Source organism: Mustela lutreola, chromosome 2 (genome assembly GCF_030435805.1).
Source record: "Mustela lutreola isolate mMusLut2 chromosome 2, mMusLut2.pri, whole genome shotgun sequence".
Lineage (NCBI taxonomy): Eukaryota > Metazoa > Chordata > Mammalia > Carnivora > Mustelidae > Mustela > Mustela lutreola.
This window is the reverse complement of record NC_081291.1, coordinates 66,334,590-66,404,922: the sequence shown is the minus strand read 5'-3', so window position 1 is coordinate 66,404,922 and position 70,333 is coordinate 66,334,590. Positions and strand designations below refer to the sequence as shown.

Genomic DNA, 70,333 nt, shown 5'->3' with positions numbered 1-70,333 from the left:
GGCTCAAAAACTCTTGTTATACCCTCTTTGGTCTTAGTTGTGCACTTGAATGATCAAAGGTATAAGGATAGGAAGAAGAGGGATATATCCTGTAGGTTCCCCCCGAAGGGCCAGAGGCAACCCAGTCTTATCCTGTAGTCTTCCATAACGTGGTAGGGGTGACCAGACTGCATTGGGAAGTCAGAGGCCAGCAGTGCATGCGAATATTGGGCTCATACACCCATGCTAGTGAGACCCCGAGGTAAAGAAAATTTGCTGGGGTGGCAGCAATCCTGGGAGGACTTCCTCCAAGGAGAGAGTTGATTGTGGGCCTTGAAGATTTGTGTAGAGCTTTGACATGCTGGTTAGGATTAGGGACAGGGTTACAAAGAGAAATGAGTTAACCAGACGCTTGAGATTCAAGGGATGTAGAAGTGAAGCCAGTGGCATCCAGAACCTCAATACCAAAATTCAGGAATCATAACCCTTACTGTGGAAGGTCTTTGGTTATGTCTCATTCATCTGTCAAGAGTCTCATTGTCTATTTTAGTATCACATATCAAGAAATGGAAAAATCCTTAGAGGCCATCTAGTTCAAGCTTTCCTTTTACATAGATGGAGAAATTGAGGCCTAGAGGGGGTAGTAGGATATTAACAAAGAACAGGCCCAAAACGGAGTCACTTGTGCTGAGACCTACATCAGCAAACCAAGGCAATACATAGTTGAAGTTTCAGCCTCTCCCAGGAGTGTGGCCTTTAACTTGTGAGGTAATCTGCCTGGTAGACCCCAACCTTCCAAAGGAAGGTCATCTTGCCAGGAACAATCCATTTGTTGCTGGAAATTTTCTTTTTCTTTCTGCCTATGAGAACTTTCCATTTTGCACAGATCCTCAGAGCTCCTTTCTAAAGGCATACTTTGGAGATGTGCACGTTTGATTTCAGACCACTGCAATCAAGTGAGTATCACAATAAAGCAAGTTAAATGGGTTTGTTGGTTTCCCAGTGCCCTTAAGAGTTGTGATTACACTATGGTATAGTCTATTAACTGTGCAATAGCATTACGTCTTTTTAAAAAAAGTCTAATAAATAAATAGTACCTATATAACCTTAATTTAAAAATATAGACACAGAGGGGCGCCTGGGTGGCTCAGTGGGTTAAGCCTCTGCCTTTGACTCAGATCATGATCTCAGGGTCCTGGGATTGAGCCCCACATCAGGCTCGCTGCTCAGCAGGGAGCCTGCTTCCCCCTTTCTCTCTCTGCCTGCCTCTGCCTACTTGTGATCTCTGTCTGTCAAATAAATAAATAAAAATCTTAAAAATATATATATAGACACAGAGACATGAGTAAATGCTGTTGGAAAAAGTGGTCACAATAGACATGCTCTTTGCAGGGTTGCCACAGACTTTCAATTTGTAAAAACAAACAAAAAAACAACAAAAACAAAAACATTGTGGGCAAAGAGCAGTAAAATGAGGAATGTGGTTGCTAGATGGGTTGCTGTCCCATTCATGAACTGTTTACTGAAGCCAATTAAATCTTCAAATTTACTCGGTTGAATTTTTATTTTCTTAACAGATTTGGTGGAAATGGTGTGGGACAAGAGCGGACAGCTTCAGAAACAACAAGAAACACATGGATTCGCAAACCCTTTGAGTTCTCTGTCTTTCTCACCATTTCCAAAGGTTGTGGGTAGGTTCCTCAGGTCTTGTGGAGGCCGAGAAAAATCAAGGCCATCCCACCTCAGGATTAGCTTTAGCATAAGTACAGCCATCTCAGACCCCTGTGCCCAAGGGCTGAACTTTCCCCCACCCTGTTTTAGTAACTCCCACCCTGTTTTGGTTCCAGGAAGCCCCACGTTGCTTTGGTTCCAGAAACCCCCACCCTGCTTTAGTAATAGGAACCCATAAATACCCCTGCCTTAACCAAGCTCAGGGTCCAAGTCCTTACTCTGCTGTGTTGGGTATACTTGGGCCTAAGCTTAAGCTTGTTGAATAAACCCTCGTGTGATTGCATAGGTGCTTGGCTCCTTGGTGGTCTCTCGGACGAGAAAACCCAGGCACAACAGTCTGAGCTCTGCTCTTTGCATTCAGCTCCTAGTCAAATTGTTTTTCTAGTCATTCTCACATTTGGAGCTGCTGGTAGTTTAGACCACAACTCTCCATTTGTATAGAAACCCCAGTCCTTGGTTCTGTCCCCGGATAACACATTGGGAACTGCTGGTGGTTTAGGATGCCATTCCCCAGTTGTATGGAATTAGTCCATAGTGTCCATTCCTCAGGTACTACTAGTTCAATGCTTTCTCCAGTCCCCAGCTCCACTTTGGTGGTAGTGGACACAGGGCCTCCTCTTGGCCATGCCACAGTAATATCTCTTAGTTACTGCTGGCGTGGCAAGGCCACACATTTGTTTGTCTTGTTTTTTGCAGATAAAGGTTATTGCTAATGAGAATCTCAGAAGCCGAAAAGCTATAAAAATTGGTGAGAATGTGTTTAACATTCAAATGCTGTTAGGCACTTATACCTAACCCAGAGACTCCTGTATTAGGATGGATTGGTCACAGAATGGGTTACATTAACAGTAGGTCATCTTTCAACCTTAAGAAAATGTAATGTGCTAAATATGATATGCTAAAATATCACACAATCCCCAAGATTAGTTTGGTTCTGAGAGACCCAAAGGCTTAGCTTTAATTAAAATAATAATACATAAATAAATACATATTTATATAAGTATAAATATATATAAAATTTGTGTGTGTGTACATATATATCTTTCTGAAGTTCCCAGCACCTTTCCCAGAGCTGGCACAAAGCAGATGCCCACCAGATACTAAAAAAGGAAAAAAAAAAAAAAAGAAAGAGAGAAAAAAAACTTGCCAAATCTGGCAGATATTGAAACTATGCTCTAAACCTATTCAGAGCCTGCAGATGGGATCCTGGGAAATACTGACTGGCAGAAGCTGGCTAAAAGGAAGAGTTCTTAGCAGTCAGCTCCCTCCTGTCTCTGTGTATAGGACCTGGTAGAGAGATAAAAATAAAATTTCACGTTATCCCTTTCTAAATCAGGCCTTTGGTTTTTGATCTTTGGCAGTGTCTCTGGAGCCTGTGAAGATAATATCTTTTGTACCCTCTTTGTTTACCTCTCTTGGGTCCCTCTGCTTGCCTAATAACTGCCATAAATATTTACTGTTTAATTTGGTTGAAACCTGATGAGATATTTGAAAGGATTTAATAGCTCTGCAATTAGAAGACCAACCAAATTGGAAGCTAATATTCAGGGCTTGATAGGATTTTTTTTTATATATATATAGGAATTTTTAAAAGCCTGCTCTCCTAAGCTAAATGTACCCAGAGGGAAAGAACATTCCAACACAGGTGTATGGGTGTGTCAGTTTCCATACAATTCCGAATGCAACCCAATTCTTTGAGGAATTAGAAGCAAGTGTACTTAACACTTAAGTGTACTTAATATTTGCAAGAGCAGAAGAGTTGCTCTAGAAACAATTCAAGGTCCACTTGTTCTTTTTGACAATTAACCTCACCTATTTCATCCCCAAATGTTTGTAGGTCTGGTAAAATTCTGGCCTTGCAGAGCCAAAGTCCTTGGAGGAATTTGCATTCTTTCCATCTTTGAGATGTAAAATTTCTACCAAGTCCTCTCTTATCTTCTTATCTCTTATCTTCTCATCTGGGTCATCTTCTTGAAATGCAAACTTCAGGGAGGTAATTCTCAACCGGAGAAAAAACTTGAAAAGGGAAGGGGCTTTAAAAATGCGAATTGTTGTAGAAGTTCTCCTGTTCAATACAGTCCACAGCTTTTTGAGATTCTTTGTCCAGGACTGTTATGCCTGAGTTTTTGCGTCCGAGAGACCACCAAGGAGCCAAGCACAGATGCAATCACACGAGGGTTTATTTGACAAGCTTAAGCCTGGGCCCAAGTATACCGGACACAGCAGAGTAGGGACTAGGACCCTGAGCCAGATTATAGTCAGAGTTTTTAAAGGCAGAGTAGGGGTGGACTCGGTGGTAGGTGAGGACAAAGGGGATTAGGGATGTTGTAATTCTCTAAGGACTTTTGGAAACAAGGTCTCCAAGACCTTGAGGGGCTAGCTATTGTTGGGAGAGAGGTGATTTATTACCAATAATAAAAATCTTCTCGTGAGACCCTTTAGATGTGTATCAGTGGGCCATATACTTGGGAATGATTCTCCACACTATCTGGGAGGTTTAGAGATAAAGTTTCCTAAAGGAATTGTTAAAGTAGACTTGCAGGATTCTGGTCGGACCTGTTGGGGTAGGGGGTCAGTCAGGCTAGGATTGTTCTTAGCAAAACCTCAAGGTGAGGGCAATTAAGTCCCCAGGGGAGAGCCACTCTGTCTGTTTCAAGGGCTTGTCAGTAGGTAAGGAATTATAATGATTTTCTTCTGCCTCTGTTTCCCACATCAGCTAAACTTGAGGTGGGATGGCCTTAATTTTCTCAGCCTCCATAAGGACAAATACAAATCTCAAGTGTCTTCTCCACAAACATCAACAGAAAGAGCTTTGACAACCTGAGCAGGTAATTATTCTAACTCTTCTTTTTTTTTTTTTTTTTTAAAGATTTTATTTATTTATTTGACAGACAGAGATCACAAGTAGACAGAGAGGCAGGCAGAGAGAGAGAGAAAGGGAAGCAGGCTCCCTGTGGAGCAGAGAGCCCGATGCGGGGCTCGATCCCAGGACGCTGAGATCATGACCTGAGCCGAAGGCAGCGGCTTAACCCACTGAGCCACCCAGGCGCCCCTCTAACTCTTCTTTTAAAAGCTAGTGAGTTTTGCATTATTATACCCATCCCGTAATTTAAAAAAATTTTTTCAAGTTTTTATTTTAATTCCAGCTAACATAGTCATGGTTAATTTTTTTTTTAAGATTTATTTATTTATTTATTTGACAGACAGAGATCACAAGTAGGCAGAGAGAGAGGAGGAAGCAGGCTCCCTGCTGAGCAGAGAGCCCTATGCGGGGCTGGATCCCAGGACCCTGGAATCATGACCTGAGCTGAAAGCAGAGGCTTCAACCCACTGAGACACCCAGATGCCCCATGGCTAAATTTTTTTAATGAACATTTTAAGGCTTTTGTATCTGTCTATGTGTTTCTGTGGATGTATGGTATTTTCTTACTTCTGGATGTCATTGCCACAATTTGCAAAAAAAGCTCTATTTAATCAGCGTGAGGAAAATCACTTATATGAAATAAAGACTTCAAAAACTCTTAGAAATATAAAAACTTAACCCAAATATTTTCTAAATTCTGTGATCTAGGATTAATCTTTAGTAAATAAAAGCTAGTTTAAGATTGTTGGGTTTAGGGACGCCTGGATGGCTCAGTTGGTTAAGCAGCTGCCTTCGGCTCAGATCATGATCTCAGCGCCCTGGGATCGAGTCCCACATCGGGCTCCTTGCTCTGCAGGGAGCCTGCTTCTCTCTCTGACTCTGCCTTCCACTCTGTCTGCCTGTGCTCGCTCTCGCTCGCTCTCTCTGACAAATAAATAAAATCTTAAAAAAAAAAAAAAAGATTGTTGGGTTTAATTAAAACAGGCATGTCTTGGGTACGTGGGTGACTTGGTTGGTTAAGCGTCTGCCTTTGGCTCAGGTCATGATCCCAGAGCCTGGGATCGAGCCCCACATCAGGCTCCTTGCTCAGTGGGGAGTCTGCTTCTCCCTCTCCCTCTGCTGCTCCCTCTGCTTGTGTGCATACACACTCTCTCTCTGTCAAATAAATATATAAAATCTTGATGATGATGATGGTGATGATGATGATGATGGTGATGATGATGATGATGATGGAAACATCACTGTGGGGCAGCCAGATCCTGTGGAGTCCAGGGCCGGGGTTGGGGGGGCAGGCAGTGAAAGAATTCACCCAAGGCAGAACAAAGGAGATAGAAGTTTATGGAATACACCACAGGAAGCAATGGGCAGGACTCAAAGGAGCAATGGTCTGGAGGCAGTAGTGGTGGCATAATAAGAAGGAAGGTGAGGAGGTATGGGAAGGTATGGACTTTTCCTCTTTTTTGCTACCTGTGCCCAAGTGTAAGTAGACCACTGGTGTCAGCTAGAGCTCATGGCTATTTTGAGGCAAGTCACCTGGTGGGCTTATTTGCATTCAGCCAGCCAGCGGGTCAGGAGTCACTGTGAGCCCTTCTACCTAACTCAAGTTTCCAGTGCTCAAGCCTGCTGCCTGGGAGCCAGCTGTACCAGCTCTGCATGCAAGCAAAGTAGCATGTATATTTTTGCTAAGAGAAATTATGAGGAGTGGAAATTAATTTTTGTTGAGGGAAAAGAAAATCATTTTGTTTTTATATTTAAGCTTCTTCCTCCCACCCCCACGATTGGGAAAGAGAATAAACACAAGACAAAATATGAAAAGAAAAAAAAATGAAAGAATAAAAAGGTGTTAGGAGGCTTGTAGAAAAGGAATCTTGGAAAAATAATTTCATGTGTGATCCAACTGGCTAAGATTGGAATGGATCTAATCAAACTTTTAAAAGGGATTAATGAATTTTAACATAAAAAATGTACTGGTATAGGGATGCCTGGGTGGCTCAGTGGGTTAAAGCCTCTGCCTTCAGCTCAGGTCATGATCCCAGGGTCCTGGGATCGAGTCCCACCATGGGCTCCTTGCTCAGTGGGGAGCCTACTTCTCTCTCTGCCTCTGCCTGCCTCTCTGCCTACTGTGCTCTCCCCCTCTCTCTGATAAATAAATAAATAAAATCTTTATTAAAAAAAGTATACTGGTATAAAGTTAGAATTGGTGTCATCTGTGCTAAAAGAATGTTTTTTGATACTCTTGGCCTTCTCTTTAAGAGATTATGAAAAGTTTTTTTAACCTTTTAAGTAATCTTTCTAGAAAACAAAGATTTTTGTCTTGTCAATACAATTTCTTTTGTTTCATATCAGATCTTTGATTACTTAAGAAAACTGAGTCTTCTCCATTACAATATTTAACATTCTGTATTTGCCAGTAAAGTTTCAAATTATCACTGTGGTTAAATAGATAACCAAATATTCTTATGCCCTGAACTATGATCCTATTTGACTGTTTTTAAAACCATTTGATATTTTTTGACAAACTTTCCAAAAATCAAATGTTAAATGAAGTCTTTTTAAAAGACTGAAAGAAAAAAGAGAATGGAAGAGAAGGGGAGGGAGGGGGAGGGAAGGGGAGGGGAAAAGGGAAGGGGGAAGGGGAGAGGGGAGAAGGGAAAAAGGGGGAAGGGGAAGGGAGAAAGAATGGAAGAGAAAAGAAATGAGAAGAAAAAAAGGAAGGAAAGAGAAAGGGAGGGAGGAAGGAAGGAAGATTTGTTGTGTTTATAAAAAGGGAATTGTTAAACCAGTTAGGTTTATTTGCTATTAAATTACAGAGGAAGCACTGTCAAATAAGAAGTGATATACCATGCCCTCTTTATGTTGTATTTGTATAGTTATCTGTAAGTGTTCCAGAAACTGTGAAATTCCTGGAAAACTGAAATGTCCTGGTGTAATGTTATCAGTCATAATTTCAGTTTCTATCTTAAAATGTTGTGTAGAGAAATAGCCAAATTTTCTTGTTGATCCATTATGATAAGCTCTCATCTGATCTTTAACTGTTGGCATTATAACTCTTTTATCATTTACAGACAGTTGTTTCACTCAGATGCTTTTGGCCAAAGCGATTCTGCAAAAGTCCTTCATCTTTGGGACACCTGGTTGGCTCAGGTAAGTGTTGACACTTGGCTTTGGCTCAGGTCATGAACTCAGGGTCACTGAGTGTGAGGCCTACTTAAGATTCTCTTTCGCCCTCTGCCTCTGCCTTCCTGTACCTCTCATGCACAGTGCATGTTCTCCCTCTCAGAAAAAAAGAAAAAGAAGAAAAAAGGTGCTTTATCTTCAAGGAGATATAGGGAAAGGACTTTGAAAAGTACAGGTTTCTGATAACTTTAATATCATAAAACAAAACTGGGTAAGGATTTCCAAAACTAATGGAAAAACTGGATTCAAGCAAAACAATATTAATTACATGGATCTGAATGAATGTAGGAGGATGATTATAATTTTTTATGACTTTTTGTTTGAAACATTGCTGGTTCCTTAATGTTTTGTTTTTCTAGATTTAAGGAAACCTTTCCTCTTAAGCTATCTAAGACTTACTTGGTAAATAACACCTTTGTAAACAAAGATGAAACATTTACTTTTTCTTGATCCTGATACCTCCAGAAATCAGAGATTTTTGAGTATTCTTTACATGGTGATATAATTATTTATTTGCATAAGTTCAATAAGAATCTGATCTCCTTGTAACTAGACACAATCTGAACACTGGCAATATTACCAAGGCTCTGGAATGTCATGTGTATAAATTCAGATAGGACTGGACAGCTGTAAGGGAATAAAGTTGACTTTATAAAGCCAGTGAAGCCCCTTGGAAAAATCAGCCTAATACTCTGCCTACAGGGTTGCTGGCAGTCTTACCTGGTGAGTAAGGAAGATCATCTCCTGACAGGCCCAGGAATCTAAAAATATTTGGGGGACCTTGAGAAAGGAAGAATTCACCCAAACCTGCCATAGTTATTGCAGGTAAAAATCTAATAATGAACCCTTGGCTTGGCTTTCTGGCCTCAGAAGCTTTGAGGAGTTCAATATGAGATTCCTCTAAAAGGAACTTATATTTTGTTTTTGACTGGTTTGGGTCTCGGGGACAAGCTCTGAAGTGCACACAAACGTTGGGAATTATCCCGCTTACACTAATCATTGTAGTATCCTTGGCATGCTGTAGTCTCTCAAAAGCTTTAAATGCATGCTTGCAGCCACTAACTACCAAGCAAATGATCTCTCCTAAGACCGGACTATCAAAAAGGACCAAAGAGAAAGACCAACTAAAAAATTGTGAACCTGAAGTCATGATCTGTGAACACCACAGAGATTCAGCAAAAAAAAACATCATGACCTATGACACAAAGAGGGTAAGTTAAAGCTGTGAGAACTACAGTGTGGTAGCTGAGAGTGGCACTAATGCCTTACATTTTGATCCCATCTCTTAGTTAAGCTTAGAGTCTGATCTAAAGGAAAAATTGTTTAAAAAGACATCATAGGCCCAAAATAGAGTCACTTGTGCTAAGCCCCATGCCAGCAAACCAAGACTTCACACCTGACCTCATTGCAATTTTTGTCTCTCTCAGAAATGTGACCTTTAACCAAGTCAGTCTGGAATTACCTGGTTAGCACTAGTGAGGTGATCTGATAGACTCCTACCTTCCCCCAAAAGAAGGTGGCTTTGCCAGAAACATCTACTCTTTGCAGGAAATTTTCTTTTTTCTGCCCTTTTGTGCCTATGAAAGTCTTCTGTTTTGTACAGCTCTTGGGGGCTCCTTTCTGCTTGCTAGATGGGATGCTGCCCAATTCATGAATCATTGAGTAAAGCCAATTAGATCTTTCAATCTACTCAGTTAATTTTTTTTTTTTTTTTAAACAAGGAACAGACTCTGGATCACAGTGGATCGGTAGCTGTGCCCGGGTTTCCTGTCTTCTAGCTCAAGTTCCCTTGGTTACTTGGAGCCAAAAAAGCAAAAATCCTCTCCCTGACTGGAGTAAGAAGATGCTGTGGGCTAGGGACAGGCTCCTGTCTCCATCCCAGTTTTCTCCCATGGGGGGGGGGGGGCACCATATTAGGCAGTGGCAACTGGCAGCATCTGTTTTCTTGGCAATTCTATTGAGATGATGGTAAGGACAAGCACATGCAAGAAAGCTAGGTAATGAAGAGAAGATAGAGCTGGAGACATTGGTGAGACTGGTGGGGAATTTGGGAGGGGGCAGAGAGGGAGGTGCTGTCCTTATGCAGGGTCATGGGCCCTTGCCTCTGCCCTACCTTGACCTGCCATGCATGCATGCTGGCTGACTAATAAGAAGCCAGAGGCTGTGCTGGCCAGCGAGCCAGATACAGGCATGCTGTGTCCAGAACCACCCCGTATAGGCTTGCTTCCCTGCATTCCCTTTGCCTGTGCTCCTCAGGCTCTCTTAAATTGGTTCAGAATTCAAACATGGGAAGGCTTTCCCATGCACACACAGGCAAATAAGTGAATGTGTGTGTGTGCACACGTGCAGCTACACGTGTATTTTTTCCTGATGCCATCTTCAGTCCTATCATTCCCCATCTCCCATGTCTGAACTAGAAGCTTTCCAAGCCAAGTCTACCTCCAGCAGACCTCTTCCAGGGTAAAAAGTGGGGGCTTTTTACTTTTTGGGAGATGCCTCCTGTCAGAAGTCCTGGTTATTCTCCATTCCTATAAGAATCCTGACCTACCAGCCACATTGCGCCCCATCCCTACCTTGACTCCAGCAAGGGCTTCCACAGCTGAGGTTGTGATCAAGGGAGACTTTGGCCTGTGTACCTCTGTTATCACTGAGATTATCTGTTGTGAATAAAGCTTTCCTGTGGCCAGCCGCCCACTTGTGCCTTATCTTGGTCATGTGTTGATTGTTTCTTCCTCAATTAGAGTAGAGCTCAGAATGCACCTCTTGGCTCTTTGGTAATTCCTGCGTGCTCTTGGATTATCTTCTGTACTGAGAAGGGAAGGCATTTGTGCCCTTGGTGGGTCTCTTGGCCTTTTTTTTTTTTTTTTTCCTTTAAAGATTTTATTTATTTGACAGAGAGCACAAGCAGGGGGGGGAGTAGCAAGGGTAGAGGGAGAAGCAGGTTTCCTGATCATCAGGGAGCCTGATGTGGGACTCGATCCTAGGACCCTGGGATCATGATCTGAGACGAAGGCAGACACTTAACCAACTGAGCCACCCAGGCACACCTGTCTCTTGGCCTCCTTGCTGCCCTACCACATGTCAGAGACCAATAGGAGAAAGAGAAGATCAGCAGCGTCAAGAGGCCAGATTGGGCTACTGACCTTAGTATGCAAACTGGGTCCTTACTACTCTCCTGACTTACCCCCAATGTCTATTGTGTGCTGGTCCCTAGAAGGGACTTCTATGTCCTCTGAGGCTGGAGCTACTCTCAGTATTTGGGGTCTATCATAATGAGAGGGATTTGAGCCAGGAATGACTTGTTGAGGGTGTTGCAATTGGAGGGAGCTGCTTGTGTACTGGCTAGAGCTCATTCCTGTGCTGGGCCCAAGAAGGTCCTCTTGTGAGGCTTGTGTTCATCATCCTGTCCATAAATGATCCTCAGATTCTGCAAGCCAGAGTGAGTGAGTTTTTCATCAAACTCTATCCTTCCCAGGCCACAGCCAGGGAGTTGAAGTGTGACAGGTCACGCCAGGCAAGGCTGGATTAAATATTAACAGTCATCACTGCTTAGAGGAACAAGTGCCCCAAAGCCAGGCTGCAGAGCTGTTTGGTGGCCCCAGGCTGACCGGTAGACATGGCTCAGTTTGCCCAGGTCCTGGCTGAAATAGGTGACTTTGGACGCTTCCAGATACAGCTGATGATACTGCTGAGTATCCCCAACTTCCTGTCTGCTTTTTACATGTTCGGCCAGGTCTTCATGTTCCAGGATGAGGCCCACCACTGCTCAGTGGCCTGGGTGAAGAACCACACTTTGAACCTGAGTACCACTGAGCAGCTGACACTGAGCGTGCCTCTGGATGCTGCAGGCAAGCCCGAGCCCTGCCTTATGTTCCGGCCGCCCCCTGACGGTGCCACCCTGGAGGAGATTCTCAGCCACCGCTTCAATGAGACACAGCCTTGCGATGCAGGCTGGGTATATCCTGAGGACAGGCCTCTGTCCCTAAAGAATGAGGTAGGGCTGCCCTTCTGCGCGTCTGCCTGTTTGGGGTTGGTCAGCAGCTCTGTCCGGCCCTCTGCCCTCAGCAGCTGGTGCTGCTGCTTCTCTGTGTGCCCTTCAGCACTCACACCTGAACGATGGACCATTGGGGTGCTTTTTCTTTTTTCTTTTTGCCACTCATCCTGCTTTTCTTTTTGTCCTCCAACTATTGGCCCCTTAATCTCTCTGTCCATGCTCTCTGTCTGGTCTGTCTGCCCATCTGTCCATGCATCTCTCCCTATCTTTTTGTTTGTCCCTTTGCCTATGTACCCAGCTTGCCTTCCTTCCTTCCCTCCTGCTTTCCTGTCTTTGTTTCTTTCTCTCCCTCCAGGGTTCCCATCTATCTGTCCATTGGCCTTGGTCATTCAGTCAGTCCCTGAGCTCTGCTGTTTACCTAGCTTCCTGCTTGCCCACCCTCCTGCTTGCCTGCTGTGGGGCCCCTGCCTTCCAGCTGCTCTCTCCAGAGCTATGCCTGCCTGCCCTCTTGAGGATACCCATGACTCTAGGACTCGTCCTGCAGGTGACAACACTTGCTCTGCTGACCTTATTTTCTTAGGAAGGATCCAGGCAGGTCAACAGGTTCCCATTTCAGCCATCTGAGCAAGAAGGGCTCTCTGGAAGCATCCATGCCTACTTTGCTGCTTCCCAAGAAGCAGGGACTGAAGCACAGAGAAGAGAGATGACTTGGTCAGGGCAACCCAATGAGCTGATTGTGGAGGTGGGGCTCCCCCTCAAGTCCCTGCAGGCACAGGAAAGAGCACAGACGGTCCAGAATCCTGAGGTATGGGCGTTGTTGGGAAGGTCTGGACAACTTACCTTGATGGTGGCAGATACTGAGCCTTTGTGGAGAGGGGACTTGAGTCCAGAGATTAAACATTCACTGCTCCCCCTGTGAGTAAAAAAGTATTTTACTTTTTAGAGGCTTTCAGAGGATTTTGTTTTAACCAAAGGAATTCACATTTTTTAAAAGATTTTTTAAAAGTAATCTCTGCACCCAATATGGGGCTCGAGCTCACAACCCTGAGATCAAGAGTTGCGCGCTCTACCAAGTGAGCCAGACAGGTGCCCCCCAGGCATTCAGTTTTTAAAGTGTGACCATAAACCTGCCCCCCTGAACCCTTGCAGGCTGAGGATAGGTCCTCCCTGTCTTCCTCCTGACCTTCCACTTCATTCTGCCCCACAGGGGTATAGGCAGCCTAGGAGCTCTCCCAGCAGAGCCCAGCTGGTCCTCATTGCCCTCTCCATGTCCCCAGCATCACCATCATGATAGGGTCAGCCTCCCCAGGTCCTCAGATGCCACGGGTGCCTACTTCCACACGTGCTCAAACTCTCCCTACCTGTCCAAAAACCATCCTAAAAGCCCAGGCAAGCAAGCAGACTGCTTGGAGCCAACTCTAGCCCTGTTCATACTCTCTGTGCTGGAGTGTTGGCATGATTTTATTCAGTCAAAGCTCCCTGAATATTTACTGTACAGGGACCAGTCAGAGGAGGGAGGCACCTTGCTCTCCTTCTCTGAGGATTTGAGGCTCCCCCCCCCTTTTCTTTAATCATCAACCTAGCCTGTGCTAGCACTGGGGTTGGGCTTTGGACCTCTTGTCCTTCCCTATCATGTTTCTCCTGCTCTGGCCCTCCCAAGGACTTCGAGTCTCAGGAGAATGTCCACCTTTGGTCCTTTGCGCCCTGCACCAAATGATAACTCCAGCTTCTCTTCGAGAGCTTCATGGCTGTGAGCTCTTCTACCTCTGTTGCACATCTTGGGGGAGGGGCTCTGCCACACCAACTCAGGGGGCTCTCTCTGAGCTGACATCTCAACTTTCCTTATTACAGCAGCTGCATAATCAAATTGAATTTCAGACAGGTCTAATTTGAGAAGAAAAGAGCAAGTTGCCTCATAGGCTGTGTGCTCTTTTATACAGAGTATATTTCTCCTTCTCAGTCTACCTCCCAACATTTCCTAGGTGTCCATCCGTGGTAAAAGATAGCAGGACTCCCAGTCCTGTTGACATGAGTCTCTAAACACGGAGGGAAACACGTTTGGAGTGACTAACCACAGTGTGACCTGTCCTGGGACGGGAGAAGGGACAGGAATGGTAGGGAAGGAGAAGCCGAGAGAATGGCCATACCCGGGACTGGAGGCGTGAAAATGCTTGGTATGTTTGAGGAATGCTGACGGGCAAAGAGGTGGGGAAGTGGGCAAGAGCTGGCCCTTAAACTGTCTTCAATACAGAGCTGAGGAATTTGGGCCTTCTCCTAGAGACCAAAGGGAGCCACTAAAGCTTTTGGAACAGGGGCGGGAGATGTGACAGGTGTGTACCAAGAACGGGGGCTGGTGTCTGTGTGCCTCTATGACAGGCCCCAGGGAGAACCATTCACTGTGGGTGTTAGGGCTGGGGAGGTTAAAGGCTGGCGTCCCAAGGGGGGAGCCCTCTTGTCTCTGATCCCTCTGAACACGATCCGCCACTTCTTGGCCCCTCTCCAAGCCTTGGTCTCTGTGGCTGCACAGTGGGAATGATAAGCCTTTATGTGGTTAGAATGAGGGTTTAATGAAATAGCAAGTCTATACACTATACGGAGGTAGTGAACGGTGGCCACTGAGTAGGGGCACTGGCCCTGGGAAACTCCTTTAGATTGGCACCCATGCCTTCAGTCTGAAATGTCTGTCCCCAGCTGTGACTTTCCTGAGCACGGTGGCCAGGGCACCCTCTGCTGAGCTAACATTTACTGAAGGCTTCCTGGGTGACAGCCCCTGTGGTAATAATCATGTTACGCATTCCCCAACAATCCTATTGTTTGCTATAAGTTATAAATCCTGTAAGTTGCTCAGTTCAGACTCCAGAGGCATCTTATTTTAAAGAGTGTCTAACCACAAAGGCAACCTGTGCTTGCTAAATAAAAACCAGACAAGCTGGAGCGCGGGGGAGTGAGTTCCAATCCCCTGTCCCGCCTCATTTCCTCCCAGGTGCAATCAGTGAATCATTCCACATATATTGAAAATTAACAGTTGTTTTTGAGAAGAGAATAGGAGCACAATGGTGTCTCCTGGGTTGATTAATTTCTTGCCAAAAGTTATTTTGACTGATGACGATTGGCTAGTTGGCTAGCTGTAGGTATTTGTTCATTTACTGATTCATTCGGTAAAAATTCTTTTAGCTTTCATGCTGTTTCCGTCCATGTCTGGGGCAAAAGGGGTATCTGAACTCCATTGCCATCCAGCAGTGGACGGAGGATGATGAGCGTAACCTCTCCTCCATCAGGGCAGTGTGCCAACAAATCAAGGACTGTCGTGAGAATTAGGTAACACATGGGAAGCATTTAGGAGACTACCCAACACAGAGGGAGCCCTCCAAAGACACGAGTCATGGAGAAGCTGTCTCCACGGGCTGCGGAGGAGAGCTCATGTGTCTAACCTGCAGACATTCCCATGCCAGGAGCCCAGAAGTCCCTGAGGGGCCCAGAGACCAGTGGGGGTGGGGGTCAGTCACACGTGCCTCCCGATGCGCACCTGCAGCAGACGCGTGCGGAGTTACGCAGCCATGCTTTCTCCACTCAGTTTCTCAGATCATCTGTCGGGTTCTCTCTGAGTTGGCAGAGTCTCCGTGTGTGCACGCGAGTGAATCTGCACACACATGAGGGTTTCCTCCCCATATTCCTCCGTCCTAATCTCCTGCAAGTGGCGTGTGAGGGCTCCGTGGGATTCTCGCTGCCTGTGAATGATTAGAGTTTCATAGAGATTTCGCAGCCAGATGAGAAAATTTGAAGGGGCCCAAGTAGGTCACAGGGGTGTCCTGGCTGTGGGAAAGAGGCCCGGTTGGTCAGGAAGCAGCAATGAGTCCAGTGTCAGAGGTTCCAAATTTTGTATCCTTAGTGTGTCAGTAATTCTCCATGGCACCGCCAAGCCAAAAGAAAAACCTAACGGTTTTATGTGTTAACTAGTTAGGTCCAAACAACTTAATAATTAAGTTCTAAGAACTTAGTAGCTGTGCATTCAGGGCTCCTGGGTGGTTCATTAAGCATCTAATTTTGGCTAAGGGCATGATCTCAGGTTCCTGGGGTCAAGCCCCTTGTCCTCTGGTTCCTTGCTAGGCAGGGAGCCTGCTTCTCCCTCTCCCGCTCCCCACCTCCGCTTGTGCTCTCATGTTCCCCCTCCCCTTGCCTTCCCCCCTCTTCCTTGCAAAAAATTACAATACAGTCTTTAAAAAATAAAAAATAATACATGCAAACTGAAAGAAAATATTTTTCATTTTTAAACAAATAGTCACCTATTAATAGGATCTATGTACCTACTGGGAGCTGCACAGTGTCTCCGTCCTTGAACATTTTCTCTCCACATGATGCTTGCTTTTTTTCCCAAAACAACTGCCAAAAATACAGTGTCACATCGATATGATGTTACTGAAAGGAGTGTAGCATGATCTCCTGTTGCAACAGAACTGTTCTTAATTGGCAGTTCTTGTAATACCAGCCAGATGTTAAATATTCCTATATTTCCCTTTAAAATGTTAAATATTGTTCTGTACCCCTTAAATTTATTCTGGTGTCTTGAAGTGACTGCACACAGTTTGGGAACCATGGGCATCTGCCCCAAGAGGTTTGTAAGTGGGTGGGCTAGATGACAAAGGACTTGCTGTCAGCTGCTCCTTGTTCACATCCACCTGTGTCTGTCTCAGTTCAACCTGGTTTGTGATCAGAAGTACCTGAAGGAGACCTCTCAGTCGGTGTACATGGCGGGGCTCCTCGTTGGGGCTCTCATCTTTGGGCCCCTCTGTGACTGGTAAGAACCGTGACCAGCTCCCCCCTGACCTAGCATTCTCCTGTGTTCCTGGCACGGTTTCCCTCCACGCCCTTCCCTGGTGTCCAGGGCAGGACAGTGTGTCCTTCCCTGGATAGAGAGCCCAGGGCAGGGCTGGGTCTCCCTTCCTTTCCCTCCGAGAGATTCCCTCACAGACCTACCTCTTTGTTACTCCAGGATCGGCCGCAAGGCCACTATCCTAGTGCAGCTGCTACTCTTTGCCATCATCGGCCTGACCACAGCCTTCATGCCCAGCTTTGAGCTCTACATGGTCCTGCGTTTTGCCGTGGCTACTGCTGTCGCTGGGTACACCTTCAGCAATGTGTCCCTGCGTGAGTGGACCCTGAGCTGTGAGGTGGGGCCTTGGGGTCTGAGCAGTCCACGGGCGCAGACTGCCTATGGGAGCCTTGTCGGGAGCCCAGGCCACAGGTGGCCACACGCAAAGGGGTCTGAGGTCCATGTGGACAGAGCAGCAACCGGGGAGCGCCAGGGAGGGACAGTGCCAGGGGCTGGCCTGGCCTCAACCTCTCTGTTTGCACAGTTACAGAGTGGGTGGGGCCCTCGAGGAGGACGCAGGCTGTGGTCCTGGCCCAGTGCGCCTTCTCCGTGGGGCAGATGGCGCTGGCAGGACTCGCCTATGGCATCCGAAACTGGAGGCTTTTCCAGATAGCGGGCACTGCACCTGTCTTGCTGCTCTTCTTCTACTTCTGGTGAGGAGGTACTTCCCAGAAGCAAGCCACCCCCCTGGGACTAGTCTTGCGGAAGTGTGGTTGGAGTGTAATACTGACATTCGCCTCACAGAACACTCCGACAGCAAGGGGTGTGGGCTTCGGTGTGCACTGGAGCAGCTGGGACAGCCCCTGGGGCAGCGGGGGGCTCCGAGGTCACAGCCATTCCCGACCTGCAGGGCTCTGCCAGAGTCAGCACGGTGGCTTCTGACCCGAGGAAGGGTAGAGGAGGCTAAACAAGTGATCCAGAAGGCAGCCTCAGTCAACAAGCGGAAACTCTCCCCAGAGCTCCTGAGTCAGGTACTTGGTACAGACTGAGCCCAGCTCTTGAGCCTGGCCCGCACAGACCTTTCTACCTGGCCCCTCACTGTGCATCTTCCTACCAGCTCGTCCCAGAGAAGATAGGCCCCTCAGGGAATGCCCTGGATCTGTTCAGACACCCGCAGCTCCGGAAGGTGACCCTGATCCTCTTCTGTGTCTGGTGAGTACAGTAGGGCCCAGGCCCCTCCCTGAGGCCATGCATCTGCTGCGGCTGCAAAGGGCTGCATACGTGGCTGGGGGATGGTGACTGTCAGGGACGGGCTGTGTGGTGTTATGGGTTTCTCCCGCTGTGATTCCCTCTTCAGCAGGCTCCCCCTGAGAGTGACGATGTCTCGTCACCCAGCAGTCACAGGGATGCCTGGACACTTTGTAGGTTTGTGGACAGCCTGGGGTACTTCGGCCTGAGCCTCCAGGTCGGTGACTTTGGCCTGGACATCTACCTGACGCAGCTAGTCTTCGGAACCGTTGAGGTGCCCGCTCGCTACTGCAGCATCTTCATGATGCAGCGGTTGGGCCGCAAGTGGAGCCAGATGCTGACTCTGGTTCTGGGCGGCCTCATGTGCATCGCCATCGTCTTTGTCCCAGCAGGTACCAGGGCTGGCTCTCCCACGCCCTGGCCCCTCACCCCCCAACCCCCGCTTCCAGAAGCCTGTCACTTCCCTTCTAAGAGTGAAGGCTCCCCTGGGGGCCAGGTGCAGAAGGGAGTTTGGGAGGGCAGGGTAGGGGTGGGGCCCAGGGCATGGGGCCATCTCCCTGCACGTGGCTGACCAGCATCCCTCATTAGATCTGCCAGTGGTGGTCACTGTGCTGGCTGTGGTGGGCAAGTTTGCCACGGCCTCCGGCTTTACCATCTCCTACGTGTACTCTGCCGAGCTCTTCCCCACCGTCATCCGGTAAGGGCTCCTGCCCTGATGCCCTGACTTTGGCCATCCCTCTCTGCCCTCACCACTGTTCCACAGAGAGCTTATGAGGCTGGCTCAGGGGCAGCAGTGCTGGTGAGGCCCAGGGCCACTGTCAATCTAGTCCCTGTGTGATCCTAGGCAGTGGAAGACAGATACAGAAGTAGGCTATGCCCTGGCCTCGTCAAGACGGGGATATGGAGGAAGTCTAAGAATGAGTGGCTGAGAAACAGGAACACTCAGGTGGGGGTTGGGGGGTCAGGCAGGAGGTCCAGTCTTTGGTCTGATATTTGGTGGTGAGCAGGAGGGCAGCAAATGGATAGGCCTAGAGGTGGGAGAAGCGTGGTATCTGGCTGGACTACCAGCAGTTAGTATACGGAAGCAGAGAGCAGAGGCTGGCTGGGCTGGGTGAGCCTAAGGAGTCTGTGGGGCCATAATGAGGGTCTGGGCTCTCTCAAGGTGGAGCTGGGGTAGAGCTGTGGCCTGGAGTTGGGACTGGGTCTGCTCAGCTTGTATTGGCCTTCCCCCAGGCAGACGGGCATGGGGCTGTTGGGCATCTTCTCGAGGATTGGGGGTATCCTCACCCCTCTTGTGATCATGCTGGGCGAGTACCAGGCAGCCCTCCCTATGCTCATCTATGGCAGCCTCCCCATCGGGGCAGGCTTTCTCTGTGCCCTGCTGCCAGAGACACGTGACCAGCCCCTGAAGGACACCATCAAGGACCTGGAGCAGGGCCCCCAGCCACGGTGAGCTGCTTGTTTCTCTGAAGCCCAGACGTCTACCTCACCATGTGTCCACTGTTGCCTAGAGGCCAATATGGGGCCCTCAGGAGCCACAGACATCTGACTGACTTTGGGCCAGATCCTCATCCTCTGGGGAGAGGTGGTGAGGGATACTGCCATGTGACTAATTCTTGGCCAGTCAGTGATGGCCCCCTGTTCCCTCCAGGCCTCCAGAGTCAGCACCTTCAGAAAAGGAGACAAAGGCCTTGGGAAGAACATCCAATCCAGGGGCAACTTTTGTGAGCAGTACATACCTCTAATTGTGTCTCTGGAGCTGGAGCAGCAGCAGCAGGGAGCTGCCCGAACACCCCCTGGAAAAGGGTGGCACCTGCCCACAAGTCCCAACTCACAGATGGAGGCAGCACACCCTGGCCTGGTCCCCATGCTGGCTGCTGGCTGCCTGGTCCTGAAGCACATGGACCTCTTCTCGGTGCTTCTCATCAACTTTCTCACCCCAGCACACTCCTAAACCCTGTTCGTGGTAGGACCTCAGGTGTATCTTGGATTTCACTTGTTCTCTGATAGTCTTGTGGGAGTATGGCTCCTCTGGTCCCCTCAGTCTGGGGTTAAGCTCAGAACAGAGCAGATGCTTATAGCCTTTCCAAGGATGTAGGAGGAAATTGTGAAGCTGTGGCCTCCATCCAGGCTGGTGGGAGAAAAGGCTATAGAAGAGAAGAAGGTTGTAGTTTCTTCTCATGGCTGGGCCAGGTCCTGCTTGCTTGGGTGGGGCTGATGAGATAATAAAAGGCAAGTAGAGGGCAAAAAACAAATGCATCTCCCTCCCCCCAAGATAAGAGTAGGGTACATGGGACATTTCTTGGACACTCGGGACTGCCCAAAGACAAAGGAAGGAAAAAGTAAATGGTCACTTGGTGAAGATCACAGATTTTACAAGAAAAGCACAATCTTAAGAATAGTCAGACCTTCAGAAATGCATAAGCTCAATTTCCTGGAAGTCCTAACATCACCTCTGTCCCCCCATATAGGATTTAAAAAAAAAAAAAAAGACCTATAGAATCAATCATTCCTCACACTTAGATTACAGCCCTTCCTGCTCGAGGGGTCCTGTTGCCATGCTTTAATAAAATCTCCTTTTTATTTATTTTAATTTTAATTTTAATTTTATTTTGCACTGAAAAAGTCTCAAGAATTCTTTCTTGACCATTCACTCTCAGATTCAAACTCCAAATTATATCATTTTGGTGTCCAGTGTGGGGCTCAAATCTTTGCATCTGGAATTTGAGCCTCGGTGCAAACTTGGTGAATACTTACTCTTCCCTCCCTTTCATTTCAGGATCTTTTCAGGAGTATAGTCTTGTTGGAATACTTTCATGTCCATTGCTCAAACTATAGCACTCTAGCCCATGGCTATTCTATGGGGAGGAGAAAGATTGCCTTTTGGCTTGAAGTTTGCACCCTGGCGAGAATTATAATAAGACCCAGAAACTTGTTGCCCTTTCTTCATTTCTGTCCTTATACAAGGTTGTCTTTCTTGGGCATGGGACAGCCACCTCAGTCACTAGGATGGCTGCCAACTGTAAGACTCCTATGTGAGGTTTCCTCCTCACTGGTCTAATGTGGTCCCTTTCACATCTCTGGTCTGGCTGCTTTTGGTGGTGAGACATTTGCTCAGAGCTGGCCAAAACCAGTACCTGATTGGATAAAAACTCAACTTGGCACCATTTCCTAGAGAAGCCAGCTGTAAGGACCAAACCTGTTGGAATGGTGCTTAGATCATGGTGGATTTCTGGCTTCATTGTTTTGTGCCAGTGTCCCCTACTAACTACTTAAATTACAAAATTGAGTAATTTCCCCCTTATAAAACATTTTTAAGTGTTTTCCATGAGCTAAAAATGGTGGGTTCTTCATGTCATGGCATTTCAGTCCATTCCAGCAACCATTTATAGCGTAGGATGCAATGGGGAAGCAAGGGGACACCAGCATCCCTCCTACAAGGCAAGGCACTTTTCCTAGCAACTACTTAGGGGGACACTGCTGATCACTTTGACACCAGGAACCTCTGACATTTCGTGTGTGGGACACCACCTGGGAGATAGGGGGGAATTTTTTATAATGGACCTTCTCTACTTTTCTAGGAATATGGTATCATCTTTAGTCCCCAAGGATTCTCTTCTGAGATACCTTTTAATCTACTGGAGTCAATTTGGATTACAAGAAAGAGAAAATTGACATTCTCTAACTTTGAGTGACTTAGTACACTCTAGGAGATGAGGGGAAATGGCCCATTAATGGGACATCTATCTATCAGTTAGATCTCTTCTGCAGAAAACAGAGCAAATGGACTGAGGTACCCCATGCCCATGCCTTCATGGTCCCGAATCAGGATCTGGACCTAAGAGCCTCTTTCAGAATGTGTCTAACCACCAATCACTTTCATTAGCCTCCCTTGGGACATAGTCGATGATGATTGTCTAAGGAGGCCCATTCCTCCTAATAAACTTGGGTTGTTGGAAGAGTCACTGACCAATCCAAAGAAAGAAAGAAAAGAAAACACCAGCTCTGTTACCACCCTTCCTCCTTATAAACCTCAAGACCCATCTGCTCCCAGCCCACCTGGACTTACCCTATCTTCCAGGACTTCAACTAAAATCTGGATTGCATCTTTTTAGGGAGGTTGCTAATGGAGAAATGGATACAATTAGAGTCCATGTCCCATTCTCCATGGCAGACCTGACACAGAAAAAACAACAATTAGAACGATATTCTGAAAACCCTTCTCAATGTATTGAGGGCTCCCAACAATTGTCTATTATGTTTAATTTGACCTGGCAGGATATAGCCATCATATTAACTCACTGTTGCAACCCTGAGGAAAAGAACCATATCTGGGCAGGGGCTCGAGAATTTGCCAATAAACTAGTAGCCAGAGATAGAGATCATTATCCAGTAGGAGGCACTGAGGTTCCCAATCCTGAATCTCACTGGAATTACCAAGAAGAAAGCAAAGTGAAGGAGCAGACCATATGGTCACCTGTTTAATAGAAAGAATGAAGAAAGGATTCTCTAAACGAGTAAACTTTGATAAACTTCTGGAAGTTACTCAAGGACCCGATGAAAATCCAGCTCTGTTTCAGGGTCATATGATGGAAGGCATCCATAAATATACAAATCAGGACCCAATCTCACTGTGGAAACAACTATACTAACCATTTTATAAGTCAGTCAGCACCTGACATCAGCCAAAAAGTGATTAAAATGGCTAGAGGTCCTCAAACCCCCACGAAGTGAGTATAGCTACTAGAGTCTTTAGTAATAGAGATACGGGCTTACAGCAGGAAAAGGACCAGAGAGCTCAATTGCAGGGTAAAATACAGGCTCAAATGCTGGCTGGTTCTCTTGTGGATTCACCACACCACCAGACCCACCAGGCACCAGAGAAAAAGTCAGTATCAGACACAGGACAAGGTAAGACCCTGTGCTACAAGTGCGGCCAAATCAGACATTGGAGCAAAGAATGTCCAAACAAAGGCTCTCCACTGGGGCCATGTCCTGTCCATAAGAAAAAAGGACCTTGGAAAAGAGACCGTCCTCCTCTCCAGAGAGAGAGAAAGACAGGAACCCACTTCCCCACCCAAGAGCAGGCACCGGAGAATCTGGCATGATGGGCCCTGAGACTGGTCCAGCTCCCTTGACATCAAGCTGACTGTGCCCCAGCTTTCCCTGATGTGGAAAGTAAGGTTTATCAATTTCCTTATTTTTTTTTTTTAAGATTTTATTTATTTATTTGTAAGAGAGAGAGTAAGAGCGAGCACAGGCAGACAGAGTGGCAGGCAGAGGCAGAGGGAGAAGCAGGCTCCCTGCGGAGCAAGGAGCCTGATGTGGGACTCGATCCCAGGACGCTGGGATCATGACCTGAGCCGAAGGCAGCTGCTTAACCAACTGAGCCACCCAGGCGTCCCTATCAATTTCCTTATTGACACATGAGCCACTTACTCTGTCCTCATTCAGCACTCTGGCCCTACTTGTCTTTCTAACCACAAAATTGTTGGCAGAGAAGGAGAAACCAAAATGTGCCACCAGACAATGATTTTAACCTGTAAATATAGAAGTCAATTGATCACTCATGTTTGTCTAGTCCTTCTGTCTTGTCCCACTCCATTGCTTGGCCGAGACTTAATATATAAACTAGGAAGTTTAAAGAAGAGGGTGGCTTGTTCCCTTTAACACCCGGATAAGTAAAACCTTACCCTGATATCCCTTCTAATATCTGGGAGGAAGTAAATCCCCAGGTCTGGGATTATGATGTCCTGGGATGGGCTCTTAAAGCCCAACCAGCTGAAGCGACCTTAAAGGACCCAACCACTACACCTCATAAAAAACTAGAACCTAGGGGCACCTGGGTGGCTCAGTTGTTGAGCGTCTGCCTTCAGCTCAGGTCATGATCCCAGAGTCCTGGGATCGAGTCCCATATTGGGTTCCTTGCTCAGCAGGAAGGCTGCTTCTCCCGCTCCCATTCCTCCTATTTGTGTTCCTTCTCTCGCTGTGTCCTTTCTCAAATAAATAAATAAAATATTAAAACAAAACAAAAAACTATACCTTTTAGAACCTGAGGCAAAGGCTGGGTTGCAACCACTTAATGAGAAGTTTCTTAAATGTGATATTTTAAAGCCTTGTCAATCTCCTTACAGTGCTCCAGTTCTACCAGTAAAAAAAGCCAAATGGGGGAATTTATCGAATCGTACAAGATTTAAGAGCTATAAATAAAGTTGTTGTGCCTGCTCATCCCATAGTGCCAAATTCATACGCTTTTCTCACCCAGGTCCCTGGTGACGCCAAGTAGTTTACAGCACTTGACTAAAAGATGCCTTCTTTCACATTCCTCCAAGTAAGAGAAGGCAGCCACTATTTGCCTTTAAATGGGCCTCACCTTCAAGCCCTGCTCAGTGAACTTGGACAGTCTTGCTGCAAGGAGATAGAGGCCGGCCTCCCTTGTTCTGGGCTGCGCTTAACAAAGACCTCCATGGTATTTCCCTGCCTCAAGGGACTGCAGTTTAATATGTGGTAGATACCCTTTTAAGATTTATTTATTTATTTGACAGACAGAGATCACAAGTAGGCAGAGAGGCAGGCAGAGAGAGAGGGAGAAGCAGGCTCCCCGCTGAGCAGAGAGCCCAATGTGGGGCTCAATCCCAGGACCCTGGGATCATGACCTGAGCCAAAGGCAGAGGCTTTAACCCACTGAGCCACCCAGGTGCCCCAATATGGTGGATATTCTAATCTTAGCCCCGCAAAAGAAATGTCTGATGGTAGTTCTATAACTTAATTTCCTGGCAGAGGGTATTTTGTATCCCTCCCAAAAAGGCACAAATACCTGAACAGAAAGTACAATAATTGGGACATGAGCTGACACCAGGTCACCATACTTTGTCTACTGACAGGAAAAAGGCTCTATTAGATCTTGGACCCCCAGGTACCGAAAAACTACTCTGTCCTCTCCAGGAGCTGCCTGGATTTGGCTCTTAGCCGGACCATTGTATGACTCAATTAGAGGCCCCGATGAAGAGCCTTGACTCTACACTAAAGCCCAGCAGACAGCCTTTCAAGCATTAAAAGCAAAGATTTTGTCAGCCCCAGCTTTGGTGTCACCAAATTTAGAAACACCTCTCGCTTTATACGTAGCAGAAAAACAGGGACATGCTTTGGGACTTCTTAGGCTAGAATTCGGAAATGAAACAACACCGGTGGGCTATTTATCAGAGCACTTGACAATGGGGCACAAGGGAGACCAGATTGTCTGCCGGCAGTGGCTGCTCGGCCCTCTTGGTAGAAGCAGCTTCAGGACTTACTCGGGGGGCAGTCCTTGACAGGGATGACTCCACACCAGGTCCAAAGTGTCCCAGAGACCGAAGGCCACCAATGGGTTACCGGCGGCTGACTTACCAAATACCAGGCTATGCTTTGAGGCAGACCTGAAGTAATACTTTAAAACCTGTCAAACTTTAAACCCAGCTACCCCAAGGCCTGCACTTGACCACTGTACTTCGTGCCAGAACACGACCGCCCAGAGATGATCGATTTTGTTCATTCCAGCAGATCAGATTTCAAAGATTCCTCTATTGACAATACAGATGATGATGGGTTTACTCATGGCAGTAGCTTCAGGGAGGAGGGAGAGAGAAACGCTATAGTTTAACCAATAGTTTAACCAAGAGCACCGAGGCAAAAGCCCTCCAATAAATACTTCCGCTCAAAAGGCTGAATTAATAGCACCTACCAGTGCCCTTCAATTGACAAAAGGCCTCAAAATTATTATGTTTATAGACTCCAAATAAGTTTTCCTGGTGCTGGGCACTCATGGGGCAATTTGGAAGGAAAGGGGATTATTATCAAGCCATAATTCCCCAACCAAATATGGGCCTGAAATTTTTTTTTTAAGATTTTATTTTTTTTTGTCAGAATGAGTGCACAAGCAGGAGAAGCTGCCGGCAAAAAGAGAAGCAGGCTCCCTGCTGAGCAAGGGGCCCGAGGCGGGGCTCGATCTCAAGAGCCCAAGATCTTGACCTGAGCTGAAGGCAGATGTTTAACTGACTAAGCCAGCCAGCGGGCTGGGCCTGAAATTCTTACTCTTCTTGAGGCTCTACACTTACCTAAGGAGGTAACTGTGATTCACCTCAGAGGACATCAAAAGAATATGACCTTAGAATCTAAAGGAAACACTTTGACAGACTGTATAGCCAAGCAGACAGCACAAAATAAACAAATGTTAAATCTTGTACAGTCCTAACTCCAATAAAGTACATAACTCCAGTCTATTCAGACCAAGAAACCCACATAGCCCAGGAATCAGGATATTCAAAGAATACATGGGGTTGGCTTATTAATGAGGGAAAAATCTTTATGCCCAAAATAACCAAGGGGATATAATACACGGTTTACACCAGACTAATCATTTGGGCAAAAGTGCTTTAGAACATTCGATTAAAGATATATTTGATGAGTAAATTTAACAACTACAATAGAACAGGTCTGCTGATCCTGTATTGTTTGTGTACAAGTAAATTCAAAAGGCGTAGGGCACCCCCTCCTCCACTTTTGAAACCAGTCCAGAGGCATGGAAGGTATCCAGGAGAGGGCTGACAGCTTGATTTAACACAAATGCCTCCCTGCTAAGGCTATAAATTCCTACTAGCATTTGTTGATACTTTCACTGGCTGGATCGAGGCCTTTCCTTGTAAAACTGAAAGAATCACAGAAATAACAAAAGTTTTGCTGCAAGAAATTATTCCTAGATCTGGCCTTCCATGATCTCTTCAAAGTAACAATGGTCCTTGTTTTACTGTGCAAATAACTCAATACCACAAGTTTTAAAAGTTAAATATTTTCTACAGTCAGCCTGGTATCCACAGTCCTCTGGAAAGGTAGAGAAAGTTAATCACACTTTAAAACAACAATTTTCGGGGCCCCTGGTGGCTCAGTCAGTTAAGCATCTGCCTTTGGCTGAGATCATGATCCTGGGGTCCTGGGATTAAGCCCCACGTTGGGTTTATTAGGGACTTTGTCTCACTTTTCCTCTGCCTGCTTGTGCTTTCTCTCTGTACCAGATAAATGAATGAATGAATGAATGAATGAATGAATGAAATCTTAAAATAATAGCTATCTACACTTAGTCTAGAGACCCAGGAAAACTGGATTATACTCTTACCAATAGGACTTCTCAGGATGAAGACTGCTTCAAAACAACCTTTAGGACTTAGCCCTTTTGAGTTATTAGATGGAAAGCCATGTCTTACAGTGGACCTGTTATTAGATGAAGTTTATAATTTTTAAATGATTCATTCGAGGTTGGTTTAATTCCCAAGTTACTTAATGAATATACTGATCACATGGTCCCCAAACCTGATTTAACCGTAACTGAAAGTTCACCCCAGAAGTCTGGGAGACCTGGTTTAATTAAAGATTGGAAGTCAGATACAGCAGGGAACTTAAATCCAAAATGGAGAGGTCCATATCAGGTCATATTATGTATCCCCATCACAATGAAGTTAGAGGGGCACTCTTCCTGGGCTCAGACTCTAGAAGAAAGCCTGTGCCTCCTCCACAGGAAACCAGTGAACTAATGTGCTTCTTACTTTTGTGAATGTCCTAAGAACAGCACAAGGAGGTACCATTATTAAGACAGAATGCTGTGTATACACCCCAGGTTATCATAAAAAATGTCACAGAACTACCAAAAAACATGAATACTCAAATTAAGGCTCTATAAAATCCTTCCCTCTCTTTTGATGATTGGTTAAACTCCTGGCTCAGGGGAAGACTGTGGTCAACTCTGAAGGCTTTCTTTGTTGAACTTCTCAGTCTTACAGCTGTTTTGATTCTAACATGTTGCCTTTTTCAGTGTTTCTCTGCTTGGTGCCCAGACCCAATCACTACAATCACTTCACGTCAACAGATGGTCCTCACCAGCCACGGATCCTTCTTTACTGTCCACACTGGGCTCAGCTGCCTCGACCTTTTGTAACTCCCCTATGCATTCCCTAACTGATCTGTGTTGACCCACAGGTAGGGACATCTCTACGACCCTATTCAACAGGAAGAAGATACAGAAGATGAGACCTTACGCCTTCAACACCATTAAATATTTAAGTGTCAGAGTCGTTCAGTGCAGGGGGTAGGGGGATGAGGAGATTAAAAAGGCAAGCTGAGGTCAAAGACACACTGACATTCCACATACCACTCTCCCCTGTGAGATGAGAGTGGGATACATGGGACATTTCTCAGGCACTTATGACCACCCAAGAACAAAGAAAGGAAAATGGTCAGTCATGAAGGATCATCATGAAAGATGATGGTCAGTCATGAAGGACATCAAACTCCATCAGTTTGTAACTATCTTACTGATTTACAAGAGAAGCACAATCTTGGGGCATCGGAATGGCACAGTTGGTTAGGTGTCCAACTCTTGGTTTTGGCTCAGGTCATGATCTCAAGGTCATGACATGTTCCCTGCATCAGGCTCTGTGCTCAGTGTGGAGTCTGCTTGAGACTCTCTGCCCCACTCAAATAAATAAATTTAAATTTATTCATTTATTATTTAAATTAATTTACTTTAATAATTTAATAAAACCATAATTTTGATTAAATTGAAATTAATTTAACTTTATTTAAAATTATTTAAATTAAAACTAGTTAAAATTAAATTAAATTATTTAAATCGAGCCCTTTTTCAGTGTTTCTCTGCTTGGTGCCCAGGCTCCATCACTGCAATCCCTTCATGTCGACAGATGGTCCTCACCAGCCATGGATACTTCTTTACTGTACACACTGGAGTCCTGTGCATAGGATAAAAACCCATATGTAATCAGTCACTCCTCACATTTAGAATGCAGCCTTTTCTGCCCACAGGTCCTGTCCCCATGATTTAATAAAATCACCTTTTTTGCACTGAAAACATCTCAGGAATTATTTCTTGGCACTTCGCTCTCAGACCCAAACTCCAAATTACTCGGGGGCCCCGAAGGACATTTGATCCTGCTCAGAGAGGACAGTGTGTGCTCCCAATCAAAGCTTGGGATTTCCGTTACCCTCAAAGATCCTCCACCCCCTGCCCCATGTTCAGCTCCGTGGTGGGGCAGGAGAGAAGGTTGGTTGATCCTCTCCTCGCCTTCCTCCTCCTGTTCACCCTTAGCTGCCTCTGGCTCCTGTGGAGATGGCTCATACAGGGCCAGGGGAAAGGGCAACTGTCTGGCTACTTGGCTGTCGTGGGCTGTGGTTCCCTCCGGGCTTGTACTGGCTAATTGCCAGGGAGTGCACAGCGGTGGCCTTCAAAGAGTTCTCTCTTCCATGGGGACATTTTGCAGGATTCCTCAGCGGTGCTCCCAGCACCCTTGCCTGTCCCTGCCTCTGAACAATGGACTCCCAGCAGACCTCTTGGGCCCCTCCTCAGCTCCCGCCCCCAGCACTGCTCCCCGCACAGTCTGTTCCACTGCGCGCACCCCTTTCCTTATCAGACAGCCCTCCTGGCTGGGGTCCGTCAAGCCACAGCCGGTCAGGCTGCCTTCCCTGGCCACTACGGGGCCCACAAGAGCACCATACATCTTGCATCACCACACAGCGGAAAAGTGCCTTCCCAGCTTCACACCCCACTTTGCCCTACCCCCCAGGTGCCTCCAGCTAGCTTCCCAGCAGACCAGGAAGTTCAGCATCTCCTCCTGAGGATGGAAGGGTTCGTTCAGAACCCTGCTCCCCCTCTCCCACTTACCTTCTCCTGTGGAGACTAGAGGGGTGGTTGGTGCTGGGCTAGTTTCCCCACCTTTGCAAATCTGGCCTCTCTTGAATACACAGATATTATTACTCACAGATTTGGCTTTGAAGCAATGGGAAGAAGTTTCAGTTAGCTTCCTGTCTGACTTCAGCTTGGGATTCTTGCGGAATCCAGAGCTAAAGTCACCACTGGAGACAGTTGAAAGTCTTTCGTGGCACAGTGTGGCACCCAGGCTAAACCTGCCTGGCTGGGAAAAGCTGCATGGGATTTGTAAAGCAGCCACTTCAAAGCTAGAGGCCGTTTTCTCTAAAATGGGGACACTCACATTCTTTTGAAGCAGCTGAAAAGAGACTTAACATATCCTTCAGGACGCAAGCATCCATGAAAAGTTTCACCTCTTGCCTTTGGGCAGGTCTTTGAGGACTCTTTTTTTTTAAGACTTTATTTATTTGACACAGAGAGAGAGAGAGAGATCACAAGAAGGCAGAGCAGCAGGCAAAGAGAGAGGAGGAAGCAGGCTCCCCGCTGAACAGAGAGCCCGATGCGGGGCTCAAACCCAGGACCCTGAGACCATGACCTGGGTCTAAGGCAGAGGCTTAGCCCACTGAGCCACCCAGGCGCCCCAAGGACTTTTTTTTTTTAGGGATTTTTGGGCTGTTGGGGGAAAGATTTTTCTTTTTTTAAATTTTATTTATTTGACAGAGAGAACACAAGCAGCACGAGTGGCAGAGGGAGAAGCAGGCTCCTGGCTGAGCAGGGAGCCCGATGTGGGGCTTAATCCTAGGACCCCAGGACCCCAGGGCCCTGACCTGAGCCAGAGTCACATGCTTAATTGACTGAGTACTCAGGTGCCCCGGAAAGATTTTTCTCTGAATGTACTAAAAAGTGCCCTGTGGCTCATTCTGTTTACATGGGAAATGTCTGTCTTTTGCCAGTTGCTGACAGAAGGTCAGTAGCTGAGAACCTGGGACCTCAGGCGAGAAGAATTGCAGGCCCCATCCTAACTCTATCCTGAGGAACATGACAGAAAGGGGGCCTGACAGGACGAGGAAGTTTCCAGTACAGACGGGACCATGGTGATTCTCCACAGACTGTGTTGATCAGAGAAAAGCCCAGGGTTGAGGGCTTTTCAACCACTAGCAATGGAGCCCTTATGGTTAGCTCCATAAGGGCCCCTTATGGGGGCAAGAGCACGGCTCACCGCTCAAGCCTTGGCGACAGGAGCCTGCTACATAGGCTTCCCATTTTCGAGTGGATGATTTTAGAGGTCCCTTTACACAAATTCTCAAGGACTCTAATCTTGAGTGTGAAAGGTGAAGGGCTCTGTTAGTCTGCCCCCGAGGTCCAAGGAGATAGGAAAGGAGTGCCAACCCTCCACCCTGCCCCACACCCATGGCTCTCAGGGCTGAGTCCTAGAGCATGACCCTGACTTACACACCCTGGGCTTGCCTCACTGACTGACCCACTCACCCAGTCCTCCGCCTTGGGGAACACGCTGGACCCAGAAATGCACGGCATATGGAGCCATTCAACTGACACCCCTGCTCTGGGGCCCCGGGAGAGTGTTGTGGAGGAGGAGAGGACATAGTGGGGTTATGCAAAGCAGCTGACCCAGTGTGCAGTGCCTGGGCAGTCCCCCAGGATGGGCTTCTCGGTGGAGAAGGAAGTGCAGGGCAGATGAAGAGGAGGCAGCAGGTGCAGGAGGGCTCCGGGGGAGGGGACAAGAACAGGCACGTGCCAGGCTTGAGGGGTTTTGGAGCTTCAGAAGGCACACTCAGGGTTAATTCCGAACTTCGTCCTGAATGCAATAAAAGGCACTGCTTTGTTTTGTTTTTTCTTTAAGGAAGGGAGTGGCCTGAGCTGATCTGTTATAAAACTCATGCTATCTCTGAAGAATATGTTGGAAGAGGGCAAAACCAGGAGCAGAGAAACAAGGCAGGGCGACATTACAATGAGCTCTGGCGCACACACTTACCAACTCATCTTCTCTGATGATTAGGTGGGGTGATGGCAGTGGGCTGGAGGAACTAGGAGGTGGACAGCTGATTGGTGTTCCGCCCTGGCCTGAGCCCGGGTCACCCAGCTCGGCTTCTCTGCGCCTGCATCTGAGACCAAACCCTCCGATCTGCGAAGCTTGTATATCCACGTGAATGTCCAAAGCCTAGGGAGCCCTGCTCTTCTCCAGCCAACTCCTCTATGTGTCCCCCTGACCTGGCTCCATACCCGTGCCCCCAACCCCGTGTCTCTGGAACTACTGCCGTAAATCCAGAAGAAGCTCCTGTGTCCTTAGTCCCCTGTAGAAGGTACCCGTCTCCTGCTTATTGTCCTAGGCACCTGGGCTCTCACGGCCACTACTCGCTGCTGCTCTGTCCTCCGGCAGAAACCTCCTAGTCCTGACTTCCAGCTCATTCCCCTAAAATGTCCTGGTTCCCCGCTGTCCCTCCCACCCCAGCTCCTACCGTCCTCTTGGAAAAATACACGTCCACTTCCAGAGTCCCAACAATCGCTGGCCCATACGTCAAGAAATGGAGGCCTCTGGGGCGCCTGGGTGGCTCAGTGGCTAAAGCCTCTGCCTTCGGCTCAGGTCATGATCCCAGGGTCCTGGGATAGAGCCCCGCATCAGACTCTCTGCTCAGTGGGGAGCCTGCTTCCCTCTCTCTCTCTGCCTGCCTCTGCCTACTTGTGATCTCTGTCAAATAAATAAATAAAATATTAGAAAGAAAGAAAGAAAGAAAGAAAGAAAGAAAGAAAGAAAGAAAGAAAGAAAGAAAGAAAGACGGAGGCCTCTCCTACCAGAGAAAGACAATTATCAAATGATCTTGCTGGTACCTGGAATTTGAGAAACAAGCCCGAGGATCAAGGCGGAAGGGAGGGAAAGTGAAACAAGCGGAAACCAGAGAGGGAGACAGCCATAGAGCCTCTTAATCTCAGGAAACAAACTGAGGGTTCCTGGAGGGGTAGGGGAGGGATGGGGTGGCTGGGTGATGGACATAAGGGAGGTATGTGCTGTGGGGGGTGCTGTGAATTGTGTAAGCCTGGTGATTCACAGACCTGTACCCCTGGGTCAAATAATACATTATATGTTAATAAAACATGTTTAAAAATAAATAATCACTGCGATTAAAAAGGAGAAGAAGAAATGGATGTCTCTAATTCATGTTTCTAATCCAGACAGCCCGTCCTCTGCCCGCAGCCCCCGCAGTCCCATCCTCCGGGCTCACAAACTCCATTGTTCCTCTCTGCCCGCTTCTGCCCATGCTGCGATGACAGAGGGCCACAAACTGGTGGCTGAAAAACACGCACGTGTTTTCTCTCATTTCTGGAAGCTGGGTGCTGGCAGCATCAGGTTCTGGTGAAGACTCTTCCTGGCCACCTTCCCGCCACTGATGTCATCCCAAGGGCCCCACCACTCTCATGGCCTGATCTAAACGGAATGGCCTCCCGAAGACCCATCCCCAGATCCCATCACGTTGGAGGGCTAGGGCTTCAACCTATACATTTGGGGAACACAGACATTTGCTCCACATCACCATCCTTAGCCTCACCGGGCCCCCTGGGCTGCTGACCTTGGTACTTTCTCCCCACCCCTGTCCTCCCTGCTCAGATTAGAGGGTGTCCGCTGTGGTTTTCAGGTCTACCCAGAGATAGACACCATTTCTCCCTGTTGCCAGAAGCCTACTCCTCAACCCTTCCCCTCTGGTTGCACCCAGCTAACAAAACCACAGCAGCGAATGAGCCCCATCGTCTGCCTCCTCTCTCCCAGCAGCCCAGGTGGCTGGTCCTGGTGCCACAGTCACCCACCCAGTGGGCCTAGCCTGTGAATTCCCAGTTGCCAGCCTCCACTGGGCTTAACAGTGCCCAGCCTTCCTGCCAGGCTTTTCTAGTCTGCTTATTTTCCAGCCTTCTCCAGGGGCCATTTCTACCCTCCATCTGCATAGCTCATTTCCTCCTACCTTTCTAACAGGTAGCTTCCCTCCTTTCAGGAAAAGGAGAAACCATCCTAGGGCAGGTCCCCAAACTTCCCACCACCAAATCTTAAACCTACACTGCCTCAGGCCTCTGCTCTGTTTCCACCTCTGTTCTCAAGGCAGTTGAGCTCCTCTTTTTTTTAGTATATGTGCTGCCAAAGCGAGCACAGTTGAGCTCCTCTGACTCTCCCCGGCCACCTCCACCCCAGGTATGGGGAGCAGGATGGGCAAGTCGTGTCTGGAAGAGTGGGAGAGCTTCCCTCAGTGGGGTTTATGAGGACAGCAGGTACTCCAGGTGCCAGAACTGTCTGCCCTCACGTGGAGGCTTTCCCAGCCCACCTTGCCCCATTCTGTTTCTAGAGTCTGTGTTTCTAGGGTGTGGAAGGTGGCAATTATGATGACACCTGGCAATTGTGGGGCTGAGTTCTCAGCACAGATGTGGACAGGAGCCTGCTGGGGCCTGTTCAGCTATGAGAAGTCTGTGGAAGGAGCAGGCTGCCCTCACAGGAAATGACTTCTCAGGTATGGTAGTTGGCCATTTCCTGCCCTCAGATAAAGTGCTGCTCCCGACTTTACCTTCCTTTCCTGGGCCTCTTTTGTACACAGAACCAAATGCTTGGGGCCTGGCCACCAACAGGGGACCGTTGGTGTCAGCAGAGGAAGCAAGTGCTCCAGAGCCTTGCAGACTGGCAGGGTCCCGTGAGGGGCACACTGAAGGGGACCCTGCAGGAGGAGGCTAGTGCAGCTGGCTCCAGGCCTGAATGTCAAATCTCTGAGTAGAGCCAAGTTCCCTAGCTGGGGGGTGGGGGGTGTGTGTGTCCTCTATCCCCACCCCCACCTCTCCAACCTTACACGCATACACACTGCTGTTAACAAGTTACTGCAAATGTAGTGACTTACCACAAATCTGCTACCTTCTAGTTCAGGAGGGTAGAAGTCCAAAATGGGTCTTACTAGGCTAAAATCAAGCGTCAGTAGGGCTGCATTCCTTTCTGGAGGCTCTAGAGGAGAATTTATTTTCTTTCCCAGCTTCTATAGACTGCCCACATTGCTGGGCTCCTGATCCCTTTCGTCTTTAAAGCCCATGGTGGTCAAGTCCTAATGGATATAGCTAAAGTATATTCATTTTCATTGTTGTACTGTAGTCCATTCATTATTCTGTTGATGGGCATTTATGTGCTTTTTTTTTCATATTTGATGTGTGTCATCATGAACATTTTGGTGTCCATTCCTGGATCGTATGTAAAAGTGTTTCCCCAGAGTTTATACCTAGAAGTAGAATTGCTGGGTTGTGAGATATGCAAATATTTGACTGTATAAGGCAATGCCAGATTGGTTTTCAAAGTGAAATTGTGAACAATCCTGCCAGAAATGATGCCTTGTCAAAACTTTTTAAGTCTTGTCAAGCAAAGGAGTGTAAATTTCTCATTATGGCTCTGATTTGCATTTTCCTCCTTATTAAAGAGACCGAACACTTGTGTGCCACAAGAATTTTCTGTTCTCGAAATGCCCACTCATGTTTTTTACCCAGTTTTGGATTGTCTTCTTATTATTGATTTGTAAGGTTCTTTGCCTATTCTTGATTCTCATTTTCCCCCCCCAATAATGTGTTTGCAAACATATTTTTCCAGTTGTGGCTTTTTTTTTTTTTTTAATTTTCATATTCCAGTAGTCAGATTTATCATTTAACAACTTTATGGTTAGCATAAAATAGCACAGCTTTTGCGTCTTAGTTAAGAAATCCTCACCCAAGGGACACCTGGTGGCTCAGTGGGTTAAGCATCTGCCTTTGGCTCAGGTCATGATCCCAGGGTCCTGGGATTAAGTCCTGTGTTGGGCTCCTTGCTCAATGGGGAGTCTGCTTCTCCCTCTGCCCCTCCCCCTGCTTGTGCTCTCTGACAAGTAAATAAATAAAATCTTTTTAAAAATCCTCACGCAAAAGTAAAACATATATTCCTTATATTTTCTACTAGGAGTTTTGTTCTTGAGATTTAAGTCCTTAAGAGGGCTGGAGTTTTTGTTTATGATGTGAGGCATATTTCTTCCATTTTTGTTTAGTCATGCTGCTCTCTCTTTCCTTCCAAACTTTTGTTTGCATAGATCTATTTGTGGGCTTTCCATTTAGCTATTCCTGAACTGTTACCACTGTGCCTTTAATTAATGTTAACTTTATAATAAATTCAATATCTGGTAGGACAAATCATTCCTCCCTATTATTCTTCAGAATTGTCTTAGGTATTCATGCCCTTTATTCTTTCATATTTTGCAATCATCTTGAGAAATTTCACAAAACATATTTTTTGGATTTTGACTGGAATTTTACTGAATCTAGAGATCAGTATGGGAGTTGACAACTTTTGTTCACGACCATTAAATATCTCTCCACGTATTTTGCTTTCTCAACATATTTTCATAAGCTTTTTTGGGGGGGCGGAGTGAGAGGGAGAAAGAGAATCTTTTTTTTTTTTAAAGATTTTATTTATTTATTTGACACAGAGATTACAAGTAGGCAAAGAGGCAGAGAGGGAAGGGGAAACAGGCTCCCCACCGACCAGAGAGCCCGACATGGGGCTCGATCCCAGGACCCTGAGATCATGACCTGAGCCCAAGGCAGAGGCTTAACCCACTGAGCCACCCAGGCACCCAGAGAAAGAGAATTGTAAGCAGGCTCTACACCCAGCTCAGAGCTCAGTCTCACAACCCTGAGATCATGATATGAGCCGAAATCAAGGGTCAGATGCCTAACTGACTGAGACACCCCGGTGCCTCCATGTGTTTAGGCTTCCTGAGCCAGTTTTTAAATTTGTGTAACAAATGAGTTGGAGATGCAATTTTTTTTCATTTTTATTATTGTTTTTCTAAAGTAAGCTCTACATCCAGCATGGGGGCTTGAGCTCATGACCCCAAGATCAAGAGCTGCGTGCTCTACCAACTGAACCAGCCAGGCATCCCTGACATGCAATTTTAAAAAGCAAAACAAAACACACACATACACAATTGGGGAAAAGTCACAAATAAATGATTCTTTTTTTTTTTTTTTTTAACAAATAAATGAATCTGTGGAGACAGAGGTTTTTTAGAAATGCTATTCATGGTTTAATAGAATTAGGAGTTTGCTACCATGCTGTTTAACAATTACTTATATTGCTCAATTTCTGAGATTTCATTCCAATGAGAGCTGCATATTGTTAGCTTGGTTTAATGGCTGCTGATAGATTTCCCGGAAATGGAATACATTTCCAGTTGTTATCTTAAATGAATTTTGCTTATTGCATCATAAAAGTTGGGCTCTGATGAAGTTTCTTCTGTCGGGGGCACACTGAATACTTGCATAATTCCTCCCCAACCCCCCACCCTCACATCTTGCACTTTTCCTGCTCCAGCCCTGGGACCAACCACGTCTCCAAAGAACCCTCATTCTTTCACTTAGAAACCTAGATCTGAGTACTGGGTGTGATCATTGCTATGAGGTGTTACTGCTTGTGGGCCTCTCAGGGAGCAGGGCTAGAAAACACAGATCCAGCATCTCTCTAGCTCTTTGTCTGTGTCTGAAGTCATGAGTTCATACTGGTACCTTTGATTCCAATCCAACGCCATGGTCTTCATTCTAGTCTTCACCTGTCCTCAGTTGTAACTCTTCTCTCTAACAGAAGCCTAGCTCTTATTACCCACACCATAGCTATTTGCTTAACCCCAGCAAATAGGCAGGTACGTAGAGTAGCTTCAGCATTGCAAATTCATACCCCTGTGACAAACAGATGCACTGACCAGAATACAGTTTTGTGCAATTCTTATCTTCAGTTTTATATCCTCGACATACTGTTTTCCAAAGTTACTTAAGTTAGTTCTTTTCTTCTCTGTCTCCTTCAATGTGGTTATGATGTTTATTTATAATACACTTAGTTTGCCATTTGGATTTTTGCCTCGTCCTGTTAATTTCAATTATTTATTTGAGGAGGGAGGTGTATGTGAAACATGCTAGGGTTCTAAGTACAAAACGTTGTACTTAGGGAAGCATCACTCCCCCTCCTCCCTTTACCCCCATTACGTGTTTGCACCCGCTCTCTCTCATAGATAACCAATCTCTTTAGCCTGTGACTTACCTTTGCTGGATTTTTTTCCTCACAAATGAGCATATACCTTATCTCTTCCTGTATTATATGAAAGGTAGCATATTATACATGTTCTTGAACATAATACTTTTCTTACTAACCACTGTGGCCTGGAAGTCATTCCATATCACTTCATAGACATTTTCCTCCTCCTTTTTTTTTTTTTTTTTGAAAGCTGCATAATATTCCATTGGGCAGTTGTACCATCTTTTATTCAACCACTCTCCTCTGTATGGACATTTAGATTGTTCCTAATGTATTTTCTTATTGACTAAAGTGTATCTTCAGGGTAAATTTCTAGAAGTGGGATTGCTAAATCCAAAAGTTAGTGCGTATATAATTCTGTCAAATAGGTCACTGGTCTCCAAGACCACCCCCAGTTCTGGGATTCACTAGACCCACTCACAGGCTTCAGAAATTGTTATACTGGCAGCTAAAATGTATTACAGTGGAAGGGTACAAAACAAGGTCAATAAAGAGGAAAGATGCATGGCGTGGAGTCTTGGGGAACCAGGTGCTACCTTCCAAAAATACTCTTTGAGCAGAATTACACAGCACACTCTTACTACCCCAGTGATGGACAGCAGCAACATAGGTCAAGGCTTTCCTGCCTGGGAACTTTCCTTGGGTTTTTACTGGGGAGCGGGGGGCGGGCGGGGTGTGGTGTAGGGAGGGGCTAGTCACATAAGCACAAAGTACCTTCATGATTAACTGCAGTTACTGAAACTTCCTGACTCAATTTCAGACCTTAGGAAGGAAGGAGATGTTCCTCATAAGGCACAAACCACATAGACAAGTCAGTACAATGTGGTTCAAAGTTCCAAGCAAGGAAAATATTCTTGTCAGTCTGTAGCACATGGCTCGATTCCCAGAAACCAGCTGAGGACTAGTCCCACATGCAGGTCCTATGAGAACGTGCAAGAATGAAGAAACTCAGGGCAGCCGGGTTAACTCTCCTGCATATTAGGCGTTGCCAGGTTGTCCAGAAGGTTTGCACAGGTTGCATTCCCATCAACAATGGGAATTTGCAGGGCGCCTGGGTGGCTCAGTGGGTTAAAGCCTCTGCCTTCGGCTCAGGTCATGATCCCAGGGTCCTGGGATTGAGCCCCATCATCAGGCTCTCTGCTCAGCAGGGAGCCTGCTTCCTCCTCTCTCTCTGCCTGTTTCTCTGCCTCCTTGTGATCTCCGTCTGTCAAATAAATACCAACTCTTAAAAAAAAAATAGGAATTCGTTTCCTCACGGTCTCACCAACAAAATGTGTTGTCATAGTTTTAATTTTTGCCAATCTGATAAGTAAAAAATGCTCTTAGCATTCTTGTAATTTTCATTTCTCTAATTTCAAGTGAACTTGAATATTTTCCCATTAAAATGGTTTATTTTTACAAATTGAATGGCTTTAGGTTTATAGACATGTAATTGACTTACATATATTCACATTATACTCAGCTAGTTTGCTAATTTATCCTTTTGTTTCTAATTATTTGTAGATTCTTTGGAATTTTATTTTCTTCTTTCCAATCTTTATGCTTTTAATTTCTGTTTATCTCATTGTACTTACTAGGGCTACCGTACGATGTTAAATAGGCGATTGTGGACACTTTTGTCTTCTCTCTCATTTTTAAAGGGGATCATTCTAATGTTTCCCCATTTTAGGATATTAGGAGGGGGAGTAGATTCCCTTTGTTGAATTTTCAAAGAAATTGTAATTTTTTCTAGGATTTACAAAAAATCATGAATCAGTGTTGAATTTATCAAATGCATTTTCTGCATCTCTAAACATTATCGTATGGCTTTTCTCTACATTTATAAGTGTTTATGTATTTTCTAACAGTAAAACCATCTTTGCATTCCTAGTTTAAAACTGATCACTGTAGTATATCTTTCCTTTTTACACACTATCAAATTTGATTCACTAACATTGTACTTAGAACTTTTACATCTATTTTTATGAATGAAATGGGTCTATAATTTCCAATGTTTTACTATAGTTCTCTAGTTTTGTTATTGAAGTTAGAATGATTGGGAAGTTTCTTTCTCTTCCTATTCCCTGAAAAACAATTGTATACACTGGAATAAATTGTTATATAAAAGTTTGGTAGACCTTCCGTAGAACTTTTTGGGTCTGGTGTTTTCTTTAGGAAAAGGTTCTTAATTTATGCTTTCATGTCTTCTAAAAAAATTATTCTATTTTATATTATTATTATTATTATTATTTAGAAAGAGAGAAGAGAAAGAGAGAGATGGGGGTGCTGCACAGAGGGAGAGGGAGAGAGATAATCTCAACCAGCTCCACATTGAGCACAGAGCCAGATGTGGGGCTCCATCCCAAGACCCTGAGATCATGACCTGAACTGAAATCAAGAGTCAGACACTTAACTGACTGAGCTACCCAGGCACCCCTGCTTTCATTTCTTTCATCAATGTAGAACTTGTAAGGCTTTCTATTTATTCTTGAATTCATTTTGTCTTAGGAACTTAATTCATCGTTTCAAATTCATTGACATAAAGTTGATGTTAGCATTTAGTTAATATTTTTAATCTTCCTGAGTCTTTATATTCTTTTTTGCATAGATAAAAAACTTTACTGTATTTTGTTTTTAAATTTTTTATTTTTATTTAATTTCACCAGGGGTGTGTCTAATTTACTGATCTGCTTAAAGAACCAATTTTGGACTTTGTTGATTCTTTTATTATATTTTTTATTTCTATTTATTTCTCTCTTAACTTTACTATCTCCTTCCTTTACTTATACTACTTTTAGTATAAAAGTAGTTTATACTACTGTTTTTTTCCCCACTTTTTATCATAGGCATCTTACTTATTTTCAGTTTTTCTGATTTTCTATTATAGTTAAAGCTATAAATTTCCTACAGAGTACCACCTTTTATACCACGTACAGGTTTTAATATGTTATCACTCATTATGACTCATTTATAAATATATTAAAATTTCCATCATGATCTCCTTTTTGACTTATGACTATTCATAAATTTTTAAAAACTTATATGTATATATTTATAAGACTTATGAATATATATATATATATATATACATATATATATTCCATGTCCATGGATCAGAAGACCTAATATTATTATTAAGATGTCAATTCTTTCCAACCCGACCTATAGGTTCAATACAAGTCTCAATAAAAAATACAGTAAGCTTCATTCGCTTGGGTGGCTCAGTGGGTTAAGCCTCTGCCTTCGGCTCAGGTCATGATCTTCAAGGTCCTGGGATCAAGCCCCGGATTGGCTCAGCAGGGAACTTGCTTCCCCCGCTCTCTCTGCCTGCCTCTTTGCCGACTTGTGATCTCTCTCTCAAATAAATCAATAAACTCCTTAAAAAAAATATATACAGCAAGTTGGAAGGGTGCCTGAGTGGCTCAGCTGAGTGTCCAACTTTTGATTTAAGCTCAGATCATGATCTCAGGGTCCTGGGAGGGAGGCCTGCATCATCCCACATCATTAGGCTCCCTGCTGAGCAGAGAGCCTACTTCTCCCTCTGGCTCTACCTACTTCTGCTCGATCTTTCTCTGTCAAATAACTAAAATCTTTAAAGCCTATGTGTTCCTAGGTATTTATCCAACTGATTTGAAAACTATGTCCACACAAAATCCAGCATGCAAATGTTGAGCAACTTTAGTCACAATTGCCAAACACTAGAAAGAACCAAGATGTTCTTCAGTAGGTGAATGAATAAACTGTGGTAAGTGAATACAGTAGAATATTATTCAGTGATTTAAAAAAGAGCTATCGGGGTGCCTGCGTGGCTCAGTGGGTTAAGCCTCTGCCTTCGGCTCAGGTCATGATCTCAGGGTCCTGGGATCGAGCCCCATATCAGGCTCTCTGCTTGGCAGAAAGCCTGCTGCCCCCCCTTCTCTCTCTGCCTGCCTCTCTGCCTACTTGTGATCTCTGTCTGTCAAATAAATAAATAAATAAATCTTTTAAAAAATAATAAAGAAATTAAAAAGAGCCATCAAGCCATGAAAAATTATGGAAGATCCTTAAAGTGCACATTGCTAAGTGAAAGAAGCCAGTCTGAAAAGCTATATACTGTATGGTTCCAACTATACAACGTTCTGGAAAAGGTAAGATATGCAGTAAAAAGGCCAGTGGTTGCCCAGGGTGGTAGAGTAGGAAAAACAGTTTAATAGGTGGAACACAAACTTTTTTTTAGAGCAGTGAAATTCCTGTATGATAGTCTATGGTGTCCTAGGGGACATGACCCTATACATTTGTCAAAACCTGTAGGATTTTGGAGAGCAAAGAGTGAACCTTTACATATACAAATTTTAAAAAAATCATTTAGGATACCAAGGGATCCCAGGATGGAAGGCAGACTGACAAATGCCTACAGCAGTATTACAAATGTATGTGACATACACAAGAATTCTAAATTAAGCTATTAAGCTCTGTTAGTGATTTCTAATGCAATTGTGTGTAGTCAAAAGACAATTTCTATTCTTTGAAATTTGTGGAGGCTTGTTTTCTTGCCTGGTATATGATAAAGTTTTCTAAATGTCCTAAGTAGGTACAGGAAAAATGTGTATTCTGTAGCGATTAGATGCAGAAGTTTACAAATGGCCACTAGAAAAAGCTCATTAATTGTGTTATGCAAATTATCTTTGCTACGTTTTTGTACACCTGACCCCGTGGAAAAGATGCACTGAAATTTCTTATTATAATATCAGAGCTGTCAATTTCTCTTGTTAGTTATACTTATTATTGTTTTATATATTTGAAGACAATATCAGGTTCATACTTACTTATTTATTTAAAAGGTTTTATTTATTTGTTTGACAGAGAGAGACAGTGAGAGAGGGAACACAAGCAGGGGGAGTGGAAGAGGGAGCAGACTCCCAGGGAGCAGGGAGCCTGATGCGGGCCTCGATTCCAGGATGCTGGGATCATGACCTGAGCTGAAGGCAGACACTTAACGACTGAACCACCCAGGCTCCCAGGTTCATATATTTTTAAAATTAATATTTAGATAATGAATTTCTCTATTCCAAATGATACTTTATCTTTTTATCTGGTAGTAATATGGCTAAATCAGCTTTCTTTTGATGACTGTTTGCCTAACAGAACTTTTTTTAAAAAAGATTTTATTTAATTGAGAGAGAGACAGAGAGAGTCCAAGTACGGGGAGAAGCAGTCTCCCTGCTGAGTGGGGAATCCGATGCGGGGTTTGATCCAAGGACTCCGAGATCATGACCTGAGCCAAAGGCAGTCACTTAACCAACTGAGCCATCCAGGCACCTCACCTAATGGAACTTTTTTCAACCTCTTATACCATCAGCCTGTCATGCTTCTTTAAATGTGCCTTCTTACAGGGTGACCAAATTGTCATGAAAATCAAAACTCTTATGAGAAATGAAGGGGACACTATGAGTCATTATGCCAGCCCAAGGGATGGGAACTGGGTGTGTTCTGGGAGAACTGGAAAATACTGGCCATCCTCTGTAAAAACAGCATATGAATTTAACTTTTAAAAGGCTTAATCAGATGCCTGGGTGGCTCAGTCATTAAGTGTCTGCCTTCGGCTCAGGTCATGATCCCAGGGTCCTGGGATCAAGTCCTGCATCAGACTCCTTGCTTGGCAGGGAGCCTGCTTCTCTCTCCGCCTCTACCTGCCACTCTGACTGCCTGCCTCTCCCTCTATCTCTCTCTCTCTGAAAAATAAATAAATAAATAAAATCTTTAAAAGGCTTAATCCATGGGGGCATCTGGGAGGCTCAGTGGGTTAAGTGTCCAGCTTGTGATTTCAGTTCAGGTCATGATCTCACACAGTAGGAAGTCTGCTTGAGATTCTCCCTCCCCCTCTGCCCTTGTTGCCTGCTCTCTAAATTAAAAAAATAAATAAATCATTAAAAGGCTCAATCCATGACAATCAGTGTACCATGTCTCGTTTCTCCATACCTTTTCCCACTACTGCTCTCTAGGTATATCACTGGAATGGTTGTCCTTAAAATTTTATCATGCAAATATGCCTTCGAATGCTGGTTTCTCTGTCCTACACCCCAAACAATAGAAAGGTTGTAGGTTACTTTGGCTCAGATTGTCCTCCTTTTGACATATATTATTGTTGCCCATCATTCGATCTTTTTTTTCCTGCCACAAATGGACAGGATTTTTACGATTTAATACAATCAGTAGTTGGATTGCTTACATGTTTTCCATGTTCGAATGCTCATTATTGGCATCCGAGGCTATCCTCGCGTGATAGTTTTCCTCCTCCTTGTTCTTTAGGACCTCTGTGAAATCAGGTCTCTTACATGAACACTCCCTCAATGTCTGAGTAGTTACAACTGTCTTTATTTTGCCCTAGTTCTTGATGGATAATTTTGCTGAGTCAGCAATTCTAGATTGGCTATTTTCTTTTTTTCTCAAGACTTTCACTCTCTTTTGGTTTCCTTGTTGCTTATCTTGTTTCCTAACAGAAGACTGTGAACACCACACTGCCCCTTTGTCAGTGACCTGTCTTCTCTCTAGATGTTTCTGAAGACCTTTGTCACTGCCGTTCTGTGGCTTTATTACAATGGGCGTGGCTATGGGTTTCTTTTTTATGGATACCACCTGGGATATGCTGCTTCCTAAGTCTATGGATTCATGTTTTCCAAGTTTTTAGAAAATGTGTTGCTTTTATCTCTTTAACTCTTACTTCTCCATTGCTCCTACTAGGCCTCCAACTGGATGCCTGGTAAACTTTGTATCCCCTGAGTCTCTTTGCCTCTTTCACATTTCATCTGTGTGTTCCAGTGTGCCAATCCTCTGTGTCAAATTTGACTCAGCTTTTTTCCTTTGAGTGTTTCCATTTTAGAAGTTCAGTGTCTTCCCCCCAAAAACGTCTTTTTGCTGATTCTTTTTTTTTTTTTTTAAGATTTTGTTTATTTATTTGACAGAGAGAGATCACAAGTAGGCAGAGAGGCAGGCAGAGAGAGAGAGCTCCCTGCTGAGCAGAGAGCCCGATGTGGGACTTGATCCCAGGACCCTGAGATCATGACCTGAGCCAAAGGCAGCAGCTTAATCCACTGAGCCACCCAGATGCCCCTTTTTGCTGATTCTTATCATGAGTTCATCTTGTAATTAGGACTTTCATGTGTTTAAAAAGTTTGTACGATAGTAGTTCTATAAACTTGGCACCTGACAGTTTCAACACCTGCAGTCAGGGGCTGCTGGTTCTTTTTTCTATTGACTCAGAACAGATTGCCTTCTCAAGACTTTTAGAACGCTTCCTTTTGAACTCTTTGCTTGATCTGCTTATATTCTTACAGTCAGTATTGCTCTCTCTCTCTCTCTCTCCCTCCTCCCCCTTACCTGCCTTTCCAGTTAGGCTCTATGCTGCTCTATGCCTCTCCACCATTTTGATGCCCCAGGTGTCCCAACTTCTGTGGTCACCTGACTACTCCTGATCCAGATATCTTGGGGGGTTTTGCTTGTTTTTTTTGAAGACTTTTCCCTGGAGATCTCTCCTACCTTTTATAAGACTGGTGTCTGTCTGTCGAACCAAAATTTCAGTTGTGGGGAAGCCATGGGTAAGAAAGCTCTTCGGAACTTATTAATGACAACAGAAGCATAGCATTTTCTAAAACATTTACAAAATGCTAAGTGCACTGAAAATCAGGGATGGGTAGGGCCCCTAGGGAACAAATTATGTTAACGAAGAAACTTCCTACTAGAAGGAACTAGAGAGAACATCGAGGCTGGAATCCAAACTTCTGGTTAGTGGCTCCCCAGCCAGTCTCTGATGTCTGGGAAGTGGGGTCAGCAGAGACTGAGCTGTATCCTTTCTTTGAACAGAGGGCAACAGAAAATGGCTGCAAGGTAAAGCACAGATCCCACCATTCTTCCATGAACTCGAACCAGCTTGAGGTACCAGTGCACACCCAGTCCCCGTCTCTGGAGAAGCTGTTACGCAGACTGAGGGCCTCGGACGCCCAGCAGGATGACAATTTTACCAACATCCTGGATGTGGTGGGGGAGTTTGGTACATTCCAGCGGAGGCTGGTGGCCCTCACCTTCATCCCCAACATCCTGTTGGCCTTCTTCATGTTTGCTGACATCTTCATGTTCGCAGCCCAGAAGCCCTATTGCAATACTAGCTGGATACTGGCAGTGGAACCCAATCTGTCAGAGGCTCAGCAGTTGAATCTGACCCTGCCCCGAGAACCCAATGGCAGTTTCCAGACATGCCTCATGTACTTGCCTGTGACCTGGGATCTGGATTCTATTATCCATTTTGGCCTCAACTACACACAGTCATGCCAAGACGGGTGGATCTATCCTGAGGCCAAGAAGCGATCGCTGGTCAATGAGGTGTGCCTTCTCCTGAGTTGTCTATAGCTACCCCACAGGCCCAGAGATGTGCCCTTACCCTCCTTGAACAGATGGGGATATTAAGGCTCAGGGAGGGGAAGCAACTGTCCATGGTGACCTTGCAGAGACAGGGCCAGGGCAGCAATGCAGGATCCCTGTTGTCTAGGCCTGGCCTCACCTGTCTTTGCCAGGAAGCTAGAGTTGACGTGGGGGTCAAGGCAAATGTCAGCTGGCAGGCTTTGCCATCTGTCCAGGGAATTGCTCCGTAGCTATGGCTCTGCCCTCTGTCTGAACTCACACACAACAGAGAACTGGGGAAAGAAGCATCTTGGATCAAGTACCTCTTGCAGGGTTTCTCCACCACAGCTGTAACCTGGGGCCTTCCCTGCACAGACCTGCCCAGTTTGAATCTATGGGCTGGGGCCGTGACATCTGCATTTGGGAAAGGGTCTTCAGTGATTCCAGCCTTTGCTCAGTTACATTTCCACCCATTCCCCATCTTGGCCTGGGCCTCTAGTCCCCTCTCTCCAGGCCTCAATTCCAGGGTCTGCCAGATGCAGGATGGGCACACGCACAGCTACCTGTCCCTGTCCCAGGCTCCTAAAGGCCCACCCTGCATGGGGATGATGAGGGTGTGGTGGTGGTGGTGGTGGAGGGCTGTTGGCTCAGTCCCTGGACCCAGAAAGTTGATCCTGGGTAAAGGCCTGTATCCAATCTTGTGTAAAACCCCCAGTTTGACTTGGTGTGTGGCAAGGATCGGAACACGGAAGGCGTGCAGACCATGTTAACGGCCGGCCTCCTAATAGGGTCCCTCATCTTTGGGTTCGTAAGTGACAAGTGAGTGTCCTGGAGTTCCCTCTGGCCCCTGGAAGCCCCTGCCTCCTCCTCGTGGGCATTCTGAGCTAGTCTCAAGCTGGGGGCGGCGAGGGCAGGGACACTCCGGAGGCCTATAGGCTGCTCCAGACCGGCCCCGGGTGTCCTGCTGGGCCAGCTCAGGGAGGTCCAAGCACTTGGCGCACCCTCCGTTGGACGCCCGCAGGCTGGGCCGCTACCCCACCATCCTAATGTCGCTGCTGGGGCTGACCGTCTTCGGCTTCGGGACAGCCTTCGTCAATACCTTTCGCCAGTATCTGTTCTTCCGCTTCGGCGTGTCCCAGGCCTTGGTGTGCTACGCCATCAGTAGTGTGTGTTTAGGTGAGGCCCAGCTGCCTGGTAGGGGGATGGGGAGAGGGATCCCCCTGGGGGCGCATAGGGGGCGGGGCCTGGAGGGGCGCGCACCGCGGGGGCGGGGCCAGCGTGGGGCGTGGCTGGCTCGTAAGGAAGGGGAGCTGGCAGGATTAATGGAGTTGCAGTCTGTGGAGGCTGGCAGTGGAGGGAGGAGCTTCCACCCGCAACGTCCTGGAGATGCTGGAGAATCTGTGCTCAGACTGCCCTTCCACCCCCATTCTCCATCCTGGCCCCTCATACCCCACACATTCCCTGTCATACCTCTTGTGTTCCCCTGTGCCTCCCATGGCTTATATGTATTGAGCCCCTCAGACGGTCCGGGCCAGCTGCTATACCCTCTCTATGTACTGTCTCCTGTCACCGTGTCAGCACTCTCTTCGGGAGGTACTCTTCTCTTACCCCTTTAGCAGAGAAGCCTCATGAAGTTAGCCAACTTGCTCAGGGCCACACAGCAGTTACATGGAGGAGTGCCATTTCATCCCAGGCCTGTGGGGTGCCAAAGCCCCAAGTTCCCATACACTCATTCAGCTTCCAGCTTCCGTGGCCTAGTGAGCTCAGGGCGCCCAGGCAGGAGACCTTTTTTCCTTGGAGCTTATCCAAGGGAACTTGCTTCTTCACAGAGGCCTGAGGGACTAAAAACAAAGCTAAAGGCACACACTCCTTGCCTCACCACATGTCAGGCCACTTGTGAGGAGTTGTACCCAGCAATGGGCCATCTCTGCGAGAGAGACGTGGTCAGGGAGGAGATGTTGAGAGGGAGCTGTGAGGTCAGGAAGGGACTGGAGGCTATATGTGTGATTGGGAGGTCAGACAAGGGGCCTAGGACGTGTCCTGGGAGCACAGAGGCACTCCGCTTGGCTTTAAAGTCCTGTTGACCTTGGGCAGAAGAACCTTCACCCAGATTGAACTCTCCCAAGCAGGGCTGGGGCATCTCAGAAGGCTGGGTGCCGGGGTAACCCCAGGGACTCTGAGCTGACCGTGATTTTGTCCTCTTGGCCTACATACAGCTACCGAGTGGCTAATAGGCCAACACCGGGCCCACGCCATCATCCTGGAACACTGCTTTTTCTCTGTGGGATTCATGTTCCTGAATGGGCTTGCCTACAGCCTCTCCCACTGGCGGTTGCTGTTTCTTTTGGGTGGGGCACCCGTGTTCCCCCTCATTTCCTATATCTGGTGAGCAAACATGGCCTGCGCAGGGATGGGTCTGATGGGCTAGAAGTTGAGGGGTCTGGAGGGTCCTTGAAGGGGGGTGGAGTGGGTAGAATTTTCCTTTGGAGAAAATACATGCAGATGAAATGAGAAAGAGCCCAGGGCAGAACCTCTGGAACCCTAACATTAATCCCCACCAGAGATGCTCACAGAGATGTCAAAGAAATGGTCAGAAAAATCAGAAGCCAAAGTGTTGAAAAGGCAGGGTTGAAAGCAAGAAAGTTGATGCTGGGGAAGAAGGCCTTTGTGACCCTGAGGTGGCTTCAGTGCAATGGCAGGGGATTGAGGAAAGAGGAGGGACTGAAGGATGGGGCCTTCCAGGAGATGACTCTTCCCACAGTGCTGGGCTGAGATGGGCAAGGGGATAGTGATGACGTGTTTGGGCAGCAAAGACAAGGTAGAGTACGTGGTGTTCTGAATTGTGGGGGGTCACAGACAGAAACCTGAGACTCCCAAGCTAGGAAGGGACAAGTGATGGCAGAGGGAGAGAAGAAAGCAGATGGAGAGTGAGAGGAAGAGACAGAAGTCTCCTGGGTAAGGACAGCAGTTCTGTGTGGAGAAAGGATCAGGATTCACCTTGACATCATCTCGGTTACTTTTTTCAACTTTGCAAAAAGGACGGGTCTCCTGTCCTGGGGGCAGAAGGGGTCGGGGGTGGTGAGAGGAGAACTGAAGCTTCAGAGGATCAAAATAACTTTCCCAAGGCCACACAGCTGCAAAGTGGCAGACCTGGGATTTGACTCAGCCTGTGTGGCTCTGAATTTTACCCACTGTGCCATGCACAACATGGATTATAAGAGGTGGTGTTACCTGTTAAGAGCAAGAGCATGTATGTGGCTTGGAGATCTTCCAAATACCAAGGCTGGCTGCATATCTTTGGCAGTCACTGACATTCCCAAGTGTGTACTGGGGCCCCGCTGTTGCCAGGGGGCATGACTCTGTCATGGGAGCTAGAAAATAGTGTTTGATGGCTTGACCTTAAAACATTTTTTTTAAAAAGCAATAAATGCATGTTGTTAAAGTCTTTATACCAAAAGGTTGTGGTGAAACATAGTCAAAAATTACAGCTCCTCTCAGCTCCCCCAGTTCCTTCCCCAGAAGCCATCACACTGTGGACTCTCAGCCCTTTCTTCTGATAGGTGACTACAGAGTTCTACATTCTGTGAGCAGACAACTCATTGGATGGGGCACATTTTTCTTTAGACATGTCCTGTCAGCTCTTCCTTCCCTGACACTTGACAATATCTTGGGCAGCTTCCCTCTCTTTACAGTCAATTTTTTTTTTTTTTTTTTTTTTTTTTGGTCAAAGATTTTATTTATTTGGGATGCTTGAGTGGCTCAGTCAGTTAAGCATCTGCCTTCAGCTCAGGTCATGATCCCAAGGTTCTGGGATCAAGTCCGACATGGAGAAAAAAATCCTCGCTCAGCAGGGAGCCTGCTTCTCCCTCTGCCGGCCCCTTCCCCTGCTTGTGCTTGCACGCTCTCTCTCTCCGACAAACAAACAAAAAAAAAGTTTTAAAATCAGATTTATTTTATTTATTTATTTTAGAAAGAGAGAGCAAGTGAGTGGGGAGAGGGGCAGAGGCAGAATCAGTGCTAGCCCAATGTAGGGTTGGATCTCAGGACCCCAGGATCATGACCTGAGCTGAAATCAAAAGTCGGATGCTTAAACTGAGCCACTCAGGCACCCCCTCTTTACAGTCATTCTTCATTGTAAGGAAAAGTCTCATTGTGGCCATTCAGACTCACTTTGAAGCTTTGAAAAATCCAGTCTCGTCCAGTTTAAACTTAATCTTTCATCTAGTTCACAGCTTCTCCCTGGTGGCTAACCAGCTCAGGTGAGGGTTCTGACCTTTGCCCCTCCTCCTTTGTCTCCCTGCTCTGACCTTCCAGGTCCTAGGCAGGGGCTAGGGCATCAGAGAAAAGAAAGAAATGTGGGACAGGGGCTATATAACCGGTGGTCAGCGTGCTCTGTAGGGCAGATATTCGGAGGCTGATGCTTTTCATGGCCCATATGTAGGTCTTCAGGGGTCCACCCGGTGTTTCCCAATGCTCCAGACACCGTCCTGACAGTTTACCTATAGCTTCTCTCTGCAGAGGTCTCCGTGCCCTAGCACGCGAGGTGACTTCAAGATAGCAGGGTCCACTTGGCCAAAAAGGCTCTCACCGCCCCATCCCCCAGCCTGCCATTGCAGGTGGCTTCCACCAACTTCCTGCCTGACCATATTCAGGTTGACCTTTGGGTTTGCATAGGCACTCCAACTTGAGGGCGTGGGAATTAACTCTCCCTGTAAATGAGGGCAGTCCCCTCATTTCTGAATCAGTAAGTTCCAGGCAAAGAGTGGGAGGGCAGACTCCCTTTCTCGAAGGTGGTACCCTTCACCAGGTTTGAATAGATGAAAGCGACCTGGGGAGGGCAAGAGAGTCTCACTGCCACCAACCGGAAATTTCCAACCTCTCTTGGTGGCTGAGGGAGGTGGCTACCAGGCTATTCTGTATTTTTATTAATTTTTATTTTTAGTGAATCCTGTCCCAAATGTGGTAACACCTCTCTTTAGAATAGGAGATTATCAGTCATTGTTAATAGCCTTGGGACATCAGCAGAAATTCCAAGACAAAATTTCCATGTAATGTTCAGTTACCCAGCTCTTCCTCATTCTCTGATTTTATTATTTTCTCAATAGCATTGGAAACTTGTACTATGAAGATAAAATTGCAAAACTTTCTCAGATGTTTTGAGGGATACAAGTTAGAGTTTTCTTTTTTTTTCCTCTCCTGCTCCCTACATTACCTGTGTCCTCTGGGGTAATTTTTGTTTTCTTGCTTGATTTTTTTTTGGGGGGGCCCCATTTACATTGAAAGGTCTTTTTTATTTTCCCCAACATTTTGGTGATTTTTGATCATCCCTTCATCTTTAAGAGCAAGTTACAAAGATGCTAATGGGAAGCTGTGAACAGAAGCTGATTGCCTGGTAATCCTGTAGGGCAATGCATCTCAAATTTCCAATAGCAGCAGAATCAATCTCATGGGGACTGGTTAAAACATCAGTGACTGGGCTCTGCCCCCAGAACGTCTCAATCAGTAGGACTGGGGCAGGGCCCGTGAATCTGAATTTCTAACAAGTTCCCTGGGGATGCTGATGCTGCCGGTCCACTGACCACACTTTGAGAATGACTACCTCGGGGTGACCAAACAGCAGGCGCCTTCTCTTTGAGGGATCCCAAAGCCAGGGCGTTACCTAGCTCAGGTAGTTTTGCTCCCCAGTGGGGTTGGGAGTGGGGACTCTTGTCTTTGTCACTGATAGGGTCCGTGATCAAAGGAGCGAGACTGATACAAAGCGAAGGTCAAGCAAAGCTTTATTTTGTGCCAAGCATAAAGAATCAGACCGGTCGGGGCCCCTCTTACAGAAAGAGCGACCCCTCCCAGCCTCACAGACTAACTTTTATAGAGCAAAGACCATGCGGTTGAGCCTGGCCACACACAGGTGGCCGATGAGATTGCAACACACAGAGAAAGCTGCACAGTCATGCTAGGTCACACACCGGTGGTCAATTGAATTACAATTCACCCTGTAGCAGCCATTTGAACTAGCCTATCACCTTGGTCAGAATTGGCACCCAAAAGGCGGGGTCCACATTCTTTAGGGAGATAGTGATCGGATGTCTCCACCTGACCTGACCCTCCCTTGTATTTGGGCTCTGTTATCAGGGACTGGTCAACCATATTTTACTGCATAAACAAAAAAATGGCTGTTTAATCCGAGATGGAATCACTCTGGCTAAGTAGGCCCTTACAGTCACGCAGTCACGGGGCCTCCCCTCTATTCCCCTGTGTTTGTCCTCAGCCTGGCTTAGCCTCTGGGTGCAAACCACAGAGGGAACTAGAGTCCCATTTGGGAGGACTGGGTGTTCCAGGTGCCCTGGCTGTGTGCGGTGCCTTGTCGCCTGGTCACCGACCTACCTCCACCCACGTCGGGGCTGTGTGTATGTTTGTGAAATCTTTCTTCTACCCGCCCTCTCTCCCACTCTCTTTGTTGATATCCACTTTCTTTCCTCTGGTTTAGAGTGGGCACATACTCAATCTCCCATCTTTTTGAAGCAGTCCCAGTTGGGTGACTTTCTTTGGGCGTGTTCCCAGACTTACCATGGAGAAGGATGGCAGGGGGGCTTCCTGCTGGCCCCTAGCTGAGGGCAGGAGCAGGGGCAGGCAGAGAGAATAAAGTTGCCCCTAGTGTCAAGGGCATTGCCCAGCTGGCTACAGGAGTTGAGGCTAGAGCCTGGATTGGGGGAGGGGGTGCGTGTACAAGAAGTCGGCTCACTGATGGCACAGTTTGTAAAGAGTGCCTCATCAGGGCACTGAATTCCATGCCAGCTCTGCCTCTGTGACCTTGGGCAAGCCCTTACCGCCTGAGACTGGGAATAAAATGGAGATAATTATACTAGGTCCAGGGTTGGGCAGGAATTAAACTAACTGATTTGTATGTAAGGGCACCAAGCACATTCCCAGGCACATCATAAGTGCCTTAAATGCTTACCTGTGTGGATTCTGACAGCCTGGGAGGATCGGGAAGAATCAGGAGACCAAAGTTACTCCAAGGTCAAGGGCGGTGGGCACTGTGGGAGGGGAGGAGATGGCACAGAGGGGACCTCTGTTCACCTAGGCACAGGCTGGGCCCTGGGGTCCCCTGTATTCTCCAGGCTATTAGGAGACAGAGAGGGACAGGAGAAATGCCGACCATGAAAATGGGGCCCGAACAGAGGGTTGTGAGCATGAGCGCTCATGGAGGTAGCAGAGGGGGAAGAAGCTATAGTACAGAGGCAGCTAGGCTCTGGGGTGACCCTGAGGGGCACTGGGAGCTGTGTGTGACCTGGGGAAGGGCTGACTGCCAGCAAGGGGCAGAGGCACTTTGAAGTGGAGGGTTACTTTCAAGGCCTCCAACATCCATCTCACATTACGTTGGAGATCTCTGAGGCAGCTTAGAAGGATGGCTAAGCATGGGTGGGCCACACAGGATCATTCCAGAGTCCCCTCGGTGGCTGCTGATGAAGGGGAAGGTGGAGGAGGCCAAGCAGATGTTGTGCTACGCAGCCGGTGTGAACAAGAAGATCATTCCCTTAAGTCTGCTGGATAAGGTAAGAGGCCTTGGGCCTGGAGCAGGGCCAGGGTTAGGGTGTGGAGGAGCCTCTTCCTCCTGGGACCTCTGCCCAGAGGCTGTCCCCAGTCCACCACTCGAGGAGAATGGTGACAGCAAAATTGAAGCCTGCCAGCGGAAGGCCAGAGACCAAGCTGACACTGGGCGGGGCAGGGGTGGGTGTTGAGGTCCTGTGAGGGTGGGGAGCAAGCTGGGGTCTCAGTCTGGCCTCTGGTTGGTCTTGCTTGTCTTGTAGCTGCAGCCACCCGGAAAGAAGGTGATTAAGGCCTCTGTCCTGGACTTCTATAACAATAAGTACCTCCTCAAGGTGACCTTGGTGATGGGTTGTGTGTGGTGAGTACCCGGGACTGGCCAGCAGGGAATGCAAGTAGAATCTGCCAGAAGCTCTGGGGAGGGGATGGGCAGCTGCAGGGGGGCAAGGCCCAAGGACACCAGCTTGGCTACAGATCCAGAGCTCCGAGCTTCTTTCTGTCCCCCATTCCCACCCTGCTCCACTTGTCTCTGCCCCATCTTTATTCCTGCCCTGTGTGCTGCATCTCCCTCTCCCTCTCTCTGTGTGTGTCTCTCTCCTGGCTTCATTTTAGGTTTACTGTGGGTTACAGTTATTTTATGCTGATCCTCAAGTTGAAGGATTTGGGCATAAACATCCACTTCACTCGAGTGATTCCTAGCATCGTGGAGGTGCCCGCCCGGCTGTGTTGCATCTTTCTCCTTGAGCAGATCGGGAGGAAGTGGAGCTTGATTGTGACTACCTTCCAAGGCTCCCTTATGTGCTTGCTTGTCCTTATCCTCCCCTCAGGTATGGCTCACCCTCCCCTGGGTAACCCCCCCTCCCCCCGAAACCCTCCTGCTTCCTGAGACCCCTTCTTCCTGCCCTGTTTGGCCAACAAGACACCCTGGGAGTCAGCTGCTGCACCCACGGCCTTGTTGCCCTCCTGAGCTGGTGCAGATCATTGGAGCACTGCCCTCCTCAAGGGAGAGTCCCAAACTGGGCGCTGGAAGCTCTCTCAGAAATGGGGAAGAGAAAGGGGTGCTGTCCCTGAGAGAGAGAGTGGGCAGCCTTCTTCCAGCCTGTGTCCGATCTGATGGTTGAGTGTGAACAGAGGCCCACCGATAGTCCTTCAACTGATACCCCCAGGGCCTGCCTCTTGTCTATAACCTCTGATTGGGAAATGTCTGTTATCTGGAACTTCACCAAGAAAAAACAACCTGAGTGTGAAGGGGCTAAGCCCTCAGGAACATTCTTACAGGGAGGCCTCTCCTTCCCAAGAAGGCACAGTACCCTTCAGCTCAGAACTACATAAGGAAACTGGAGGGGAAGGGGGGTGAAGGCACAGCAATATTTTCAAAATTTCAGAGAGTCCTGGGCCGATGAATATGACCCCGGTCATAGGGCTAGAGAGTGGGATGTCAGTGTTCACTCAGTCAGAACTGCTAGCCATGAGAGCCCCCTCAGCAGCTGGGGCCAGAGCAGGGAAGCTGTGTCCAGGGGCTGCCTCAGAGTCTGCCTCCTGCTCTCTCAGGGCTAGAATTACATGTCTTGCCTGGGACTGGTCCTCTCCCAGATGTTGGCAGTGTTAAGCTGCTAAAACAAAATGGGGTCACACATGCATTCTTTTAAATTGCTGTGGCTTGGTAGTTTTTGTAAAAAGTGGGCCTATAGGGGCGCCTGGGTGGCTCAGTGGGTTAAAGCCTCTGCCTTTGGCTCAGGTCATGATCCCAGGGTCCTGGGATCGAGCCCCACATCGGGCTCTCTGCTCTGCAGGGAGCCTGCTTCCTCCTCTCTCTCTCTCTCTCTCTCTCTCTCTCTGCCTGCCTCTCTGCCCACTTGTGATCTCTGTCTGTCAAATAAATAAATAAAATCTTAAAAAAAAAAAAAAAAAAAGTGGGCCTATACAGAGCCAAACGAAAATGTTTAAAACTCTCAAATGTGTGAGAGAAACTAGGAGTAGAATCCCCAGTAGGTAAAACTAGATTTCTGGTTTCATCCCAGAGCCAAGAAAAGCTGGGGCCAGAGCAGGGAATGGGGTGGTGGCAGGGGCCTGCAGAAGCTCCCAGAACTGCAAGGGGTCCCCTCCTAGTCAGTGAGCAGGTGCAACCTCCCCACCAGGCTTCCCCAAGCCTGAAGAATGGGCTTTCCTGGATATTTTCTTCCTCCTCTTCCTCCCTCAATGCATACCTCTGGCTGCCCAGGGTTGGGAATCCCGCTCCAGGGACCTAACACACCCCTCCACCCCAGTACACACCCCTGCTTCCTCCACCTTGCAGAGGATAATAGGGAAGGTGGGAGGGCCCTGAGCAGGCCATGGGGTAGGGGAAGCTGCCTCAGGTGAGGTTATGGAAGACAAGAATGAACCTGGAGGCGGAGGTGCTGGGGCTGAGAGGTCGTGGAATGAGCAACTCTCCCACTGCAGATGTACTAACTTCTGGCCTGGCTGGGCCTGAGTGTGCTGATCAGCTGCCAGGGTTGGGGGGATGGGGGGTGGGGAGGTAAGGGTTGGGAGCGTGGGGGGTGGGATGGGGACACGGTTTAGATGCCTTCAGGGAGGCCCAGGCTCAAGTGGCCACGTTGTCTGACCACAGACCTGAAATCCATGATGAGCATCCTGGTCGTGCTTGGAGAGTTCAGCCTGGCGGCCTCAGTCTCACTGTTCTTCATCTACACCGCGGAGCTCCTTCCCACAGTCCTCAGGTAGGCGGCCTGGCGGCGGGGCCATGGGATGTGGCGAGGGCATGTTCCAGGAGCTAGCTGCAGTCTGCAGGCGCGTGCTGAGTGGTTTCCCTGGATCTCCCCATTACACCTTACAAATACCCCGCAAACTTCGTCGTTAGCCCTCTCTCAGCCAACAGGGTCAGGTCGAGGCCAGCCCGCAGATAGCAGAGCCGGGCAGCCTGAGGGCAGACTCGGCCTTGCCCTGCGGTCTGAATGTGTGTGCTGCTCTGAGGGTCCGGCTGGGCTGTACCCCGTGGTGGTGGGTGGGGGTGGGTGAGGGTGGGATGGGGGAGGGGCAGGGAAGTCCGTGGTTCCGTGGTTAGGGTGGCGGCTCTCCCTCCCCACCCAGCTCCACCGCTCTGTCTTCTGTCTTCTCCCGCACACCTGCCTGCGCCCTGGCTCTCACTTCCCCTGCTCCTGATCCTGAAGCAGGCCCCAAAGCCAAACTCTCCACAGACCCTCCGTGAGTAGGCTGGAGACTGGAGCATGTGAAGTCTGGGGAGCCAGGGCTTCCACCCCACCTCCACCCAGTCTCTGGGCGCAGTAGGCCTCCTAGATGAGCTCTCACTTCCCCTTCCAGGGCGACAGGTCTGGGGCTGGTGTCTCTGGCCTGGGCAACTGGAGCCATCTCATCCCTGGCAGTCAGCTACCAGAAATTCATCATCCTCCCCATCTTTCTCTGCTGCATCTCAGCCACCCTGTCCTTGTCCCTCTGCTCCGTGCTGCCAGAAACACAAGATCAGGCTCTCCCTGATAACCTGGAGCACTACTTCCTGCAGACAAGGTAGGTGTGCAAGGCCCCTGGCCCTGGCCCCTGAGACTATGTCAGGCACTGTCCACCCTTGCCTGTTGGCCAGAGGGGCCTGTGACCCCAGGGCCACTCTGTGTCTACAGCAGCTCCCCCAGCTCTCCTGGATGTCGCCACCTGCCTCCTCTCCACAGCCTGGCCCCTGCCAGCTTCTGTCCTTTTGGCTCTCCTGACCAGCCTGGGCCAGGCCTTCTCCTTTCCTCCCACTCTGCCTCCCTGTCTGGCCTTGGTGCTGCTCCTGGAGATAACCTGGGCTCTCTCCCTCCCAGGGCACAGGGCCTGGGCGGGGGGGACTAGCTCTCTGAGTACCTCCCCTTTCCTATCTGCACTCTCAGCTTCTCAAAAATGACCCAGTCTTTTAAAAATTATTATTAACATATAATGTATTATTTACTTCAGGGGTACAGGTCTGTGAATCATCGTCTTACACAATTCACAGCACTCACCGTAGCACGTACCCTCCCCAGTGTCCATCGTCCAGCCACCTCATCCCTCCCCACCACCCCCAGCAACCCTCAGTTTGTTTCCTGAGATTAAGAGTCTCTTATGGTTTGTCTCCCTCCCAATCCCATCTTGTTTCATTTTTTCCATCTTTACCCCCCATGACCTACCACCCTGCCTCTCAAATTCCTCATAGCAGAGAGAGCATAAGATAATTGTCTTTCTCTGATTGACTTATTTTGCTCAGCATAATACCTTCTAGTTCCTTCCATGTCATTGCAAATGGCAACATTTCATTTCTTTTGATGGCTGCATAGTATTCCATTGTGTATATATACCACATCTTCATTATTCATTCATCTGTTGATGGTTATCTAGATTCTTTCCATAGTTTGGCTATAGTGGACATTGCTGCTATAAACATTCAGGTGCATGTGCCCCTTCGGATCACTACGTTTGTATCTTTAGTGTAAATACCCAGTAGTGCAATTGCTGGGTCATAAGGTAGTTCTATTTTCAACTTTTAGGAACCTCCACATTGTTTCCCAGAGTGGCTGCACCAGCTTGCATTCCTACCAACAGTGTAGGAGGGTTCCCTTTTCTCTGGATCCTCGCCAGGGCACAGGGCCTGGGCCGGGGGGGACCAGCTCTCTGAGTACCTCCCCTTTCCTATCTGCACTCTCAGCTTCTCAAAAATGACCCAGTCTTTTTAAAATTATTATTAACATATAATATATAAATATATATAATGTATATAATATATATAATTATATAATGTATTATATATTATATATTATAATGTATTATATATTATATATTATAGCCACTATATCTGTCTTTTCCTGATTTGTTAATTTTAGCCATCCTGACTGGTGTGAGGTGGTATCTCATTGTGGTTTTGATTTGTATTTCCCTGATGCCGAGTGATGTGGAGCACTTTTTCATGTGTCTATTGACCATTCGGTTGTCTTTTTGCAGAAATGTCTGTTCATGTCTTCTGCCCATTTCTTGATTGGATTATTTGTTCTTCAGGGTGTTGGGTTTGTTGATAAGTTCTTTATAGATTTTGGGTACTAGCCCTTTGTCCGATATGGAGGACCCAGTCTTGATTCATAACTCTACCTAAGGTTCCAGTGGCCCAGAGCCCTATTTGGGAACTGGGCTCTGCCCCCACCGCTACAGAGGCACTTCTGGCCTCTGGTCTCCTGGTCTCATGACTGGAAGAACCATGCCTTCTGAGGTTTGGGTCAACATGACCATCACTCTCTCCCTGGACCTGAGGGGACCTGAACACCAGTGAGGGGCAGAAGCTACTTGATGTTCTCCAGGGACCTGGGCTCATTCCACAGGGTAGCTGCCTCTGGTCATCTTCTGCCCTCCTCCCCACCACCCTTCTCCTATTTCCCTCCCTCCTCAAACTCTCACTGACACCATCTGTGCTGGGCATTGTACTGGGGCTGGACTGGTGGTCTCCAGCCTTAAGTGAGAGAAAGACATGCCAACAGTCTTCCCTTAATGGGCTCTGAGAGAGGGACGCACAGGACCTAGGGAGGAACTTTAGTTTGGGGAGTTGGGGCAGGCTTCATAGAGGAAGTGGCAATGGAGGAGTGCTTTGAAGAATGAAGAGGGGTTTGCCCCATCATAGAGAGGAGGAATGTGATGCTGCAGAATGGCTAAGAGCACAGACTCTGGAGCCAGAGGGCCTGCATTTCTGTCTCTGCTGCCACTTCCTCACATGTGCCCAGAGGAGTTATCTAATGCCTCAGAGACTCACCTGCTTCATTTGCAAAATGGAATGATAACAGAGTCATAAAAATCCCTAGTGCTTCCTGAACCTTGACCATGTGTCAAATCCTGCTCCATAGAGGCCTTTTCATATGTTGTCCTAACAACCACATGCAAGGTAGGTTCTGACCCTGTTCCCCATTTTACAGATGAAGAAACTAAGGCACAGAGAAACAAAGACATGTGGCCTAGGCTTTCTCTGTCTTGGGGCTTTGGGCCAGATTAAGCCCACATAACATACTTGGCGCAGAGTCTGGCATGAGCCCAGTGCTCCATAAATGCTAGAGCTGAACCCCCAAAGATGCAGCAGTGTGAGGGGCCTGGGTACGGTTAGGAGATTGCACAGCCCGGTTCTGGTGGTGAGGGTCCCTCTCGGGCGCGTGACAGAGCTTGGCTGGGGACACGCAGGCGTGGGAAAGCTAAACGTCTCAGGCATGCAGAGCCCAGCATGGTTTTCCTTAGCTCCTAAAGATGCAGGGTCCTGACTTGCTCTCCAATGGCTTCTTCAGGAACATGGCGGAGGACATGTTCACCGAGGAAGTAGTAAGCAGTGAGGGGACTGCGGAAGTGATGAAGAACACCGTTCTCAGTTCCACGAAGCTGAAATCAGACTCGGACAGTCTCTTCAGCGTGTCCTGGCAGGATGTGTCTTGGCCTGGCAGAGGAAAGGAAACAGACCCACGAATGACTGATGGCCTGGCCCCCAGATGATCTTGGTGGGAGCTGAGGGTCTGGGTGTGGGGCTGTGGACTAGAGGCCACGAATTCCAGGCCCAATCCAACTGAGGGACAGGTCCGTCCTGCTCCAAGGCCAGCCCTCGAGATCCAAGAATGGCCCCTCCTGGGTGAGCTAGGGTGTGATTTATTCCAATAAATGTGCCATGTTGGACCTGAGATGGCTCAAAGTTGGTCAAAATTGGCTGTGTGTGGAAAGCCCAGAGACCCAGGGCTGGAGAAGGATGGGTCGAACAGGCTCCCTAGAGTCCTTCCTGTCCTTAGCTAACCTTGGGGACTGCGAGGTGCAGGGGCGCTCTGGATGGGTCTGTCTGTGAGGGCTGGGAGTGAGCAAGGGCAAGACTGTGCCCAAGTCACCTGCATCCTCTAGCCCAGGCGTCTGCTAGTGTGGGCAGATTTCCAGTTCATGTGCAAGCTGACATAGACTTCAGCCCCACCATATGCACTTGTCAGGGGTGGAATGTAGAGGAGTAATGATGACCTTTCCCTTGAACCATTGCACAGAGCTTTCTCACTCTCACTTTCCCCTTTGACACTCACAAATAAGCATGGCTTTGGGGATTACCCATCTCATCCTCATCCTCGGGGTTCCTTCCCTCATGGTCCCAGCCTGGCTGACCTCTGACCACCACCACCCCAAGGATAAGCTCCCACATCTGTTCACAGTCCCCTCTGCCATGCAGGTTAGTCTGCCCTTCCCAGCTGGGGTGGCAACTTCCCCAAACAGGGTCCAGGGCTCCTCAATGATTAGCCAGACCCGAAAATCTTTGGGTTAGGCCCCGATCCCCACATCCTCTCTCCCTGGGAGTGCAGGGCCCTGAGGGCAGAGCCTGGCCCTTCTCCTCTTTCTCTGCTCAGTTTTTTGGGAGATCATCAGCTTGCAGGGAGGAGCTTTGGGGAGAGGGACAGAAGAGTGCCCATCCTCATGGAGAAGAGGAGCAAGGGCAGCTCTCATGGGCAGGGCTGGAGAGTAGTGCACAGTGATGGCCCTTAGTATCTGGTCCGAGCACACTGCTCTGGGAGAGTGTTCCCAAGCTTTGGCACAGCAAGAAGCTGTTGCCCACACCTTCTCCTGCCCACATCATTTTCCAGTCCCTCGGTTTCTTACCAAGTTTCCCAGGATTGCCTCCCAGGTGGGGTTTGAAGTTCCCAGAAAAAGGGGTCTCACAAGTTATCTGCTTACGGGATGACAGGATGTTTTAAAGGCCTCCCTTGCTCTTTCTTGGCAGGGGGTCATTGCGGGTGGGGGGGATTGTCCGTGGGCTGTGATGACCAAGACAGTAGCCGTGTTTAAACACTTCACCTCAAACTACTTTGCTGGAAGGATCCAACCAAGGAACAGGAGGGGAACTGGGTTGGGACAGAGGAACAGAAAGCGGACAGGCCCTGCTGGTGTGATGGAGCTGGTGGCCTCAGTTGTGGCTGCCGGCAAGACCCAGCCCACCCCTAAGTGATTTAGATCTCCCATGGATAGCCAGGATTTGTCCCTCAGTTACAGATAAAACTATCTTGTTTATTTATCCTATCAGTGGCTAATATGGCTCAGAATTTGACATTATGTATTTTAACCTATGAGACCCACACTGTCTCACACAATAGCCACTAGTCAGATATGGCTGTTGAGGGCTTGAAATGTGTATAGTCACAATAGATAATGCTGTGAGGGTAAAAAAACCACTAATTCTGAAAATTTCATTCAAAAGGAAACAGACTATCTTGTCAGCATTTTTATATTGGTTGTGCATAAAAATGATAAGATTTTGGATATATGGGGTAGATAAAATATTAAAATTAATTGCACCTTTAAAGAAAAACTTTTTAATGGCAGAAAATCTGAAACTACACAGACTTGCATTTGTGGCTCCAAGTTATATTTCTATTAGACATCACTCAACTAGAATCTTTTTTTATTGGTCTCCCACATCAATCTTGTCACATGGGTTTCTTAATGAAATATTGAAAATTAAATGCCAAGATTGTAGGAAGCTGCACATTGCACGATCCTGTGAATCTGGTATCTTTATGATATAATCGATCTGCAGCAAACCTGTCAGCCAGGGGGTCCCGATGTGACCCACAAACTTGTGATGCCTGTGACTTTGTGGGGCTTTTGGCGCCCAGGTCATGATAACTGGCTTATGTGGAACTCTGTTGTCTGTGTCTCTCAGCTAGCTGCTCGGCCATTTCTCCCACTGCCCAGGCAGCAATCTACACATGGGACCCAGCTTCTTATGTTGTCAGCCTCTAACCCCAACCCCAGAGGGGTGAAGCTCACAATGTATAGAGTGCCCCTAAGCTGACAGCAGGGTTGAAGCAACTCAGAAGGGGGCTCGGGTGCTGGCCCCATGGATACCAGCCCCAAGCCCAGAAATGAATGTGAGAAGATGTGGACCTTGGAAGGTCCTGGCAGAAGCAGACACTAAACCATTTCCTAGAGATGCTGGCCACAACAGCCCAAGACTCGTAGGGCTTTCTAGGGAAGATGTATTTCACCCAAGATAAATTTTTAAGTAAAAATTACCGAGCACAGGACGAAACAAACTGGTGTGAGACAGAAACAATAAACCCAAGGATTTGCCATCGGTGTGCCATCCAGCTGGGGTAGGGCTCTCTGAAAAGGGATTGACATGTCTTTAAGTTGTTCAAAGAGATGAAGCAGCCTAACTCCTAAAACACTCACTGGGAAAATGACACCATAAATCCTTGAAATGAACGATGTCATAAGTGAAGTTGAAAAAACACAATAGAGAAGTGAAATTATAATAGATACAACTGAAGAAAGTGAATTATTGCATATTCTCTGTGGGTTTCCCTTCTCGTTAAATAGCACCCCTCATCTCTACTGATACTTTTGGCCATCAATTCTAATTTGCCTGAAATTACATTTATGCCAATCTTACAAGCTTCATTGAATAACATGCAGAGAAGTGCATAAATCAGTTAATGTTCCATTTTATGAGTTATCACAAGCACATGGTATCCATCAACCACATGGAGAAGAAGATTAATAACACCTCAAGGTTCCCTCCTGATACTTCCGTTCACCCCCTTCCCTTCCTCCAAGGAAACTACTCGACTTCCAACAACAGAGGTTGAAATATAGCTAGAGTCTTAACACTTTTTCTTTTTTTTTCTTCTCACTGTGCCTCCACATGGTGGAAGGGACAAGTTAGCCCTTGGAGGCCTCTTTTAGAAGGGCATGAACCTCATTCATTTGTGCTCCACTCTCCCGACCCAGGAGAAGGGTTTTGAATGGTAGGAGGAGCCACAGTTCAAATTCCTGCATCTGGCTTCTTAGATTCATCTGGTGCCCTGTAAAAACTTTGTTTATAGGCTGTAGAGAATTCCAGTATCACAAATTGACCATAATGTATCCATCCACTCTAGTCTTGACAAACATTCTGGGCGTTTCCAAAAGTTAGACCTGTACTGTGATGAAGAATGTTTCTGCTGTGGTCTGAATGTTTGTGTGGCCCCAGAAAAGTATGTTGAAAACTTAATGCCCAAGTGATGGTACTAGGAGGTGGGGCCTCTGGGAGGTGACTGGGTCGTGAAAGTGGAGCACAAATGAATGAGATGCATGCCCTTCTAAAAGAGGTCCCCGAGGGCTAACTTGTCCCTTTCACCATGTGGAGGCACAGTGAGAAGACAGCCCTGTGCAATCTGGAGAGGGCTCCTCCCCAGATACTGAGTCTGCTGGTGTCCAGCCCCTGGAACTGTGAGAAATAAATTTCTGTTATTTGTAAGACATCTGGTCTATGGCATGTTGTTATAGAGGTCCAAACGGACACAGACAGCTTCTGTGAACTTTCTCATAACTACACTCTAGAGCACAGAAACCCATTTTTCTAGGCTCTATTTGGGAGTGAGATTGCTGGGTGGTAGGGTATAAAACACTTCAACTCTGACCTGTCGTGCCATTCATCATCCAAAGTAGTTGCTTCAGTGTACACTTTTTAAAGGGGAGGTAGACGATGTCCTATGTCACCTCTTTGATAATACTTGACATTTTCAGACTTGAAGTTTTACCTAATCTGTGGCTGTGTAATGGTATCTCTTTGCGTTACAGTTTACATTTTTGTGGCTGTGTAATGGTATCTCTTTGCGTTACAGTTTACATTTTTCTCATGCTTAAGGAGATTGAGTGCCTCTTGATAAACCTATCGGCCACTTGGAGTCCTTGTTTTATGAAATACCTAGTCAAGTCTTTTGCCCATTTTTGTGTTAGGCTGTGTGTTCTTCATATAGGTTTGCAGGAGGACTTTATGTGTTCCAGGTGAGTCTGTTGTCAGCTATATGTGTTGCAAATATCTTCTCCCACTTTGGTTTGCCATTTCACTCAAAATATTTTTACAGTTCCCTTTTTTCAAGAAATATAGGTACCTAATTTTGCCAGGATCTCTTATTGAAAAGATTTTCCCAGCTGTCCTCAGCACCACCATAAATCAAGTGACCACATATGTGGTCTGAGTCTGGATTCTCTCTTCATTAGCCTGTTTGTCATTCTTGTGTCAACACCATTTTTTCTTGGGTGCTGTGGTGTATTAAAGTCTTGATATCCAGGACATCCTATATTGTTTGTGTTTAAGAGGGTCTAGGTTTTTGTCTGCCCTCTGCAGTTCCTAATGGATCCTGGAGGCAACTCATTAAGTTGCAGAACAACAAATGAAAAACACCTATTGGAGTTTGGACTGGGATTGGGGGGAAATCTATAGAATAATTTATAATACTGAGTATTCCAATCCAAGAACATCCTAGATTATCTCTCCACTTATTTTGGCCTTCTTGAAAGCTCGTCAGCAAAGTTTGATAGTTTTATGGTTTTCTTTATAGGGCCCTGTATGCTTTTTATTTTTCCTTGGGTACTTAATTTTTTGAAGCTATCATAAATACTACCTTTGGTTTTTGTTTTTAATTTCATTTTCTATTAGTTGCTGGTAGATGGCCATGCCATTGGCTTTTGTATATGAATTTTATATCCATAGTCTTACTAAAGAAACTATCTCTTCATTTCCAATATTTATGTTTTATATTTCCTTTTCTCCCCTTACTAGACTCTCACTGGTTCTTCTATTATAAAATGGAACAGAAGTGGTGTGAGCAGGCATCCTTGTCTTACTCCTGATTTCTGAGAAGACATTCAACAAACATTTTAACATTTAGTATGATGTTTGTTGTCAATTTATTGTAGATAGCCTTGATCAGATTAAAGAAGTGCTTTACAATTTTTCTTTTTCTAGAAGTTGGGGTTTTTTTTTTTTCCTTCTCTGGATCCTTGCCCTTTTGGAAAGATGCCCCTCCATCCTGGGAGCTATTCAGAGTAGGTGGAGGTCTGAGATACCAGCTAATTCATTCCCCAGTTTGTGGTCTGCTCCAGCCACCTGCTCAGCAGAGCTACTTCTGAGCTCTGGGCAGTGTTTTATTTCTAATTCTGGGAGACTAGGGCTGGGGTGCAGGCAAGAGCCTCAAAGCTGGTGGAGCTTTGGTCCCAGAGGTGCAGGGTGCAGGCCTTCTCACCGAGCACAATTTCCACCACCAGCCTGTACTCCTGTAGCTCACTGATCCTATGGGGAGTTGGGGGGCTGCGGTTAGGAAGGGGGCCTGGGACCCAAGGGTGATGGTATTTGGGGGCCTGTTGACCAGTCGTGCCTCCAGCAGCTTGCTGTTTGGAGATACCCTGAAGGTCCTAGGGTCCTTGTCTGACTCCTGCTGGCCTGCTCCAAGGGAAGGGAGCACACAAGAGCATAGGCAGCTCCGTGTGCTGCCCCAGAGAGCCCCCCGCCCCACAGCTCAGGCGTGCCTTTCTGGTCCAGCCCAGTGCCACGGGGTGAGGCTACCCTGGGATCACTTGGGGTCTGGGAACCGGCCATGGGCAGGACCCCCTGGGTGGTGCCAGCCTGTAGGGGACATGGGGGACAGGTACAGCCTACCCAGTAGCTCTGACAGCTACTCATTTTCATGAGGTAGACCTCCTGGACCTGTCCCTGGTTCACAAAGCAGGTCCTGAAGTCCACCCAGCTGGTGGAGAGCGACAGCTCGGGCACGGCCATATGGGGGACAAAACTTGGAATGTGGGGCTTCATCCCCTCCATCTGGGCTCGGGGCCAGGGTCTCAGGGATGCCGGGCCCTGCTGACCCCAAGTCCTGACGCTACGGAGGAGCACACGGGCAGGAAGGGGGTTGGTACCAGCATCTAAAACCAGGGCTGGTGGGGGTCTGCACCGATAAAGGGTCCCGAAGACGCTATCTGCTCTCCCTCCACCCACCCACCCCCCACCCCGTCCCCTGCCCTGATCAAGCCCTGTGGTTTCTGCTCCCTGGTTAGGCCACCCTTCCCCTCTGCCCCCATCCCCTGGGGGTCCAAGGCTCAGCCCTTTGCTCCTCCTGGGCTCTGGGCCATCTCACCTCTTCCCTTGGCCTTGGGCCCCACCTGTGTGCTCACCTGCCCAAGCTGCCAGGGATCCCCCCACATCTGCCTCAGGCACTGCCACATATACCTCATCACCTCAGCCTTCCCCACCCCCAACCCCCGAGCCCCAGCAGCCACCCAAGGACCGGGCTGGAGGGCCTCCCTGGTCACAAATGGATTCTTCCTCCGCTCGGGCCTCCCTAGAATCCACCCCTTAGGCTATTCCTTTCTGTTTCCCGCCTGGACCTTCCCGCTGGGAGGCTTCATAGGCCACATGCCTCCTCCAGGAAGCCTTCCTTATTTCCCACCCTCCAGCACCTCACCTGGTTCTGTGCTGAGACAGGTAAGGAAGGATGACCCTCCTCTCTCCAGGGAAAGGCCTCTTCCGGGGCAGACCAGGCCCTCGGGGCGAAGAATGGGGCTCTTCCGGGGCAGACCAGGCCCTCGGGGCGAAGAATGGGGCTCTTCCAGGGCAGACCAGGCCCTCGGGGTGAGGGCTGGGGCTCCTCACTTCTGAAGACCCAGTGGGCTCTGTCCCCCTCTGACCCAGGAGAGTGGAGTCGGGCCCATTTCTGTCCTCTTGGACATGGGGCGCCCAGGACTGACCTGAGTGGTCTGGTTGGCGTACTCCAGGAGCAGGTTCTGAGTGAACACCATCTCCTTCTCCCGGCTGGCACGCTGCTGAATGTCCACCCCAGGCAGCATCTGGTCAGCTGGCAGCTTCTGATAGAAGAGAGGCTCCAGGGACAGCGAGAAGGACACGTGAGCCAGCTGGTCACCCGAGGGTGCTGGAGGCAGGCGGCAGCTTCCCCTACCCCTGGAGCCCCAGCCTCCTTCCCTCCATGGCCCACACCCAGCCCATGGGGCCAACCCAGACTGAGCCAGCCCTGCTGGGCCAGCAGCCCAGCATCGCTGTCTGGGGCATTCAGTCCACAGACATGGTGCCCTGCTCTGTGCCCGGCACCTGGTAGTCCAGGGGACAGGGCCCTGCCTGCCCTCAGGAGATGAGAATCGCTAGTGGTGACTACAGACAAACTGCCCTTTACACCTTGGCATGACCAGGGCTTTGGGCAGGTCTGTCAGCCAGCTACTGCCTGTCTTTAATCTGAGGACAGCAAGGAGACCCTCTGATGGGTTGTAGTCAGGGGGACATCCAAATCAGCTTTCCCTTCCTCGGAGGTCACTCTGGCTGCTGTGGGGAGGTGGGCCAGGGGACACAGGAGTCAAGGGGCCAAGGTATAACTTGATCCAACAGGATGGGGCTCGGATGTGGGACTTCCACACCGATCAGTGGATTGAGCTCAACAAATGTACCTAATATATCTGTTAAAATACAGATTCCTGGGCCATGGGGTCAAGAGCAAGTCAAAAGTACAACCAACTGTAAGACCCTTTATTACGACTTTGAAAGATTTAAGGCTGTGCCTCCTAGACCCTTTAAACCAGACCCAAGAGGGTGGAAATGGGTCCAACTCCACTCTCCCAGCTGGTTTATCTTTTTTTTTTTTTTTTTAAGTTTTATTTATTTATTTGAAAGACAGAGATCTCAAGTAGGCAGAGAGAGAGGAAGGGAAACAGGCTCCCCGCTGAGCAGAGAGCCTGATGCTGGGCTTGATCCCAAGACCTTGGGATCATGACCTGAGCCAAAGGCAGAGGCTTTAACCCACTGAGCTACCCAGGCACCCCATCCCAGCTGGTTTAGTAGAAGCTTCTAGGCAATGTTCTATATGTGTGAGGTTCAAAACAGTAGCCACTAGCCAAATATAGCTAGAGTCTTAACACTTTCCAAGAAACAGGAAAGACTGAAACAAATGAGTAAGGTATTTCAATGTAAGAAGTTAGAAATAGGATAAACATGTCCATCAAATACACAAGGAATGAAATGATAAAGAGCAGAGAGTAATGAAATACAAAAGCAAATAAGGCTGAAAGTTTGTTATTTAAGAAGATTAGTTATGGAGACATGGAAAAACCTCTGCCAATAAGAATTCTTTAAACAGAGGGAGGAGAGGGGGGGCGGACAAAAACCAACCAACAAACAAAAAAACAATATTAAGAATTAAAAGCGAAAGAAAGGGCAACGGGTTGGCTCAGTCAGTTAAGCATCTGCCTTCAGCTCAGATCATTATCTTGAGGTGCTGAGACTGATTTCCGCATCAGGCTTCCTGCTCGGTGGGGAGTCTGCTTCTCCCTCTCCCTCTGCTGTTCCACCTGCTTGTGCTCTCTCTGTTTCTGTCTCTGTCTCAAATAAATAATAACTTTTAAAAACCTTTAAAAAATTAAAAGGGAAAGAACCTCCGCAAGAGGTCAGACACGGTCCGACATTTGGATATACTGTGTGGTCTAGCACCCCCCCCAAAAGAAATATATACCCAAGAGAAACGAAGCATCCACTCACACAAAAACTTGTGTGAGAGTGTCTGCAGCAGCACTTTGTGTTTTTGTTTTGTTTTTTAAAGATTTTATTTATTTATTTGACAGAGAGAGATCACAAGTAGGCAGAGCAGGGGCGCCTGGGTGGCTCAGTGGGTTAAAGCCTCTGCCTCCGACTCGAGTCATGTTCCTAGGGTCCTGGGATCAAGCCCTGAATCGGGCTCTCTGCTTGGCAGGGAGCCTGCTACCTCCTCTCTCTCTCTCTGCTTGCCTCTCTCCCTACTTGTGATCTCTGTCTGTCAAATGAATAAATAAACAAAATCTTAAAAGAAGAAAAAAAAAAAAAAACAAGTAGGCAGACCAGCAGGCAGAGAAAGGGGGAAACAGGCTCCACACTGAGCAGAGAGCCCGATGCAGGGCTCAATCCCAGGACCATGAGATCATGACCTGAGTCGAAGGCAGAGGCTTAACCCACTGAGCCACCCAGGTGCCCCTGGTTTTTTTGTTTGTTTGTTTTAAGATTTTATTTATTTGACAGAGAGAGACACCGTGAGAGAGGGAACACAAGCAGGGGAGCAGGCAGAGGGAGAAGCAAACCCCCCACTGAGCAAGGACCCCCCCCCAATGGGGCGCTCGATCCCAGGACTCTGGGCATGACCTGAGCTGAAGGCAGCCGCTTAACCGACCCAGGTATCCCCATAGCAGCATTTTAATAAGAGCCTAAAAGTGGAAACAACCCAAATGTCCATTATCTGCATAAATAAAGTGTGGTATATATATGTGATAAAATATTTGGGGGCTTAAAAAAAAAAGGAATAAATACTCACCCTGCTACAACATGGAGGCATTTTTGAGAACTGTATGCTAAATGAAATAAATCAGTCCTAAAAGGCCACATGTTGTATGATTCTGTGTATTTTAAATGGCTGGAACAGGGAGATCCTCAAAGACAGAAAGTAGAATAGTGCTCGCTAGGGATAGGTGCTGGGGGAAAATAGGAAAGGGTGGAGAATGGGATTTCTTTTGGCAGGTGATGAAAATGCTCTAACCGGTTGTGGTGATGAAGATGAAGGAGGGCACTTGTGATGAGCACCGGTGCTGTATGGAGTGTGGAATCATCAAATTTACACTTGAAACTAGTATTAGGCTACATGTTACCTAACTGGAATTTCTTTTTTTTTTTTTATTAAATTTATTTTCAGCATAACAGTATTCATTGTTTTTGCACCACACCCAGTGCTCCACGAAATCCGTGCCCTCTATAATACCCACCACCTGGTTCCCCCAACCTCCCACCCCCCCGCCACTTTAAACCCCTCAGATTGTTTTTCAGAATCCATAGTCTCTCATGGTTCACCTCCCCTTCCAATTTCCCCCAACTCCCTTCTCCTCTCTAACTCCCCTTGTCCTCCATGCTATTTGTTATGCTCCACAAATAAGTGAAACCATATGATCATTGACTCTCTCTGCTTGACTTATTTCACTCAGCATAATCTCTTCCAGTCCCGTCCATGTTGCTACAAAAGTTGGGTATTCATCCTTTTTGATGGAGGCATAATACTCCATAGTGT

General features: G+C 47.3%; 2 protein-coding genes across 4 annotated transcripts; both read left to right on the top strand.

The window, feature by feature from the left end:
* Window positions 1-10,616: 10,616 nt before the first annotated feature.
* On the top strand, window positions 10,617-20,395 carry SLC22A13 (solute carrier family 22 member 13). 3 transcript variants are annotated; one of them, XM_059162071.1, is made up of 10 exons: window positions 10,622-11,744; window positions 16,436-16,539; window positions 16,735-16,889; window positions 17,099-17,267; window positions 17,465-17,585; window positions 17,672-17,766; window positions 17,980-18,194; window positions 18,391-18,499; window positions 19,036-19,251; window positions 19,454-20,395. In XM_059162071.1, the coding sequence occupies exons 1-10, from the start codon at window positions 11,367-11,369 to the stop codon at window positions 19,545-19,547; spliced, it is 1,656 nt and encodes a 551-aa protein (XP_059018054.1). In that variant the 5' UTR covers window positions 10,622-11,366; the 3' UTR covers window positions 19,548-20,395. The 3 variants fall into 3 exon arrangements, with proteins under 3 accessions (XP_059018056.1, XP_059018055.1, XP_059018054.1); XM_059162073.1 differs by lacking the exon at window positions 19,454-20,395 and having other exon boundaries at window positions 10,617-11,744; window positions 19,040-19,238; XM_059162072.1 differs by lacking the exon at window positions 19,036-19,251 and having other exon boundaries at window positions 10,619-11,744.
* Window positions 20,396-33,778: 13,383 nt separating this feature from the next.
* On the top strand, window positions 33,779-60,139 carry SLC22A14 (solute carrier family 22 member 14). Its single transcript, XM_059162070.1, has 11 exons — window positions 33,779-33,999; window positions 45,393-45,908; window positions 46,642-46,745; window positions 46,948-47,102; window positions 48,143-48,311; window positions 53,359-53,479; window positions 53,735-53,832; window positions 54,084-54,298; window positions 56,083-56,191; window positions 56,793-56,996; window positions 59,756-60,139. The coding sequence occupies exons 1-11, from the start codon at window positions 33,988-33,990 to the stop codon at window positions 59,955-59,957; spliced, it is 1,905 nt and encodes a 634-aa protein (XP_059018053.1). The 5' UTR covers window positions 33,779-33,987; the 3' UTR covers window positions 59,958-60,139.
* The last annotated feature ends 10,194 nt before the right edge of the window (window positions 60,140-70,333 follow it).

Excerpts from the sequence above, each read along its gene's own strand:
- SLC22A13 (XM_059162071.1), top strand. The coding sequence starts at position 11,367 with ATGGCTCAGTTTGCCCAGGTCCTGGCTGAAATAGGTGACTTTGGACGC. Across the intron at positions 11,745-16,435 it reads CTCTGTCCCTAAAGAATGAG|TTCAACCTGGTTTGTGATCA; the intron begins GTAGGGCTGCCC and ends TGTCTGTCTCAG. Across the intron at positions 17,586-17,671 it reads CCCCAGAGCTCCTGAGTCAG|CTCGTCCCAGAGAAGATAGG; the intron begins GTACTTGGTACA and ends TCTTCCTACCAG.
- SLC22A14 (XM_059162070.1), top strand. Across the intron at positions 47,103-48,142 it reads CATCAGTAGTGTGTGTTTAG|CTACCGAGTGGCTAATAGGC; the intron begins GTGAGGCCCAGC and ends GCCTACATACAG. Across the intron at positions 53,480-53,734 it reads CCTTAAGTCTGCTGGATAAG|CTGCAGCCACCCGGAAAGAA; the intron begins GTAAGAGGCCTT and ends CTTGTCTTGTAG.